Source organism: Plecotus auritus (assembly GCF_963455305.1).
Source record: "Plecotus auritus genome assembly, chromosome: 6".
In the NCBI taxonomy this organism is placed as follows: Eukaryota; Metazoa; Chordata; class Mammalia; order Chiroptera; family Vespertilionidae; genus Plecotus; species Plecotus auritus.
Window position 1 is genome coordinate 30,830,761 of NC_137773.1, and position 70,388 is coordinate 30,901,148.

General features: G+C 51.3%; 2 protein-coding genes across 13 annotated transcripts in view; one reads left to right on the plus strand and one right to left on the minus strand.

Annotated features, from left to right (window-relative positions):
• The window catches only part of NRG2 (neuregulin 2), a 186,450-nt gene extending 176,211 nt beyond the window's left edge, over positions 1 to 10,239 (plus strand). For 7 of the 8 annotated variants that reach the window (XM_080672975.1, XM_080672981.1, XM_080672974.1 and 4 more), the window contains 5 exons: positions 1,728 to 1,830; positions 3,994 to 4,117; positions 4,457 to 4,584; positions 5,407 to 5,634; positions 8,368 to 10,231. In XM_080672975.1, the coding sequence (XP_080529101.1) occupies positions 1,728 to 1,830; positions 3,994 to 4,117; positions 4,457 to 4,584; positions 5,407 to 5,634; positions 8,368 to 9,115 (1,331 nt within the window). In that variant the 3' untranslated portion in view covers positions 9,116 to 10,231. Of the gene's footprint in view, positions 1 to 1,727; positions 1,831 to 3,993; positions 4,118 to 4,456; positions 4,585 to 5,406; positions 5,635 to 8,367 lie in introns of all 8 variants that reach the window. The other variant, XM_080672980.1, reaches the window with a different exon arrangement.
• Positions 10,240 to 12,907: 2,668 nt separating this feature from the next.
• On the minus strand, positions 12,908 to 56,527 carry PSD2 (pleckstrin and Sec7 domain containing 2). 5 transcript variants are annotated; one of them, XM_080672984.1, is made up of 16 exons: positions 56,182 to 56,527; positions 45,898 to 45,976; positions 43,064 to 43,484; positions 41,280 to 41,732; positions 40,683 to 40,877; positions 37,681 to 37,761; positions 34,299 to 34,411; positions 33,509 to 33,567; positions 24,564 to 24,653; positions 23,475 to 23,518; positions 22,242 to 22,432; positions 22,004 to 22,074; positions 21,405 to 21,562; positions 20,406 to 20,550; positions 18,800 to 18,943; positions 12,908 to 15,252 (listed from the first exon to the last, which is right to left on the minus strand). In XM_080672984.1, the coding sequence occupies exons 3-16, from the start codon at positions 43,432 to 43,434 to the stop codon at positions 15,043 to 15,045; spliced, it is 2,325 nt and encodes a 774-aa protein (XP_080529110.1). In that variant the 5' UTR covers positions 43,435 to 43,484; positions 45,898 to 45,976; positions 56,182 to 56,527; the 3' UTR covers positions 12,908 to 15,042. The 5 variants fall into 5 exon arrangements, with proteins under 5 accessions (XP_080529110.1, XP_080529112.1, XP_080529108.1 ...); XM_080672986.1 differs by having other exon boundaries at positions 22,287 to 22,432; positions 24,564 to 24,652; positions 33,505 to 33,567; positions 56,182 to 56,299; XM_080672982.1 differs by having other exon boundaries at positions 24,564 to 24,652; positions 33,505 to 33,567; positions 56,182 to 56,299.
• Positions 56,528 to 70,388: the final 13,861 nt, after the last annotated feature.

Below are 70,388 nucleotides of genomic sequence, written 5' to 3' on the forward strand. Positions count from 1 at the left end.
GGAAGGCAGGGAGTAATCAGGGATGATTTGGGGCCTGAGAAACAAGAAAGGTGCGGTTTCCACTAAAGAGATGGGAAGAGCAGGGAGCAGGTTTGGAGAGATGGGGGATCAATGCTTGTGCCGGGCCAAGGCCCTTGGGTGTAGGAGTCTGGAGCTCAGGGAGAAGTTAGCGCAGGAGATAAAAATTTGAGAGTCAGCTGCATACAGATGGCATTTAAAGTCTGGGTGAGATCACGAAGGGAGAGAGGGCAGGTGGAGAAAAAAAAGAAGCCTGAGAGCTCTGGGCCCTTCTGCACTGCAGCCCACATAGAAGAGGAGGCAGCAGCAACTGTGACAGAGTCTAGCCAGTGAAGGGGGAGGCAACCCTGGAGAGAACAGGAGGGGGCCCAGCAGAGGAGTCAGCTGAGAGGTTATCAGTGACCACGACCAGGGTGGCTTCAGAGGAGTGACGGAGACAGATGTCTGACTGGAGAGGACTGAGGGATGGACGGTGATGACAACTGAAGGCAGGACACAGACCACAGAGCCCCGAGATGATTGTGCATAGGCAGACATGATTGCACGTGCACATGCGTGTGCGTGTGCATATGTGCTGCTCTGGGTGTGTGTGAATGCATCTTTGTGAAGAGGGTCTGTCTGTGTCTCAGATAGGCATAGTCCCATAGGTATGTTTGTCCAGAGGGTTTGCTCCCAGGTGTCTGCAGATGGGTATACCTTTGCCACAGGAGGTGCAGCAAGCCCGAGGGCATAGGGAAATTTCCCAGGGTCCCACCAAGGCCGTCGGGGCCAGCCTTCACTTATCCCTGTGCTGGCAGGAGAGGAGTGATGTGGAAGGGCCAGCCAGTAGGTGCGGGTGGGGCAGGTGGGGTATCTAGGCTATGTGCCTTGACTATGGTTGGTACTGTCACCTTTTCCCTTTCCTTCCTCCTGCTTTCTCTGTTCTAGAAGGGTAGAGGGCACGCCACCAAGGCATTGGAGGTGGAGGAGCTAGGTGGGTCCTTCTGAGGCCTAGCCTAGCTCAGCCGCTCAGGAAGGGTGGGGCTGTACCTGGAGCATGAGGACTGTCCTGAAGCACAGGGCTGTGCTGCCCCTGGTGGCCTTCTCACAGCCACAGATGGGGAGGGCCGGCTGCAACCCTGACCTGGCTGCAAGGGTGAACGAAGGCCTTTCCCCGTGGGCCTGGTCTGCTCTGTCCAGCCTCTGGGTCAGAGGCCCTATCACCAGCCCAGAACAAACCACGCTCCATCTTCTTAGAGAAGCTGCAGCAGCAGGCCAGGCCTCTGCCAGGGTTGCCGTGTTTGCCACCATTAAAAACAGCTTCTCCGGCCCGTCAAGGTCCTTTGCCGCCCCTAGGCCATAATGGGACAGGGCAGGGTTGCTGGCCAAGCTGGGTTGCCCTCCTCTATGGCCTTGGGACTTCGCCTCCATCCCCTCATCCCCCTGCATTTTCCACTCACATGCCTCGGGCAGGGTGTGGGGTTTGGGAAGGTGAATATGGGCATAGTCACTTGTGCCCAGATCCATGGGTGGAGTTCCGGGGAGCAGAAGGCAATGGGGGGGGGGGGGCGGGGAACAGGTAGGAGACTGCTGGGGAGGGAAGGAGGGACAGGAGCTGGGCAGGACCTGAGCTGGAGAGAGCACAAGGCTTTGGGGGCAGGGGGTGTCTGCGCCACTGTCACCACAGGTCCACCTCCTGCCCGGTTCCCTCATATTCCCTGCCTCTGCAGAAGCTGAGGAGCTGTACCAGAAGAGGGTCCTGACTATCACTGGCATCTGCGTGGCTCTGCTTGTTGTGGGCATCGTCTGCGTGGTCGCCTACTGCAAGACCAAGTGAGTGTCGGGCTCTGAGCCGGGGCAGGCCAAGCCAGGGCTGGGCTCACAAACAGCTTTGTGAGGCCAGGCTCTCCTCCCCCGACCCATGGTGCCTGACCTACCCCATTCACACCTTCATACCCCAAGTGCCCTCTGCAGTTCCTGTGGGGCCAAAGGGCTAGGCCAAGAGGCAGGAACAGAGATGGGGGAGACAGGCCTGAGAGGACTGAACAGAAACGGTCGTGAGCACAGGCATTGTAAGGAGACGGATCTGGGTTTGAATCCAGCTCTGCCATTTCCCGTGTGACCCTGAGCAAATTGATGAATCTCTCTGAGTCCTCCTCTATAAAATGGCAATGATCCTCGGATGTACCTCAGAGGATGCTCTGAGGGAGCATCTGCCTTGTCACATAGGCACACATTAGGCAGTTTTGGGGGGTGGGGAAGTGCAGAGAGGAAGGGTACATTCCCAAGGTAAAAAGAGATCTCACAAGGCTGTGCCTGGTCCCACCTGGGAGCAGTCCAGGCAAGAACACAGAGAAAGTTGGGTTGGGCCATCCCAGGGCAGAGGAAAGGTGGGGGCAGAACCTCAGGGCAAGGGGAAGAAAAGGGCAGTTCCAGTAGTCAGTGCAAGCTAAAGACAAATGCAGGAGAGGGTCAGCTATGTTCCTGGAGCATACGCGGGACTAGTAACTAGCAACCAGACCAGTTGGTGCAAAGGACTGGGGTCAAGATAAAACAGCTAGAACCCAGATGGCACCATAGGGCCTTGAATGCCAATCTAGGGAGGCTGGGTTTACCCTGCAGGTAATGGAAGCCAACAAAAGTGTAGAGTAATGTAATGCAGAAAAATGACAGGTCTGTCACATCCTTATCTGCAGAGCAAGAGCCTCGGCATAGCCACCATTTGGGGGACTGAGCCCCTGGGTCTTGGACCCTGCTACCCTTACATGGGATCGAAGGCCCCACCAGCCTTGTGCTGGATGAGTCCAGGACCAGAAAGGTCAGAGGGAGGCATGGAGGGAGTCAGGGAGGGGAGACTGGGCCCAAATAGGAAAATTGAGGTCACAAATTGGGGGGAAAGCAAGCCCCCTGTTCTAACCCCCACTGCAATTCCTCGTTTTCTCAAGAAACTTTTATTCAATACTTTGCAGACACCAAGCCCTGCACCAGGACCATGTCCAGTGCCCTAAGCAGGAGGTCCAGTGTCACAGGACACATTTCAGGAGTACTTAAACTCAACTGGAGGGCAGGAAGGGTTTCCCTGGAGAAGCATTTAGGCTGGGCCTGAGAGAGGAGCAGGAGTTAGCAGGTGAAGAGAAAGAGAATGTGTTCCTGTTGGATATAATAGTATGTGCAAAGGCCCAGAGGCCAGAGAGGGCAGGCAAAGTGGAGGATCAGAAACAAACCCTCCAAGGTTGCAGCAAGCTGGGGTGGGAAGTGGCCAGTGAGAGACAGAGCTGGGGAGAGAAATGGGACCTGAGGGCCAAGGAAGGGTTTTAAACAGGGGAGTGACATGATTAGACTGGTTGATTATAATTCAAATGTAATGAGCACTTACTATATACCAAAGTGAAGTAGCCCCACAGGCCTCAACTCCCTGACCACAGCACTCTTATTTTCTTCGTAACACTTTGCTGAAAGTATCTTGTTCGTGTTTTTGTTTATATGTTTATCATTGGCCTGCCCTACTGATCAGCAAGCTCTATGAGGGCAGGGACCGTGTCTGTCTCCCCTGCTCCAAAATAGCATCTGGCACATAGTAAAAAGCCAATAAATACTAAATGAGTTAATGCATGGATGAGTGGGCCACTGCTGTGCTTGAAGATTTTATCTACTCTTAATCCTCAGGGGTATTTGGGATAGGTAAATGATCACCCCATTTTACAGATGAGGAAAGTGAAACATGGAGAATTTAAGTAACTTGCCCAGGTTTACACAGCTAGAAAGTAGTGGAGTTCTACTCCCTCAGCAGAGCCAAAACTCATTACCACTACGTTCGGGTCCTGCTGAATTCAGGCTGGTGGTGATGGTGTCGGGGACAAATTGGAGGGTCCTGGCTGAGGGCAGCCTGAGCAGGGCAGGAGCGGAGACTGGTCCCACTGGAGGGGCAGTGAGGGGAGTTCACGCATTGTGGGGGGGGGGGGGCATGCCAGGCCAACGCACCCTTCCCCTGTGCAGAAAACAGCGGAAGCAGGTGCACAACCACCTCCGGCAGAACATGTGTCCAGCCCATCAGAACCGGAGCCTGGCCAATGGGCCCAGCCACCCCCGGCTGGACCCCGAGGAGATCCAGATGGCAGATGTGAGTGGTATTCCCAGGTCTCCCTCTGAGCCCTCGCTGTACAGCCAGCCTTCTGGTGCCCCTAAAGGATGAACCAGGGCAGCAGCCAGCCCCTCCCATGCTCAGCTTGCTTGCTAGCCTCATCTTGCCCCACCAGGCTGACTGGCCTCACTTTGCCCACTTCTTTAAGAAAAGACAGGTGGGGTTGATTTGCAGGGGCCATTGCTGCCCCAACACTGATCCAGTGGACAAGCCCCTCCCCCCAAACCTGGAGTTTAGTGCCTCACTTCCCCATTCCCACCAGAAAGGAGGGCCAACGTGGCCACCTGTCACTAATTCCTGCCCAACTCTCTGTTCCAGTATATCTCCAAGAACGTGCCAGCCACAGACCACGTCATCCGAAGGGAAACCGAGACCACTTTCTCCGGGAGCCACTCCTGTTCTCCGTCTCACCACTGCTCCACAGCCACACCCACTTCCAGCCACAGGTGGGCACCACCAAGGTCCCCACAGAGACGTGCAGGCTCCTGTACCTGCACCCGCAGACAGCGAGGACCCATGCATCACACACCTGCCTGGGACACACAGAAATCCCAGCCAGGCTCTGTATTGAGGGTCCCTCTGAGTGGGGGTGGGGGCTCCAAATCAGAACCCTAGGCCAACGTTCATTCAGATATTCAGGGGACCAGATTCCCTTTTCCTAAACCAGCCCCAGAGGAATAGCAGCATCGCTGCACTCTCACCTAACGTTTAGTTTTGGGTGGACCTCATTAGCACCACTTTCTCTGGCATAAAGTGACAACTCACTCAACTGCCTGGAGCTATTAAATGCCCTCTCCTGGGTTTGCCCACAGGAACCTAGTCCACCTTCGCCTCCTTTTGTCCAGAGGTGGGGAAGACTGTCCAAGCAAGCACAAAGGCTTACACAGCTCAGAAATAACGTGGTCCTTTTCCTCCCTGGGCACCAGCATGGCATAGCAGGCTCCCTTGTACTGGACACTGGGGCTGAGCTCCTGAGAATGGTCCATGGGAGTGGAAGAACCGAGCCTGGGGTGAGGGGTGGCAGGGAGGAAGGGAAGAGGCCTGTGCATGCTGCAGCTCATCCATCCACAGACCCAGCCCTCCTTCTCCCTATGTTGGGGTGGGGTATTTGTGATACTACACATCACCCCCGAGTGGAGAAGGGCAGTGAGCTAGGGGAGCCTGAGATGGAATGAAGAACCAGGGAGGGGAGGGGCCTAGGACCATATCTGCGGTGCTGCCTTGCCCCTTCTCTGACCCCCACCTCACTCCATCCCTGGCTTCTTCAGGCATGAGAGCCATACATGGAGCCTGGAACGTTCTGAGAGCCTGACCTCCGACTCCCAGTCGGGCATCATGCTGTCATCAGTGGGTACCAGCAAGTGCAACAGCCCAGCATGCGTGGAGGCCCGAGCACGGCGGGCAGCAGCCTACAGCCTGGAAGAGCAGCGCAGGGCCACTGTGCCACCTTACCATGACTCCATAGACTCCCTGCGTGACTCTCCACACAGCGAGAGGTCAGTTCCTACCCCGTGACCTATACCCCCTTGGCCAGAGAGCTGGCACCACTGACCAGGGCTGACCCTTAACAGCACCTCAGAGACATTCCAAAGAGCTTCATCCCCAGTTTTTCATCTGCTCAGTTTCATCACCATGTTAATGACAAACTAGGTCTAGAGCTGGGCCAGTGAACCCTGGTGTGCAGTGACCATCTAATTTAATTGTCCTGCTAGGACCCTTTTCAGAGTAGAAGAGGGAGTTAATAATTGCACTGCAACATCAGGAACAAACAGGGATGATCCCGAACAAACCAGAACATATGATTGCCTTACCCTGGTATTGCCTAGAGGCCCGTGTCCCAGCAGGAACAGAAAGACACTAAGATTGAGCAGAATGGAGGATGGGAGGGGAGGTTGTCTGTGAGGAGACTGACCCGTGCAGGATGGGCATGAGCCAAGAATGACCACAGGCCCGGGCAGTACCAACAAGGCCCCGTGGATCATGACATCATTGGGTTCCCAAGCAATGGATGCATTGAGAACCAGGCAATTCCTTTCTCCCTGATTCCAAGTCAGAAGTCACAGGGGCCAGCCCCCGTCTTGCTCAGCCCTCAAGTGGCTGTTGGCAAGTGGGGTCAGTGGCAGGAGAGCAGAACTACAGGCTGGAGTGGAGCGAGAGGAGCAGATGTTCTCCTACTCTCAATTCAGCCTGTTCCAGGCTGTCCCTGTGCTGGGCAGGTCTGCCTGGGGGTCCACATGGTGGGGATCCACATGGTTCTTGCTCCCGAGGAGCTCCAAGCCATGGGCACAAACCACTGAAGCTCACAGCTGCCTATGGAAAGTGCACAGGACACCCAATCAGGGCAGAGAAATCCAGTGTGACTGCAGGCTCTGGGAAGCAGCCAGATTCTCTAAGACCCAGCTCCACCACCTGTGTGATTTGGGGCAGGTTGATCACTACTGTGCCTTTGTTTCCTCAGCTGTAGAACAGGAACATCATCATGGTTGTGACAGCCACTAGAGATCCCAGGCACAAAGCTCTTTGCCTCCTACCTGGCATGGAGCTGGTACTCCCTAAGTGTAGCTGTTGTTATCAATAGCAATAGGACTGCTTAATGGTTGGGAGGTAGCGTAATGGAGAAAGCATGCCAGGCAAGGGGAACATCTTGAGCTGTTCTAGCAGAGACACTTCAGAACATAACTGGTGAGTGAGATACTTGGAGCAGAGTGAGCTGTGGAGAGAGGAGCTGGGCCTGAATAGGCAGGCTGAGGCCAGATGGATAGCTGATAGCCCTGGGCTTCTGCTTAGAGGTGGCCTTGGATGGCTAAGCAGAGCTTTGACTTTAAAAGATTGCCCTGGGGACTGCATAGAGTGAAGGACAAAGGACCCTGGGGTGGGAGAATGACCAGAGTGAACTAGGCCCAGGATAGGGTGAAGCAGGGAGGAAGGTGGCTCCAAGGGAGGGGGAATGAGTACAACTTGGTGGTTATTTGGATGTGCATATGGGAGAGGGAAGAGAGAGGAATCAGGTGATTGAGAAAGAGAGTAATGGGGACTCCGGAGAGCAGTGAGGTGCCAGCTCTACAGTTTGGAAGAGAGACATGAAGGTAGGTGGTCCCTATACTGAGGCGGACAAATGTTGAGCAAAAGGCTGATGGACTTCAGCAAGGGGGGTGTGGACAAAGAAAAGGGAGAAGTGTCTGGGATTCAGACTGGAAGATATTAGCAAGGGCCAACTTTTGGAGGAACTGGTATTCTTTAGCCCCAAGCAGAGACTCCAGTGGGATCTTGGTAGCTGTCAGTTCTGGGCTGAGGATGCTTTCTGAGGTGTGAGCAGTCACTTCCCTGAGGCAGCTTTTAGTTTCAATATAAAAATAATAATAATAATTCCCCTACTGAAGCCATTAGCCATTGGATGAATTGTCCCTGCAGGGACAGTGAGTCCAAGTCACAGGGATGACTGAATGGGAAATAGCGGCTTCTACAATTGGGCAGTATAAGTTCTGGTTCTTGCCTAGTCTCTGTTCAAATCCCAGCTCCACCACTTCCTGGCTGTTGGACCTTGAGTGACTTAAAGTTCTGAGTCTCAGTCTCATCCTATGTAATAAAAGGCTAATATGCAAATCGACCAAAGGGTAGAAAGACCAGTCACTATGACATGCACTGACCACCAGGGGGCAGATGCTCAATGCAGGAGCTGCCCCCTGGTGGTCAGTGCGCTCCCATAGGGGGAGCACCGCTCAGCCAGAAGCCGGGAACGGCTCATGAGTGCAGCAGCGGTGGCAGGAGCCTCTCCTGCATCCGTGGCAGTGCTAGCGGGCCTAAGCCATCAGTCAGACATCCCCCAAGGGCTCCCAGACTGCAAGAGGACACCCTCCCCCAGTGCACGAATTTCATGCACCGGGCCTCTAGTATGTTATATGGGACTGGGTCCTATGGAGTTAATGTACTATATGAGATCTGACATGTCAAATGCCCTAGCCTGAGCCTGACCCAAAGTAACAAAGGACCATTTATGGAGGCTTATCCAGGGTCCGTCAGGCACTGTACTATAACATCACGTTGATACATTTATGGACCCGCGGTTATCCTCGCTTAAGACATAAAGAAAAAGGCTGGGAAAGGTTAAGGAAATTGCTTAAAGTCACTAATGATTAGCACCTTAGTTCTTGCAGGTGTGCGTGGTCTCCGGAAAGACCTTTGCTTTTCCTAGGTTCCGCCCAGGCCCACGCCTCTCCCTCTCCCCGCAGGTATGTGTCGGCCCTGACCACGCCCGCGCGCCTCTCTCCGGTGGACTTCCACTACTCGCTGGCCACGCAGGTGCCGACTTTCGAGATCACGTCCCCCAACTCGGCGCACGCTGTGTCGCTCCCTCCAGCCGCGCCCTTCAGCTACCGCCTGGCGGAGCAGCAGCCGCTCCTGCGGCACCCGGCGCCCCCCGAGCCCGGGCCCGGCGCCGACATGCAGCGCAGCTACGACAGCTACTACTACCCCGTGGGGGGGCCCGGGCCGCGGCGCGGCGCCTGCGGCCTGGGCGGTAGCTTGGGCAGCCTGCCCGCCAGCCCCTTCCGCATCCCCGAGGACGACGAGTACGAGACCACGCAGGAGTGCGCGCCTCCGCCGCCGCCGCGCGCTCGTGGCGCGTCCCGCAGGACGTCGGCGGGGCCCCGGCGCTGGCGCCGTTCGCGCCTCAACGGGCTGGCGGCGCAGCGCGCACGCGCGGCGCGGGACTCGCTGTCACTGAGCAGCGGCTCGGGAGGCGGCTCGGCCTCCGCTTCGGACGAGGAAGCGGACGACGCGGACGGGGCGCTGGCGGCCGAGAGCACGCCCTTCCTCGGCCTGCGCGCGGCGCACGAGGCGCTGCGCTCGGACTCGCCGCCGCTGTGCGGGGCGGCGGACAGCAGGACTTACTACTCCCTGGAGAGCCACAGCACGCAGGCCAGCAGCAGACACAGCCGCGGGCCCGCGCGGGCCAAGCAGGACTCGGCGCCCCTCTAGGGCCCGCCTCCCTCCCCTGTCTTTAAGGAGAAGGGCGACCACCAACTGGAGAAAGGAGGAAAAAAAGAAATAAAAATATTTTTATTTTCTATAAAAGGAAAAAGGTATAACAAAATGTTTTATTTTCATTTTAGCAAAAATTGTCTTACAATACTAGCTAACGGCAAAGACGTTTTTATAGGGAAACTATTTATATGTAACATCCTGATTTACAGCTTCGGGAAAAAAAATGAAACAACAAAAAAAGAGAGATGGGCCAATTTTTTGACTCTTTAATAGAAACCTATATTGTGGTGCCTTTTGCTGTACGCTAATCTGGAGCTCCTGGAGAAAAGTCTGGGTTGTGGGGTGGGGGTGGGAGGATGTAGGATCCGGAGCTGGTGCGGGTGAGAGAAAGCAGGTAGAAAGAGGCTGCAGGGTTGGGGGGTTGGGAGGGACCGAGTTGCGCAGCAGTGATGGGTGGGCCCTTTGCCCCCTTGCAAGATCTCGAGTCCTGCATCCCCTGGGAAAGGCCAGGGATCCTAGGCTTGGAGCTAGCGTTGGTGTCAGGTCAAGAGGGAGACTAAGGCCCAGCGACAGCAACCTGAATGGGGCGGGGGCCTCCCCACTCCTCAAAGCTGCTAAGGGAGGAGGCACTGAGAACCAGGTCTTCCCAACAGTCCCCGCCCCAGGGAGGGGGCAGCTCTGCCAGGGCCCCAACGTTGGAGGCTCCTCCTCCCCATGGCCTCCAGGACGCCCCTTGTCCTCTGCAGCACCTTCGTTTACAGGTCGTCTTTTCTATTTTACGCCTGCATGTTCTTTGCATTTCAGATTCTTTAGATTGGATGCATGGTCACGCTGGGACCTAGAAGAGCCACTCGACAGTGTATTTGTTCCCCCTTTTAGCAATAAAGTAACATCATTTCCTTCTCAGTTCAACTCCCAGCCTCCATCCCACCTATGACTTCTCCCTCTCCAGCCCTGTCCTCCTCACCCCCGAAAACTGGGTCCACTGCTAATTTGTCCAAAAGGTAATTGTTTAAAAAAATCCCAAACAAATGGGAACCCTGCCCTGAAATGTCCAAACACCTGACTGTTGACACTTGAACATTTTTATATTATAAATAAAATCAGAAATAACTCATGTTTGACTGTGTGTGCCTAGCCCTCAGGTGAGGAGGGCAGACTGAGGATGAAGACCTGGGGTGGAGATGGATGGATGTTGGTGTGGAAGTAGGAGAGGGCCAGGGTAATCCATGGGAGGAGGACACTCCCTCCAATCTCCCTGGCTCCAGTTCCCAGGGCAGGCTCCAGCACTCCTCCCTCTTCGAGAACTTTCACAAGGTATCCCCCTGGCTGCTGGGGAACCTGGCCAAGGGGCTGACGCAAATTACTCTGCTTCAGGCTCAGCCTCAGAACCCTGGCTCAGTTCCTGCCCTGGAACTACAGGGGCCCTACTGAGGCAACAGCTTCCAGGCCTAGGTGGGTGAGGAGGAAGGATTGTGGGGTTGGCACGGGGGCAGCTGAGGCAAGATGACCCTTGGGGCTTCAGGCATGTCACAAGCAAAGTCTGGACATGCAAGGTGGATAATGGGTACCCTAAGCTGCCAGGAGGACCACAGCTGCTGCAGCTTGTAAGCCCACAGGGTGTTACACTTTTCCCAACTCTAGACCCCTCAGAACTAGGGCTTGTCTAAACCCGCAATCCCTGATGAAGAGTACGTAATTTCAGGCCTGGAGAAGGCAGAGGAAGGTCCAGGGTTAAGAAGCCTTTGCCCTCATTGATTAATTTATTAAACCAGTGCCCAGCCCCAGGAACCATTCTGTTCCAGCCCAACATGAGGAAGTCTTCTATCCAAATTGCTCAGGTGTTTGACTTGTGTGCACATGCATGTGAATGCCCTCAGGATGTGTCTGGTCAGTTGGGAGACCTACAAATGGGAGGGCCAGAGGTTTAGGATTGAGAGGACCTAGATATCAGCAGGGCCTGAGCTCAGATTCCACCTCCACCCTCACTACCTGTGTGATTTCTCTAGACTGCAGTTTCCTGGACTTAAATGGTGATGCTAATACCTACTTCAAAGGGTTGTTGTGGAGCTTATCTATGTAAAGCACCCAGTATAGCTTCTGGCACATGATACAGGCATACCTTGAAGATATGGCGGGTTCAGTTCCAGTAAAGCAAGTCTTGCAATAAAGCAAGTCATAATATTTTTTGCTGTTGAAGGGTCTTGCCTTCAGTTTATAAAATACACAACATCTGTGAAGCACGATAAAGCAAAGTGCAATAAAATTAGGTATGCCTGTAGGTGCCTGTTAAGAGCTAATCTGATGATGGTGATGAGGATAACCTGTGTCTTGCATTCTTGACTCAAAGTAGCAAAAACTAGATGAAAGGGAGGTTATGGAGAAAAATAAGGAACTCAAGTCATTGTATTCATTGTGGGGGCACTGGAACAAAAAACACATTACAAATAAATAAATGAAAATAGTGAACTAAATGCTACATAAACCTGCAAATCACTGACCTAGCCTCAATCTGATATTATCATTTGATCCCTCTACTGGCTCTCAGTTTGCTGTTGGCTTTAAAATTTTCCAAAAGCCAGTGGTTCCTCTGTGTGACCCCCAAGTAATTAGGAATGAACTCTTGGTAAGCCCATTGACCTCTTCATGACCCCAAGTAATTAGGATTGAACTCTTGGTGAACCCATTGACCTCTTCATGACCCAGTTTAGTGTCCTCATTTGACCCTTCTGAGAGCGTGTTGCTGTTACCTTCTAAACTTTTGGTCAGAAACCACTTCCATGACTCCACTGACCTCTATATGACCCCAATTAATTAGAAATGAACTCTTTGTGAACCCATTGACCTTTTCATGACCCCAAGTAATTAGGAATGAACTCTTCGTGAACTCATTGACTTCTTCATGACCCAACTTAGTGTCCTCATTTGACCCTTCTGAGGGTCAAGTTGCTGTTACCTTCTAAACTTTTATCAGAAACAACCTCCATGACTCCGATTAACCCACCAACCTCTATATGACCCTAAGCGATTCTGAATAACCGCTTGATAAACTTACGGGCCTTCACATGACCCCATTCAGTGCCTTCATTATCTGCTCTGGATTCTAAGATACCTGCTGAGAGTCTAAGGCTGGAACCTAATGTAGTCCTTGATTCTTTTCTCATCGTTGCAGCTACTCATTCATTTCACAGGTGTGAAAGGAACCTTGCTCCTCTGTTTTCTCCACTCTGCCTTTCAAATTTCTGCCTTGGGGCATTTTCAGTTGGCCTGTCAAGAAGAGGTCCAGTCCAGTTAAGTGACTTCCCTACCACCACCCTGTCTCCAGGAGCACTTAGGACATTTGGGCAGCTTCCTGAATCAGTCTTTTTCCTCACTCCTCCAATTCTTTCTTCTCTCTGCCAGGTCATTTTTGGCTTGTCTCCCCAGCCCTCCCAGGGTCCCAAATGGTGATGGTGACTGTCTGTCCCCCTCCCCTCTAGACTGTGAGCCCCACGTGGACAGGTAGCTGGTCAATCCTTTTCTCCCCGCAGTATCCCCAGCAACCAGCACAATGCAGTACTGTTGACCTTCATTGAGTGAGAGGATGAATGCTCAAGAGACACTGTCGTCAAGAGGCAGCCCCCAGGAGTCCCTGAGCTGCAGCCACTTCCCAGGACCAGTAGGTGGCGCAACCACTTGCAGCATCTCACCTGCTGTCCTCCAGCCCCTGGATTTGGACAGTCCTGGAAAATGGGCATTATTTTGTGGGGTGAACATAACGGTCCATTAGAATGCAGGAAAAAAAAAATATTAGAACTTTGATTTAGATTTATTTTCATCTCATCTTTTTTAAATTTCTATTTTTGTGTATGTTTTATAATGTACATAATATTTTAGTACAGTAGAACATGTATATAATTTACAATAAATAATTATACAATTAAGAAAGTGAGCTAAAAAATGTTTTTTACTGATCGGAGGCACAACAAGTGCTCAGGGAAGTACATCTGTCTGCAACAGACAGGGCTTGCTCCTCTGTTTTCACTCACCTGCCCTCAGAAGGTGGATAATGGGAAGCTGACCCCCAAAATCAAAAGACCTTTGAGACAGCATGGAAAAAGTACAGAGAGCTCTTTATGTTGCCACACTGCTCTTTCAATTTCACTTAAATGAGCATTTAAGTATCCTCAGCAAAATGAGGGGGCCAGATGGTTTGATTATAAATACACTTCAGCTGATCCCAATTAAATAATCTGCTTTCTGTCCTTGGTTATCAGGATTCTCTCCAGCTAGTCCTCAGTTGACTTTTCAGGGTGGTTCTTCTGTATTTTAGTTGTATTTCCAGTTTGGTCCTGGGAGAGTGTCAATGTAGCTTCCACCTAATCCACCACCATTTTTCACACAATCCAAGTGAAATAATCTGAATTTAAATCCCTACATCTCTCCACAGATTCACATATCCCTTGCATCAAATATGAGTGGACTTGTACATGTTGCGTGTTTAGTTGCAAGGTTGACTTGTTAACTAAATATATTACCACTGAGATCAAATTGCTGGCCAAACTACAATAATCTATTTTAAAAATAGAAAGGATTTACTCATCGTAGCTCCATTGAGAGTGTCATCACCCCCACCACTTGTCAGTCTGAGGAACTTGGGGTTTAAAGGATGCTAGTCTGTGATCATCATGTGGCAAATTTCTCATTCTTCCCCAAAATGTCCTTAGCTAGCTAGCATTTCTGAAATGGTGAAAGAAATATCAACTTAAAAAACAATCAGCAACTTGTCATTCCACCTTTTCCCAAGACCAAGGATGAATGGTTTCCACAACCTTTCCCCCATCAAATCTCTTCCAGCTTGTTGACAAGTGGCTATTTGCAAGGCAGATTGTCTTTTATTCCTGTAACAGTAGGTCTGAACAAGAGGCCATCTCTGGAGCTCAGAGACCTGGCAGCACCAACATAAAGACCAACAAATAAACAGAGCCACAGTCCCATCCCACTCACACACCATGATGCCTTGTGGGACAGGTAGGGTGGCACACACACACACTGCCTATTTATTCCAAAACATCAACTGTAAGAGCTATGTAAGTCACAGGTCAGCCGGAAGGGGGGAATGGAGTGAGAGGAGGTCAACACTATTTCCACCTTTCCTCCCAGAGTGTCAGGGCTATCATAGGGCCAGACAGCAGCCCTGAAATAGGCTTTTCCTTCATCTTATTTTATCCTCTAATTGATAACAGTTCCAAAACCATCCTCAAAGGGGGTTTTATATAGATATATAATTCCTATATCTATACATTTGTGTCCGTATAAAAGAAAGCAGCAGTGGCCTCAATGGATGGAAGGAGAGGTGGATGCACACATGAGTGGAGACAGCTCGGCACGGAGGAGCAGGCCCAGGTCCTGGATTATTGCAATGTGAGAGGGAGAACGGGGTGTTATTCCAGAGGCTGCTGTGTAGAGGGAGGGAGGATAGTGCTGGTGGTCTGCAGACCTGCTGCTGCTCAACTCAGAGGAAGGAGGAGGAAAAATGGTAGGGGTCCAAGCTGAGACCTGGAGTCCAGGCCTGTCCTCCGAAACAAGGGAGATGAGGGAAGGACTTGTGAGAAGACGAAGGCCTGGGAAGTCCACTGCCCTTCCTGCTTCACCAGTGAGATGGTATATAGAGCATGCACACAACAGGCCTACAAAATGAGGCTCCGTGGTGGACAGGGATGCAAGGGCTGAGGAGAGGGTCTGAGGCCCAGAAAAGCCCTAGAATACAAAATCAATGCCATGAATAGCATCTCCATCCCCTTGGCTCATGGGGCTCTCCACACCCCTATGGCTGCCCGTCAACTGCCTGGAGCTGGCCCAATTGGCCTGTGGCTGGAATTGTGCTCTCTGACCCCTCTGGGGGCATTTGCCTGCCTCTGGGGCCTGCTCATCCATGCCAGCTAAGTTTCAGGCCCAGTGGTATCCTTTGTGGCTTTGCTGCCAGTCACAGTTCCATGGCCCTGGCTGAGGGCAGGGCTTGAGTGTGTCTTGCGGAGGGAAGGGTCATCCCCTTCCAGGGTGGCCAGCCGGGACTCGATCCGCTCCAGGTCATCTGAGCCCACTTTGATTTTCACAGCCAGGAGGTGGATATAGGTCTCATAACGGCTTTTCTGGGGAGAGAGCAGAGAAAGGTAAAAAACAAAGTCAAAAGACAACAAAATGTGGAAAACTATTTGTATCTTAGATGACAAAAGACTAATTTCTGTAATATTCAGAAAACTCTCATAAGTCAGTAAAAAGGAGATAATCCAATAAATATGGATTATCTCCTTTTTATAATAATAGGAAAGCACAGGCAACAAGAGTAAAAACAAATGGGATTACATTCAAAAATATTTTTAAAGAGGAAGTCTTTTTTTTAATATGTTTTTATTGATTTTTAAAGAGAGAGGAGGAAGGAAGAGAAACAAAAAGAAACACCTATCGGGGATTAAGCCCAAAACCTGGGCATGTGCCCTGACTGGGCATCAAACCAGCAACCTTTTGGTACACAGGACAATACTCAACCAATTGAGCCACACTGGCCAGAGCAGGATTACATCAAAATTTTAAACTCCTGTGTATCTAAGGATCCAAACAATAGAGTAAAAAGGCAATCTAAAGAATAGAAGAGCCCTAGTCAGTTTGGGTCAGTGGATAGAGCATCAGCTTGTGGACTAAAAGGTCCCAGGTTCGATTCCAGCCAAGGGCACATGCCTGGGTTTCGGGCTCAATCCCCCCCAATAGGCCATGTAGGAGGCAGCCAATCAATGATTCTCTTATCATTGATGTTTCTATCTCTCTATCTCTCTCCCTTCCTCTCTGAAATCAATAAAAAAAGAAAAAAAGAAAAAAGAATAGAAGAGCCCTAGCCAGTTTGGCTCAGTGGATAAAGCATCGGCCTGTGGACCGAAGGGTCCTGGGTTCAATTCTGGTCAAGGGCACATGTCTGGGTTGTGGGCTCTATCCCCAGTGAGGGGCATGCAGGAGAGCAGCCGATCAATGATTCTTTCTCATCATTGATGTTTCTATCTCCAAAGAATAAGAGGAAAGATTTATAAATCATATACCTGCTAAAGGTCTAGTATACAGAATGTATTTAAAAAAAAAAAAAACTTTCTACAAAGAACCCAATCAACAAATGGACAAGGGGCTTGAATAGATATTTCCCCCCCAAAAAATGTACAAATGTTCAATAAGCACGTGAAAGTTTTAATCACTAATCTGAAGGAAGTGCAAATCAAAACCACAATGAGATACCACTACACATCCATTAGTATGGCTATATAAGAGGAAAAAAACACCAGAAAATGCCAAGTGTTGGTGAGCATGTGGAGAAATTAGAACCCTCATGCACTGCTGATGGGAATGTAAAATGTATAGCCGCTGTGGACAACAGTATGGCTATTCCTCAAAAAACAAACAAACAAACAAAAAAAAAAAACAGAAAATAACATTACCATATGATCCTGCAATACCACTCTGGGTATATATCCAAAAGAACTGAAAACAGAGTTTTGAAGAAATATTTCCACACCCATGTTCATAGCAGCATTATTCACAATAGCCGAAAGGTGATAGCAACCCAAATGTCCATCAGCAGATGAAGAGATAAACACAATATGGTATATACATACAATGGAACATTATTCAGCCTTAGAAAGGAAGGAAATTCTCATGTTTGCTACAACACAGATAAACCTTAAGGACATTATGCTAAGCGATGTAAGTCAGTCACAAAAACTCAAGTTCTATATGATTCCACTTATATGAAGATACTAGAGTCGTCAAATTCATAGAGATAAACAGTAGAATTGTGGTTTCCGGGGGGTGTTGGTAGAGGAGTGGGGGCAGGTTGAGGAGTTGTTTAATAGGTATAGTTTCAGTTTGGGAAGATGAAAAAGTTCTGGAGATTTATTGCACAACAGTGGGAATACTAGACTTAACATTACTGAACCACACGCTTTAAAGTTGTTAAGATGGTAAATTTTATGATATGTGTATTTTATCACAATTTAAAATTTTTTTAATTTTTTTTATTGATTTCAGAGAGGAAGGAAGAGGGAGAAATACAAATATCGATGAGAATCATTGATTGGCTGCCTCCTGCACGCCCCCTACTGGGGATCGAGCCCTCAGCCCTCAACCTGGCAAGTGCCCTTACCAGGAATTGAAGCGTGACCTCCTGGTTCATAGGTCGATGCTCAACCACTGAGCCATGCTGGCCGAGCACAATTTAAAATTTTTAATCCAAATTAAAATAGCAGTAAGACACCACTTAGTAAGCCTATCAGATTGGTGAAGATTAAAACATTCAATAATGTTCAGTGTTGGTGAGGGCATGGAGAGAAAGGTGAACTCACAAGCTATTAAACGAGTTGTAAATTGATAAACTTTTAGGAGGGAGATTTGACAGTATCTGAGGGCCTTGACACTGAGCTTAGGCCCTCATCACAGTTAAGGGAGGCTAGGGTCCTGGAAAAAGCAGGGAGTAAGGGTCAGGAGACTCTATTCCTGCCCAGCTCAGACATGTGAACAGAAACCCCTTCATTGCTGGGCTTCACATCCCCCCTCCCCAATTAAACCAGGTGGAGTGAGGAAGACCAGGGCACTGGAACGATAATCTATCCCCTGGTTTAGGATCCTGGCTCCTGCACTTCTTTTACTGTGTCACCTCAGGCAAGCGATCTGACCTCTCCAAGCCTCAATTTCCTGTCTGTAAAATGGGGATAATAACAGAACCCACTTCACAGAGTTAATATGAGGATTAAATCAATCCATAGAAGGTAAGTGACCAGAATCACACCTGGAAATTCATAAGAGATCAGTCCACTGTAGCTTTTGCCATCACCATTTTTACCTTGCAGAGAGTGTGGATCTGGTAAGATTTCTATAAGCTACAAAGCTTTATGTTTTTCTAAATGTCAGGGTCTATCCTGGGAACTCTCCTCTCTTCCCCACACCTCAGTAGAAAATCAGTGCAGAAATTTAGAGATTGAGATTGGTAACTTCTTGCCCTTCCTGCTCTGGGGGCTTCCTAGCTCAGTCCCAGCCTATCTGGCTGGCTGTCCACTCCAATGTGCAGGGCAGTCCCAAGGCCAGTCCAAAACGGTTCCTGCCTTCCTCCCTCAAGCCAACCCCCACCCCTCAACGAATGAAGGTGATAGTCAGCCCCATTTGGGAAGCATCGTGGGGCAGAATCAGGGTAGTGGGCAGAGAGATGAGATGGAAAGAAGCAAGAGCTTAGGGGGAGAGATTACGTTGCTCTGCTCAAGAAATATATGAAAGAGGAAAATGAGACAAAGAGGGGAAAGTCACATGGATAGGGCTTGGGATTCGGTAGCTTCCTGAGAAGCTGGGCCTGTGGGGAAGTGGAGGTGAAGAGTGGCTTGGAGAGGAGTGAGAGGAGTGGTGGGAGGGGAGGAAGGTCTGGTAGAGCCCGGCTGGTGCTCTTTGAGAGCCATCACTGACAGCTGGACTGTGCAGACTGGCCCATAGGAGGCCATGCATGCTAGTTAATGATTGCTTCAGGGGAGCCCCCAAAGTGGGGGACCTCCAAACTAGGAAACCCCCTGACTATGGAATGATGTTGGTGGTGAGAAGTGGCAGATGGTAGGTGGAGCTGGCCTCCGTGGGCCCCAGCTCTGTCCTTCACCATCCATCCCACAGAGTGCCCACCTCAAATGTGAGATAGTGCTCCTTCAGCCGGCTCTCCTCCGCCTCCTTGGATTTGTGGCCCCTCTCCACTGGATGACACCTGTGCTCAGCCAGCTCTGCAGTCACCTGCCTCAACTTATTCTCATGAGAACGCAGCTGCTCCTCCTGCAAAGACAAGTCCTGCACGGTGAGATCCTGCTCTCAGGATGTCCTAGGGGTGCATCTAATCCTGTCCTGCCAGGATCTGTTTCACCACAGGGACATGGAGGCCTGGCCAGGGTCATTGATTTGTGGGGTAGAGGCAGGCTCTGGACTCGAGGGAATGCTCCTCCGCCTTCTTCCTTCCTCCCTGCTCTCGTTGGCATCAGCTCTCCTAGCTACCAACCCCCGCCCCCCAGCAAGCTTGGGAGAATAGAGACCCTAAGCTTGTATGTGCACATACACACTCCCTGACAGACACACAATCACCCAGAGACATCCCCTGGCTCATATGGACTCTCACATGCACACACAAACACACTGGACCAAGGGCAGCCTGGCCTTAGTTACCCCTGGCTCCATACAATTCACACATTCTCTTACACTCATGCCAGACACATATAATGGTCACAGACCCAGGATCACACTGAAAGACAGAGACACTGCCACACAGACAAGAGCATGCACACATCCCACCACAGTAAAGTCACATTGCTTTGTGCTATGTGAGCAATGGGCTGCAGGCATGTGTATGCACATGTGTGAATGCATGTACAGTGCAGTGAGTAAGCATGCGTAGAGGCTCTGGGCATAAGCAGCAGCCCCAGGAGCTCAGTGGAGAGACCCAGGAGAAGGGCCCTGTAGGAAAAGGGCCAGCAGCTGGTAAAGACAGGAAGAAGCTTCCCCTGCCCTCTACCTCTCAAGTTGTGGTCCTCCATTTAGCCTTTCCTCTCAAAAAATAAAAATAAAAACACAAGCCCTAGCAGGCTTGGCTCAGTGGATAGAGCGTCAGCCTGTGGACTGAAGGGTCCCGGGTTCGATTCTGGCCAAGGGAACATGCCTGGGTTGTGGGCTCGATCCTCAGTAGGGGGTGTGCAGGAGGCAGCCGATCAATGATTCTCTCTCATCATTGATGTTTCTATCTCTCTCTCCTTCTCCCTTCCTCTCTGAAATCAATAAAGAAATATATTAAATAAATAAATAAATAAAAACACAAAATAACTGAAAAACTGGAGTTTGAATGGATTGGAGTTTTCTGGCATTACAAACAAAACATTTAAGGGTAGATGACTAGATAAAGGGTCAGTCAAGTCTTCCTATCCCTAGCTCCCTATGACACACACATTTTCTCACATTCATGCCAAACACAATTGATGCCCACAGACCCGCAATCACATCCATAGGATACACTGCCATTGGCATAGAAGCACACTCATATCACTCACCACAGCATAACCAGGCCAGTGTTGTGTGTGGCCTCAGTCTTCCCATCTGTAAATGGGGGTGAGAGGGGAGAATATTTGCCCCTTCGCCTTGTCTCCGAGCCCAGGACACTGTGTAGGAGCTGAGGTGAGGGCTATTAAATGAGGGGGCCTGGCATGAGGGAGGCAGCCTGGGGAGGCGGTGTTATGACCCCAGGAGCTTGTACCTGGCAGAGGCGAGTGGTGCAGGAGGGCAGCAGGGGCCGACAGAACTTCTTCATGGAGCTGACAGCAGCTGGGAAGGCCGGGGCTGAGAAGATGGCGGCCACCAGGTTGATCCTAAGGATCCAGGACAGCATTTCCTCTTTGCTCCTGGGGACAGCATGGGAGGGGAAAGGGTACCCGTTTCTCACAATAGGACTTCCTCTTCCCTACCCAGCAGCCCATACCCAGCACTAGCCTGGCAGAGAGAGAGCACAAATACCTCCATGCAGGTGGGCAAAGGAGTGAGGGAGGAGGGTGGGCTGGGGGCTGGGTGGGCCTGGTCATATCTGGATAGGGAGCTCCCTTCTGTCCCAGATCTGAGGCAAGACCTGGATTTTCATGTGAAAATAAAGCTGCCAGGTCCAGAGCTAATGGCCATGGAGCTACTGGGTCCTGGATCATTAGAGGCAGCAGGTCATCCCCACTTCCATCCCGGGCACAGACACGCCCATCCTGAGAGCTCGCCCACTAGCCTCTCTCATATGAAACATGAAGCCCAATCTGAAGTCACAGAAGGATGGTGTGCAGGGGAATGGACGGAAGGCCTTACAGAGAAACTGTAGGGCGTCTTTCCCACCCATCCCCCCACCCCGACTTAAAGCGAAGGATGGTTCATAGACTCCATCTACCCCCTGTGTAGGGAGTCAGCATGCATCAGAATCACCTGGAGGGCTTGTTTAAACCCGATTGCCGGCCCAACCCCAGAGGTTCTGAGTCAGCAGGTCTAAGGTGGAGCCAGAGAAGCTACATTTCTAACAAGTTTCCAGGAGACGCTGAGGAGACCACACTTGGAGAACCACGGCTGCAGGGGACCCTGCTGTTGGTTTGTGCTGAGCGGATGTACTCATGCAGGGGGAGCTGAGGGCACCTCCCCTAAAGCAGATGAGGAGAGGGGTGCAGTGCAGGCTCCATGCTGCAGGCTCTGAGTCCAGAGGGAGCAAGGGGCTCCCACTCCTACTCACGGTGCCTGGAACAGGAAGACCCTCCAGTCAGCTGTCTTCAGCTTGAGCACGTTGGACTTCTTGCTGTAGTCAGAGGCCCGGGTGGCCAGAGCATGGTGCACGCGAATGGCGTTCTTCAAGTCACCCTCAGACAGAGCTTTGTCAGGCCTGTACTCATCCTGGACAGGTGGGGTAGAGGCGGGCAAGCCTCTGTGATGGCCAGGCTCAGGCTTACTGACCCACATTTCCTCCACCCTCACCGGCCCTCCCTTTTGTTCTCCCTCCCTCTGTTGATATATCTCTCTTCATATTCAACTCCTGCTGCTGTGATACCATGCCAACCCCAACAAGAATCACTACAGGCACTCCTCAGTTTATCCCAGAGGCCTGCACAGGCCTTACACTGCTATCCTCTGAGCTCCTGGGCACTTAAAAACACTCTCCCTGCACTCATCAAAGCTCTGGGTGAGCCTGAGTCAGGCCCCTTCTCAAGAAGGACCCAGCATCTACCTGCCTAAGCCCCAGGTCCTTCCCAGCACACTCTGGGCACCACAAGGCAGGGGCTGGTTGGGGGAATGAGCTGACCCTAATTGGGTAAGGACACTGAGGCAGTCTCTCACCTTCTGCAGGTACAGGATGGTCCCTTTGAGCACCGCATAGAATTTCTTCCAGCCACGCCTCCCACGGGGCGCTGGAGACAGGGCACAGGTAGTGTGGCTGCAACCACCCACCCCAATAGCTCCTCCCCTGCCTCCCAGCACATCAACCTGCAGTGCATCCCCGGAAGACTGGCAAAGGGGGTGGATCCCATCTCGACTAGCATCCCTCCCCATGCCCCTTCCCCCGCCTGACACCCACTCCTCTTGCCATCCATGTCAGCGTGGGTCTTCCGGGTCAGCACACCATGCTTGTAGGTGGTAGCGCTGAGAGCCTGTGGGACATCCAGGAAGGGGTTGCCACCATCCAGGATCCGTGTCACCTTCTTTGTGCCGGTCCCAAACTTGTCATCCACCAGCTCAGACAGTGATTTCCTCAGCTCATCCTCGTCACTGGGAAAGTGCTAGGCCTGAGCACCACCTCCAGGGAGGCCTCAGCCATATCAGCATGCCCTCTACCCACCAACCACTCCTCTGAGAGCCAGTCAGGTGAAGAGCAGAAAAGCAGAGGTTCCAATTCTAGAGCTTTGACTCCTCCCTTCAAGTCTTCAATTCTGACCCCTGACCTCTGCTCTTTGATTTTTTTTACCTCCAAGTTCCAATCCACCCTTGATCACAAAGTTGGAGACCTTATTATCTCCAGATCTCCTTCCTGGTCTTCGTCTTCTCTCCAACCCTGAACGCCCAGCTCCAGGGAGCAGTAACTCATGGCCAGACTGAAGCTGCTGCCCAAGCCCCACAGATATGCTGGGGAAGGGCAGCCAGTAGATGAGGATTCCCATTGAGCCTTGGTAGAAGAATGCCAGCACTTCCCTGTGGGCTTGAAATTCCTGACAATCCCTGCCTGGGACCTCCACACAGATCCAAAGACTCAGACTGCCCTGGGGACACAGCAGGGCAGAGCAGCCACTTTCCCCGAGCTACTCAGTCTCCCCAACTAGCAAGGTCACCACCCCTCTTTCCAAACGGCTCACCTTCAGGACTCACTGCCTTCACAGGGAAAGTTAGGAGGCAGTCACCCATCCCCACTGCCAACAACAGTTGCCACCTAAACATGGTCATATTCTTGGGAATATAGGGGGCCCCATGCCTCCTGCCTACCTACCTACCTGCCAAAGGGGAAAGAGTTATTATTTGGGAATAGGGACAGTATCTCCAATACAGAAAGCCAGTGTGCAACTTAAGTCACCATTCAATCTGTTCCATAGCAGCGTAAACACTGCACACTTTTTATCAAGACAGAAAACAAACCCAAAGGGGAACTCAGCATCAGGTTTGGCCAGCTGGACAGGAGTCAACAGGCCCTGGGGTGAAAAAATCAGCACCATGGAGAGTGGCAGGAGTGATATCCCTACACCCCCTCTCCCCCAGCCACTCCCATTCGCCCTCCCAGTGATTCAGTGTCCCCATACCTGTGCCCATGGACACTACTCACATGGCCCATTCCAGCTTTTCATTCTTGATGGAGTTGTAAAGGGCCTGGGAGAGGAGTAGAGAGAAAGAGATGAGCTCTAATGAAAAATCAAAGAAATCTCTATCTACCTCTAAAAATGTGGACGCAGTGAGGGAGCACTTTTAAGCCAGTGGGGCAAAGTGGGTGTTTGATTCATACTTGTTTTTTGGATGGGTGAGTGAATGAGGTGGATGATTGGTATATGACTGGGTGGACAGATTTGAGTGAGAGGAGAGGGTAGGTAGATGGGTTGGTGGGTTGGTAGTTAGGTGAATGGGTAAGGAAATTGGTGTATGGTGAGTGGATGACTGGATGTGGAGTGTGGGGGGGGGGAATGTTTAGGGTATAGGGGATGTCTGTGTGGGTGATGGGTGAATGACTGAGTTGATGGGTGAGTGGATGGAAGGATGGATGCATGGGAGGTGAATTTGTGGGTGAATGAGTAGATGAGAAGTATGTAGGTGGGTGGTGAGATTGAGATTATTTGATCTCACAAATAACAAGTGCTTCTTGATGGTGAAGAAAGTAACTATGATAAGAGAGTGGTGGAGACAATCTTCTATTTTTTTAACCTCCAAACTCACTATCCAACTGTCCCTCTGGCATCACCAGGTCCTTCAAACCCACTATCTAAAACTTAACTCATTTTCTACCTCAAAAAAAAACACCTGTTTTTCATCCTCTAAGGTCAAGAACTGACCAGAGCTCTACCCTGGGATTCAGCCTCAAGAGAAAACTAAATTCCCTTAATTCCTGGTGATGTTGAAGGAACGAGTGGGCTTTTCTCTATGGTGAAATTGATGGTAGTGGTGGTGGTAAAGGTGGTGGTGATGGCCATGAGAGCTGTGACAATTGGTGGCAGTGTTGATGATTACCATGACACCTCTGCCTAACTCAAGACACATAATAGTCAAATGTTGAGCTGAATGATTTCTAACTCTGTCCCAAAGTCATGGTGGCCCTGACCTTGGCATTAAGAATCTAGAATATCATTTTAGTGGGGCAGAGGCCTCTCTTCTCTCCACCCACCCTGGTACAGCTGGAAGAAGGGGAGCCCTTAGCAGGTTATACCTTCAGCAGGTCTTTGGCAAAGTCTTGGCCATCATTCAGGTGGTCCAAGTTGGCAATGAATTGCTGGCAGGACATCTTCTTGCCAATGTTCTGTAATGGAGAAACAGTTCTGCCTGAGAGTAGGGGCAGAGGCTGGTGCCATCCCCACACCTGCCCTGCCCAACCAGAAGGGATGAGGCAGCATCAAGGTCAGGACTTCCCTCTGTCTCCAAGAGTTTACAAGACTCTTTTTTTACATTCAAGATCTATTTGATCCTCAAGCATCATGAGAGGTTGGGGTTCTCCTCAAACCCAGTTGAAGGAGTCAGATTGAATGCAGTATTGTAATAGTTGACATTTGCCAGGTGCCTACTATGTTCTAGTTATTGAAGTTGACATGCATTATATCGTTTCCTTTTCACAAGGAGAAGGAACAGTGGTTGTTATCATTATCCCCATTTGAAGGTAAGGAAACTGAAGTGCAGGAAGGTGATATGCCCATGATCACACAGCAAGGAAGTGGAAGGGCTGAGTGTGTCTGACACCAAAGCCCATGCTCTCACCCGCTACTCCACGGTTAACTCTCCCAAGGTCTTGAACCCAGGCCTCTTGGCTCCTGAGCAGAAGCTCTGTGTATTCCGTCACAACTGTCTCACCCTCTCACCTGTACAGAGGGGCGGCAAGACCTCTAAGAGGTAGGTGAAGTGAGGGAGAGTTTGGTCTTATGAGAATCAAAAATCAATTCCAACCAACACATATGGGTCCCCCGTGCTGAGCTTGGCTGAGACCAAGGGAACCCAAGCAGATGGTTTTACTCCAGGAGGTAAAAACTGACAAAAAGCTGGGAATAAGCATACCCCAAAGTTCTGTCTTCATTTTTTTTTACCAACTAAGTAGCAAAGGGGCTCCAGCCCTCCAAACCCAACACCTGATACTTTCAGACTCTCCTTGCAATATTCACATTTGAGGAAACACTGGATGACACTTCATCTTTGTGAACACGAAGACCCTTGAACACCAGATACTTATTGGTATAGGATTTTGTGGATTTAGGTTTGCTATAGGCAGTGTCTCCCAAGATTACCTACCAATGGAATAGGTATTCCCCCAAAAGGGATTTCATAATCAAATAAGTTTATTTACATGTTTCAGAGTCTTTAACATGCTTAAATGTGTTGAATGTCTCCAAGGTAATGATTCCATGGACAATTTCCCAAATTTATTGACTTTGGCGCCATTTTAACAAAGAGAATCTATTAACATCATGTGTGACACTTATACACCACAGAAAATCATTCAGAAAGCAATGAGATAAGGCTTTATGAGTAGCTGACAAGCAAGAATTTTCTCTACCTTTTCCAAAGGCTTAAGGAGAAAAGGTCCTACGTATGCCTTGATATAGTGTGTTTTATATGTTTATGTGTATACTTTATGTATACATGTTTGTATGTATGCATGTGCATATATAGCCATTTATGTGTGCATCCATAATAAAGGAGTATGAAGGCCATACTGATAATATTGTCTGAGTGCCACACACAGTGAACATTCCCCAGCCATCAGTCAGGGGTACAAAATCAAAAAATAATCAGGCAAATTTTCCAATCCTCATAACAACAGACCATCTTGTTGCAGATAAAACCTCTCAGAAAAAAAGAATTGCTGGTCAAAATATTAACAAAACATCTGGGTGAAGGCACTGGGGGAAATACAAAGGTAGTGAGGACTTCAAGGGTAAAGATCTGCCGAGAAGGGAACTATGGAGAGGTAAGCCCAACCAGGAGCAGCTTTCCTCCTGGAAGCATCTGCTAATTCACAAGCAGTGGCCAGAAGGCTGAGCAACTGAGTGGTCTAATGGGGGACTAAAGAACAAAAATTGGAGTTCAGGACCCACCAAGGACAAGAAGCCATGGGAAACACCTCAGTCATACTTCAAAAATATTGAAATTAAGAAAGGAAATACTAAAGGGAACTCTTCAGACTGAAGGAAAACTGTTCCAGATGAAAGCATGGAGAAGCAGAAAGAAATGAAGAATAATAAAATGGGTGGCCAAATCTAAATGAATATTGATTATGGAAAACAATAATAATAAAGTTTCTGGGGAACAAAATATAGAGAAATATATAATAGTTAAAAGCATAATACCAGTCAACAATAAAACTAAAAAAGACAAGAAAGCATAATACCAGTAGTGTATAAGTTGAGAGGACAATAAATAGAGTTAAAATGCTTTAAGGTTATTTTATTGCCCAGGAATCTGTAAGAGTGCTTTTAATACATCAAGAATGCATATTGCGGGAGAAACCAAGATGGCGGCATAGCTAAACACCTGAACTTGCTGCCTCGCACAACCACTTCAAAACTACAACTAAAAGACAAAACAGACATCATCCAGAACCACAGGAAGGCTGGCTGAGTGGAAATTCTACAACTAGAAAGAAAGAGAAAAGCACACTGAGACTCAGAGGAGCTGCAGAAGTGAAGTGCAGAGGTACAGAGGCATGAGCGCGAGGGCTGGCAACTGAGTACGCGGCTGTCTTTTTCAATCCAGAGGGAGAAAAAAGCTCTCGACTGCTCTGAACTCCAGTTCCAGGCGAGACTCTGGGGACCCAGACTCATACGGGGAGAAATTGGACTGTCTGGCATCGGTCAGAACTCGAGGGTGGCTTTCTCTCAGAGGTGCTTGCAGCGATTACCGTGGGACACTGAGACCCGGGGGCCTCTTAGGGCAGGGCTGAGAATCAGCCATAGCTGGTAATTTTTTTATTTTGTACCCCTGTTTGCTCCACCCTGTTGATTCCCTGAGACCCCACCCCACCCAAGCTGTGCTCAGAGGCCTTTGCATATGAATGGCCTGGCCCTTTGCATTCTAAAATTACCTAACAAACTGCAGCTAGGTCAGAGAGACCCAGAACATCCAAAACAAGGCCCAAGACCCCACAGCAGCTTGCATTGCTTCACAGCTGGGCCTTATCTGGGCACCTCCAAACCCCAAACAAAGAAGAGGAATCTGCAGATCTCTCTGTAGCTTCTGCTGGGTGGCCTCAGGCAGAGGCTAAATTAGCACCTCCTTGGAGATCCAAGAGCCAGTGTACCCAGTGGTCAGAGTGGGACCATCCAGATTACAACTCCTCAGATCCATAAGGGACACACTCAGGGGGCAGACTCAGTGAGCACCAAAGCCCCACTGAAGCAAGTCTTGCCCCATAAGGGTGTCTCCAGCACAGAAGTTCTACCATCGTAGACACAGATGATTCTCACAGCCAGTTGGCCTGGAGGTCAGTTCCTCCCAGTGATACCAACAACAATCAAGGCTTAACTACAACAAGACTGTGCACACAGCCCACAAAAGGGTGCACCAAGAGTGTCCACCTCAGGTAACTGGGGAGGCTGAGCCACTGGGCCCTACAGGACACCTAGCACACAAAGCCACTCTATCAACACAGGCAAGCAGCCAAAATGTGGAGACAAAGAAACAGGTCACAAATGACAGAAATGGAGGAAAGCAAACGACTGGATATAGAGTTCAAAACCACGGTTATAAGGTTTTTCAAGAATTTATTAGAAACCGCCGATGAATTTAGTGAGATCCTCGAGGATATGAAAAAGGACCAACTAGAAATTAAGCATACACTGACTGAAATAAAGAATATTATACAGAGATCTAACAGCAGACTAGAGGATTGCAAGAATCAAGTCAAAGATTTGAAATACGAAGAAGCAAAAAACACCCAACCGGAAAAGCAAAAAGAAAAAAGAATCCAAAAATTTGAAGATAGTGTAAGAAGCCTCTGGGACAACTTCAAGCATACCAACATCCGAATTATGAGGGTGCCAGAAGAAGAGAGAAAGCAAGATACTGAAAACCTATTTGAAGAAATAATGACAGAAAACTCGCCTCACCTGGTGAAAGAAATAGACTTACAAGTCCAGGAAGCGCAGAGAACCCCAAACAAAAGGAATCCAAAGAGGATCACACCAAGACACATCATAATTAAAATGCCAAGAGCAAAAGACAGAGATTAAAAGCAGCAAGAGAAAAACAGTTAGTTACCTACAAGGGAGTACCCATACGACTGTCAGCTGATTTCTCAACAGAAACTATGCAGGCCAGAAGGGAGTGGCAAGAAATATTCAAAGTGATGAATAGCAAGAACCTACAACCAACATTACTCTACCCAGCAAAGCTATCATTCAGAATTGAAGGGCAGATAAAGAGCTTCACCGATAAGAAAAAGCTAAAGGAGTTCATCACCACCAAACTAGTATTATATGAAATGCTGAAAGGTATTCTTTAAGAAGAGGAAGAAGAAAAAGGTAAAGATAAAAATTATGAACAACAAATACATATCTATCAACAAGTGAATCTAAAAATCAAGTGAATAAAAAATCTGATGAACAGAATAAACTGGTGAATATAATAGAATCAGGGGCATAGAAAGGGAGTGGACTGACAATTCTTGGGGGAAAAGGGATGTGGGGGTGTGAGAAGAGACTGGACAAAAATCGTACACCTATAAATAAGGACAGTGGCGGGGGTGGGGGATAAGGGCAGAAGATGGGGTGGGAACCGGGTGGAGGGGAGCTATGGGGGGAAAAAAGAGGAACAACTGTAATAATCTGAACAATAAAGATTTTTTTTTTAAAAAAAAGAATGCATATTGCACCAGGCCGTTGTGGTTCAGTTGGTTGAGCATGATCCCAAGCACTGAAAGGTTACTGGTTCAATTCCAGGTCAGGGCATATTTCCAGGTTGAGGGTTCAGTCCCCAGTCAGGATGCTTATGGGAGGCAACTGTCGATGTTTCTCTCTCTCTCTCTTTCTCTCTCTCTTTTTCTCCCTCTCTCTTCTTCTCTTTCTAAAATCAACAAAAACATACATTTTTTTAAATGCATATTGTGTCCTGGCTGATGTGCTAAGTGGTTATAGCATCAGCCTACACACTGGATGGTCACTGGTTCAATTCCAGTCCAGGGCACATACCTCGGTTGCAGATTCACTACCTGCCCCTGTCAGAGCGCATTCAGGAGGCAACCAGTCGATGTGTCTCTCTCACATCGATGTTTCTCTCTCTCCGCTCCCTTCTACTCTCTGAAAAGCAATGGAAAAAATATCCTCAGGTGAGGATTTTAAAAAGAAGAAGAATGCATATTGCAGACCACAAAAAGAATTCTAAAAGAATGCACAAATAACAAGCTAACAATTCAAAAAATACTTAAATAATCCAAAAGCAGATAAGAAAGAAGAAAAAAGAAACAGAGAACAGGTGTCAAAGAAAAAAAATAGTAACCTGGTATGTTTAAATATATTAATTATTAAATATATTAATTCATTACATGGTCAAATTAAGAGGCAAATATTATCAGACTTGATTTTTTTAAGTAGATGATACAAGAGATACATCTTAAATGTAAGGGAACAGAAATCTTGCAAGCAAAGGATGGAAAAATATATAAATGCCAACACTAACAAAAGAACTTCAGTATAACCATATTGACAAACATAATATCTGACAAAATAGACTTGAGGACAAGAAACATTACTAGAGAAAAAGAAAGGGAATTAATAATGATATAAGGGTCAATCTACCAGAAGATATAGCATCCTAAATTTGTATACAGCTAATAATAGTCTCAAAAAATAAAAGAGAAAAATTGATAGAACCAAAGGAGAAAGATATATTCATAATCTTGGTTGGACATTTTTTTATCCTCACCTGAGGACATGGTTATTGATTTTTAGAGAGAGAGGAAGAGAGAGATAGGGGGAGAGAGAGAGAGAGAGAGAGAGAGAACACCAATATGAGAGAGAAACATTGATTGGTCACCTCCCTGCACATGCCCTTACTGAAATCAAACCAGCCACCTTTAGGTGTATGGGACATGCTCCAACCAACTGAGTCACAAAGGCCAGTCAGTTGGAATTTTTAACACTGCTTTCTTGGTAACAGGAAGAACAAGAATACTAAACAATTAATTAGTTAACAACAATTAAGTAATGCCAATAAATTAGATAACCTAGATGAAATGGACAAATTCCTACAAACACACAAACTACCAAACTGGCTCAAGAAGTAGGAACTCTGAATAGACCCATAACACGTAAAGGAATTAAATCAACAATCAAAAACCTCACAATTAAGAAAAGCCCAGGACCAGATAGCTTCACTAGTAAATTTTATCAAATATTTTTTAAAAAATTAACATCAATACTTCTCAAACTCTTCCAAAAAATTAAAGAGAACACTTCCTAACTCTTCCATAAGGCCTGATACTAAAACTTGACAAAGACATCATAAGAAAATCTATGACATTTTCACAACCTTCGATTTGGCAATGGTTACTTACACATGACACTAAAAGCAAGCAACAGGAGACAAAATAGATAAATTGGACTTCATAAAACCTTAAAACTTTGTGCATAAAAAGACATTATCAAGAGAGTAAAAAGACAACCCACAGAATGAGGGGAAAATTGCAAACCATATATTTTATGTTATGTGTATTTTACCACAATAAAAGAAGTCACTAAAGAGATACAAGATTTTTACAACACAATTAAAAGACTTGACCTTATCTACACATATAGGACATTTCAACCAACACCTGCAGAATACATTTTCTTTTTAAGTCCACATGAAACAGCTACTAAAACTGATCTCTCTCTGGACAGAAAAACAAGACAACAAATTACAAAGAAGTGAAATCACACCAGGTAAATTATCTGATTTTAAAATATAATTACAACCAAGCAAAAAGTCATGTACCCAGAAAACAAAAATAAAAAGACAAGTACCCGGATCATCTCAAAGCCAAGGGCAGGGCGGGGGATGAGTTGAGACCTCCAAGTTCCCAACTCCTCTCTCCCCACCTCACCCCATTTGGGATCAACAGGACCTCCCAGCCCGCCCTTGACCCTCAGACCTCCCACAGCCTCTGTCTCCCAGCAGAAGAGTATGGCCAGCCTGGTCACAGACCCCTCCCAGGGCCTGGATGTTTGAGGAGCGCAGTGAGGCAAGGAAGAGAGGGGGGAGACACAAAGCAGAGGACACTGTTTCCATGGGGTCCTTTGGAGAGCTCACAGTAACTCCAACAACCAGGCCCTGGGCTAAAGGCTTGGCCAATGCTGTCTCCTTAAGCCTCATGGGACTTGACAATGGGGGAACTGAGGTTTAGTGAGTAACTTGCCCCAGGCCACACAGCTATTGTGTGGAGAAGCCAATGACCCTTGTTCCTGATCTTGAGCAATACTGCCTCCAGAGAGAAAGATGGCATCCTCAATGTCACTTGGCTGCTAATATGAACAATCTTGCCCCACCCACCTCTGATCTATGAAGGTGTTGATGTTTCTCTTCAGCTACGGGCATTAATGTGGGGCCATTGGCAGCTAAGCCCAACAAACTCAGAAGTATTATCCACCCAGTGGGTTCATTGAAGAGCGGCTGCTGCCCTCCTTAGCAGCTCTTAGCCATGGAGAGGGGCATCCAGGACTTGGCACAGCAGTGACTGGGTCCTGAGGTTGCTCTCAGGCCCTGCCAAGGGTAGGTAGGGTATGTTTAATGTTCCCTTTAAGGTGTGCTAGTAAGACCTGCTCTCTATACACAGAGCGAGCTGGTGTTGGGGGAACATTAGCAGGTTAACAGGTGTTAGCTCTGGTGACATTCCCATGGAATACACATATCTTACATCCTTCCACACATGGCCATGGGCCCAGGTGGACATAACCAAAGTTGTCACGTGACTATTCTTCTTACAAAGGTCACGAGTCTCTCACCTCCCCAGACCAGGTGCCCCCATGTGCCCTTGCCCACTCAGGCTGTCATTAGACTGAGTGGCCTTTACATTCTTGACCCTGAAAGAATCTTCAGGCTTGGCCTTTGGGTTCTCCATCAAGTAAATGTTAATAGTAATAATGAAAACTATTGTTATTCTTACATAATATTATTCATAATTAAATCCTTACTAGGTGCCAGACCTTGACATTTGGTGTTGTGTATATTACCTCTCAGCCCTCCCAGGATGATGTGTGGGAAATCATTACTCCCACCTACAGATGCAGAACCTGAGATCAGAGCAGGCCGGTGTCCTGTCCAGGGTCACAGAGCTACCCCGTGGAGGCAAGAATAGGATCTGAAGTCGTGTCTGTCCCAGTTCTTTCTTCCACCCTATGTGCCTGGAATTCTGGGTTCACTCTGGAACCAGACATGCTGGCCTGTTGTCCCCATGAGTCACTAAAATATCACAGGGGGCTCTGATCTGGGTGAGCAATGAGGGGGGCAGTGATCGGTGGGGCCAGACACAGTGATGGGAGGCATGGAGGGGAACATGGAGATGAGGGTCTAGGCTCACAGGGCATGCACACCAGCAGCTACACTTACCACCTGAGGGAGGGCAAGAGAGCCCAAAGGGGTGTCCCCGGAGCAAATAAGGAAAAAGGAGTCATTGAGTCAGAGCAGCACTGAGAAAGTCCAGGGCCCGGACCAGACAGCCTCACAGCCCACCCAGGCACCCACCTGTCACTCCACTGTTTGGCTGGTGGGGGGCAGGGTGACAAGAATGCCTCTGGAGGGAAACTGCCATTTGATAGGTAGGGGCGACCTGGTGTGTGGCGCTTCAATGGGGCCACATTCGGACTTGTGGGATGAAGGGTAGGAAGAGCACGTGACCTTTTAGCAATGACTGGCCTGAATGCAGCTAGGATCACACATCTTATTTAGCACATCCCAAATTCCTGTGTGCCTCAGCTCTTCTCACTGCCCTGCTTGGGCGGGGCCGAGGCACGTGTCAGCTGGATAAACTAGGGCAGGACCATGTCTAGAGGCCACACTGCCCAGCTCTCAGGTCTGCTGAAGAAGCATGGCTCCTAAGCAGTAGGTCTCAGGAAGGGGGCTGGAGAAAGGGCTGGCCCCTAACAACCTGGGTGAGTCCGTGAGAGGATACCTCTCCTCCCCGCCTCCCCAACTCACATGTCCATGCAGGTCCGTGTTGAGCAGCATCAGGGCACAGGTGAGCGTGTGGATCCCATCTAAATCAGAGATGGCGGCACCCTCAGTGTGAGGGCCCACTCATTCCCACTCCCAGCCACCCCCTTGTCTCCTGACAGAGCCAGGCTGAAGGTCTCAGAGATTGGAAGAGGCCAGCCACCTGCTAAACCCAATCAGGGCCCAGTGCCTGTGTGATGCCCCCTGCCCTACCCCCATTGAGGCACTGGAGTCACTTGCCTGCCCAAGGTCAGGGTCAACCCCTCCCTCAGAGGAGACTTGACCACCCTGGGCCTGCTCTGGCTCAAACTCCTACCTCCTGTGGCCAAACTCACCTTGAACCTCAGACCCAGGAATGGCTCTGGTTCCCAGGCCATATCTCTGCCATAGCCTGTATCTCTTCAAATAACTGGCCTAGTCCCCCAGTTTCTGGAACTCAGGTCCATCCTTAGGGCAGGTCTGGCCCCTAAGAGGGCCCCAGCCCAGACCCCCACATCAGGACCCCCACCACACTGAGAAACGGTATTGCAACGGGGGATCAGGGAGAACAAAGACCCAAAGGACTGAATCTCTAGGATGGAGGGTTTCAGGCCTGGGGAATGGCAATGGGCAAGATATCAGGAGGTCTCTTGCCCAGCAGGCTGTGCCCATCCCATGTGCTGTAGCTTATTCACTCAATGTTTATTGAGCAGGACAGAAGTGGCAGATAGACCAGGGCAGGAGGAAGCCAGGGCCTGGCAGGGAGGGGCAGGCAGAGTGGGGCAGGTGGCCATACCTTCCGAGGTCCTGTCATCAGGGTTGCACTGGCAGTATCGGCGAGAGAAGTGAGTGAGGACCCGCTCTCGCTCCTGCGTCTCCCCCATCAGCGGGAAGGCCTTCAGGAAGGTTCTGGGGGGAGGGGGGGCAATTCAAGGATGCTGAGGCCCTCCCAGAGCTCCTGAGTCAGTCTGGATCCTCACTCAGGGTAGGAACCCCCACCACACACACATATGCGCGCGCACACACACACACACACACACACACACACACACACACACACACACACCTGCCCTAAGGGGCCAATGCTCTAGGGCCCCAGCATCCAAGCTCAGGGAGGCCCCTGGCCCCCAGGACAGCTTCTGGAGTTTCAGCCCTCATTGCTCTCCAGGGCCTTTTGGAAGTAGTCAAGGGACAGATTGCGATGAACAGAGGAACATCTCAGTGCCAGCATCAGCTCTTCTTTGGGGTAAATGCCCATTTCTTGCTCCCTCCTCTATGCTGGACCCAGACTGACCACACCTGCCCCTCAGACTGCTCTGCCTCAGTCACACCCACTCCTCACTCTATGTGTTACCAGCTGAGCCCAGAGCACAACCCTATCCTCCCACACTCTTCTCCCACCCCAAGTCTGAGCTGTTACCAAGTTGTTCTTCACCCCTAATCTCAACCCTTCCTCCTCCTCCTCTGTCCTCATCATGGGCCAGGACATCTCCAGACGGGGGCACCCCTGCAACGCCCCAACACATCCTCCCAATGGTCTTTCTAAACACACATGCAGTCAAGATTCACCCCTGCTTAAAACTTGTCACTGGCTCACCAGAGCCCTCAGAATAATGTCCTGGCCCTCCTGACTACACAAGCCCCCTCCTGTCCCTTCAACCTTGCACCCACCTGCTGCCTCCCCACATGTATTCAGACCCCGGACAGGACAGGCACTTTCACTGCTCAGGGCCTCTGAGCAGGCTGGGCCCTGCCCAGAAGGCCTTCTCTCCTCTGCTGGGCAGCTCCCAACCCCTTCCAGGGCCCAACACAAAGGGCAGCAGCTCTCAGGGGCCCTGGCAGCTGATCCCCACACCAGAGGGTCTGGAAGATGGGGCCAGGCGCCTCACCTGGGGGAAGCTGCAAGCTGAGGTAGTTTGGGTCTCTATCTGTCCTGGTTCACAAAGCTAAGTAATTTGTTCCTAACTTTGCAATGTTCGTTTGGTTTTTGTGGCGCCCACTGTGTTTCATCCTCTCTCACACTGCTCCTAAGGCACTCTGGGACCTATGAGCCCAGCTTGGCCAGTCCTGACCCTCTGAGGCTTCCCAAGGCATCGGAAACTGCTGACCACTGTTCCATCCCAACCAATCAACTGCTGTGCAAAAGCCCTCCATCCGCCAGCTAGTTTTTCTCCTCTCCCTGTCTCTCCCGCTCTCTGTTCTCTTCCCCTCCGCTGGCCCCCAGCTCTGTGTTTCCCCTCCCACTTCTCACACCCCATCAGCACTTTCTAAAACCCATCCCCCATCCCAGCCTTAACCTGTCCCACTGATGAGCCATCCAGCCCAGCTCCTACTCCCCAGCTCAAACACCCCTTCCCTGGGGGCTTCCCCAAGCCCCAGCCCAGCACAGCTGCCACCAAACTCAGGCCTTGTCTTCTACCACCTGGTGGAGTGTGAGAAGCCTGACGCCTCCAGGTCAAAAGCTGTCAGCATGCTGCTATCAGCATCGCCTCTCAAATCCTGCTTTACACCCAGCACCTGCTGTGGCTCCCCAGTGTCTGTGCAGTACAGCCTCAATCTACTGGGCTGACATGCAAGGTCCTGCCGCCCAGCGTCCAGCCTCTGATCGTGAGCTGATCACTGTATACCTTCCCAAACCAGTCCCTCTCATTCCAATGCAAACGTCAGCCTCAGCTCAGGCTACGGCTGTTTGCAGCAGACCAACTCGTCCACTGAGAACGTCGGGGAAAGCCAGGCAGAATGCATCTCTCTTACGCTCTCAGAACACTGTCCTGGGTTCTGACAAAGACCGAAAGGGCCCAGATTCTGGAGAGGAGAGTAGGCTGTCCACAGCTGCTTGCTCCCTGGGCTCTGGTGGTTATGGGCACAGGCAGGAGGCAGAACTTGTGGTGGCTTCACGGAGCTGAAGACACGAACCCAGAGACTCGAGGGCCTGTACACACATGGCCAGCTTTCCTTTGAGAGATTTGCCAAATTTTGACATGTGTGGGGCAGGATGTACATAAAAAGCTAAGCAGAAAGCCTCTGAGAAGAAGAGGGATTTGGTTTGATAGTCTTACCACGTTGAGGAGACAATTTTGGATTCATGATCCACCAAAAGGAGAGGCGCCCATGAACACACCAGGCTCCCAATGGCAAGCCCGACGGGACCTGCCCCCCTGGGATGGGGTGAGCCCTAAACCTCTACTCAGCTCAGCCTTGGCTGGATTCAGACCGGGCCCCCTGCCTCCCTCCAACTGCCTAGCAAAGGACAGGGCAGCCCCTCTCTAAAGGTGCATAGCATGATCTGGAGCAGCTATAATTCTATACAAAATGTACAGCATCTCATTAAAATGGTTCTACACATACAGAGAGAACCTTATGATGTGGTCAAAAGGGGAAAAAATAGACAACAGAAACAGAAATAGATGATAATGGCAGTGGGCTGAGCAGACAAGGGCTTTGAAATAACCATGGCTAATATGTCAAGAAAAGGGGAATGGATGAGAAAACAAGTGAAAAGATGGGGAATTACCCAGAGAAGTATAATCTGTAAGAAATATTTTTTAATAAAATGAAAATTCTAGACCTGAAAAGTATAATAATAGAAAGTGAAAACTCAATAAATGGGTTTAATGCCCTGTTAGACACTGAAAACGGGTAAATGATTTGTAAACAGGACAATAGAAAATAGCCCAACTGAGCAGAAAAAAAAGAATGAAAAATACATTTTTTTAAAAAATGTAAGAGGCATGTGGGACATGACGGGAAAGTCTACTATGCAAGGACCACCCAGCCCTTAACTCAGAGACTGCGGTCCCTCCCCCAAGGGCTCTGGCCTGGTGTCACCCTGCTGGCTGGGCCACCAGGACTGCTAGACACTGGGCTGCATCCTCCCACTCTGGGCTCCCCTGAGGGCTACTCCCTGGGCCCAAGCACCAATGGGGCCTGAGATCAAATCTCCCTCAACAACTGTGGGAAAGCTGGAAAGGAGTGGGGCTGTTGCCTTCTTTTCTCTCCTCGACCTTCACAGCCTCAGCACCCACACATCGTGGGCACTCACTGAGTCGCTGGAAGGCTGCTGCTCTGATGGCCCATTCCCCAGCCTCCCCAAAGGGGTCAATGATAGAGCTGGCATGAGAATCCAGATGTGCAGCCTGTAACACCTGTGGGCACTGCCCTGTCCCAGCCCCACTGACCTGAGCGCTCTGTCCAGAGTCAGGCCTGAGAAGTCGAAGAAGCTGAGGTACTCCCCGGCCACCAGCCTGCTGAACTCGTTGCTGCCAGGAGAGCATGGGGTGTCCATGAGAAGCAGAGCACAGCAAACAATGGGAGGTACATGGGAAATACCCTGACCCACCCACTCAGACCTGCCCACCCCAAGGCTGTCTTCCCTGCTGGCCAGTTGGGCTCTGACAGTTCACCTGGGCTGGGGGTCAGGAAGGCTTCCTGGGGGAGATGATGTCTTGGGCAACACCTACAGGAAGGAAGAGCCAGCCAGGATGCAGGGTGTCCCTATAGACTGCACAACATGTCCAAGAAGCCACCAGCAGGGCCATGTGGCCAGAGCCAGAAAGCAGGAACAGGGGCAGCAAGATCTGAGGCAGGGAACAGGGCCCGAGGGCCAAGGGAAGGATCCAGACTTGATTCTGAAGGCTGATGTGGGGAGGGGAATGAGTGAAATGGTCAGATCTCTATTTGGAACACTCTACCTGCTGCGTGGAGACTCACTGTGGGGGCTGCAGTAGCTACCCAGGAGGGAGAAGGAAGAGGGGGGAAGGAGAGAGATTTTGGAGGCAGAATCCACAGGATATGGGGATGAAACAGGTGTGGGGCATGACAGAGGAGGTGGCCCCTGGGGGAGATATCCAGAGCTCAGAACAACAGGTGGGGAAGGATGTATCCACGTCAGAATCCTCAGCCCATAGCAGGTAAATGGCTCCGTTTCTTCAACAAACTCGTGGCATTAAAAACAGGAGGGGACTGTCCGATGGTTGTTGACTAACGGAGACTAAGAGACATATTGGCCAAATGTAATGTGTAGACCTTGTCTGTGAGCTGAGTTGAACAAACATTTTTGAGACAATCAGAGAAAATGAAACAGACTGAATGTTAGAGATAATTAAGAAGTTTTTGTTAATTTTTTTAGAATTTATAATGGAATTATGATTGTGTAAAAAAAAAAAATCCTTATCAGCTAGAGACACATACCAAAGTATTTATGGAAAGAATGATAGAGTGCCCAAAATAAGCTTTAAAAAATTCCAGCAAATGGTGGGGCTGTTGGGGGGCGGGGGGTAGAGGAAACAAAAATTAAAAAACATTGATAACTTTGAAGCTGAATAAATAGTACATAGAGGTTTAATGTATTTTCTCTGCTTTTCTGTATGTTTAAAACTTTCATAATAAAAAGTTTAATTAGAGAAGGTGTGGCCAGTGTGTCAACACAGTTGAAGGTGAGGTCTGGCAGTGGCCACTGGATTCAAGACACAGCTGCTACTGACCCTGGCAGGAAGGGCTTCTGAAGAGAGAGTGTGAGAAAGAAGCCAGCCCTAGGGCTGAATGTGGAAAGCGGGAGCAGTTGAGTGTAAACCTGTGATCCAGGAGGTTACAGTTCAATTCCGGTCAGGGCATATGCCTGGGTTGTAGGCTCAATCCCCAGTGTGGGGCGTGCAGGAGGCAGCCAATCAATGATTCTCTCTCATCATTGATGTTTCCATCTCTCTCTCCCTCTCCCTTCCTCTCTGAAATCAATAAAATATATTTTTAAAAAAAGAGAGAGAGAAAGAAAGGGGGAGCAGACAGAGGCCACTCAGGGCACAAAGTCCCAAGAGTTTTAGCTACAAAGAGGCAGGGGGTGCCCTATTCGATTTGGCTCAGCGGATAGAGCATCAGCCCACGGACTGAAGGGTCCCAGGTTCAATTCTGGCCAAGGGCACAGGCCCAAGTTGTGGGCTCAATCCCCAGTGGGCGGGGGGTGTGTGCAAGAGGCAGATGATCAATGATTCTCTCTCATCATTGATGTTTCTATCTCTCTCTCCCTCTCTGAAATTAATAAAAAAATATTTTAAAAAATAATAAAATTTTTAAAAAGAGCCAGGGGGAGGAAGATCAATTGAGGAAGGATTTTTATTTTCAGTTGGAAAAGACTTGAGCACAATTACACGCTTATGGAAAAATTCTAATAAAGGGAGGGCCTGAAAAGACAAGGGAGGATGAGGGTCAACCAGAATGAAGGCTTCTGAAGGGTGTCATTAGGTTGGAAGAGTCACGGCCCAGCAGGAGTGGGGCTCGTAGTTGTGACTTCTGAGCTGGGGCTGGGAGGACAAGGGCAGGAGCCATGTGGAGGCTGTGGAAGGTGGAAGAAGCTGGGTGGAGGGAGAAGAGAAGGATCCAGGAGCAGAACCAACCTTAGCGCCTCCCTGTGGCCTAAGCCCCAGTTAGTTCACACTTGGGGGTCTAGGGTCGGAACTGTCCCCGTTAGCCTTGTGAGCTAGTCCTGCTTCTGCACCTTCGGGGGAGCGGACAGAGGCTACTCAGGGCACAAAGTCCCAAGAGTTTTAGCTACAAAGAGGTGCTGGGAGGCCCTCCGGAGGAGGACGAAAGACAGGAGGACATGCTGATGGTCGGACATGCTCAGGATGTGCATGCAATGTCCTCAGCCTCACAGTCCCCGCCTGTCCCCCAACCCCTTTAGGACTCTCATGTGCCTAGTTCCTTTTCCCCAGTCCACAGGCCAGGGCGCGTCTTGGTGGCTTCGGCCCTTTGAGCCAGTTCCAATAGACAGTGAGTGGGGCTTCATGAGGACCAGAAACCCTCCCCCACCTACTGGGCAGCCCAGGCCCACAGCCTCCTCTCCCTGCCCCCTTGGGCGGGCCACTGGCCCTCCCCCAGCTGTTCTGTCCTCACTACCATCCATGGTGGCCCCATAACCACAGGACACATCCCACTCCCCCATCCCCGAGGGGCTGCTCCGCCTCCATCTCCCCTCCCTGGGAGTGTGGGCCGTCACCCAGGCAGCCCAGAAAGGAAACAGATGTAGGGCAAGTCCAAAAATGAGGACAGTGGCAGGAGGAGGGTTGTAGGACTGTTGGAGCCACCCAAGCACCAGGCACCCCTAATAGAAGCCACCTACACCCCTTTCAGGCTGGGGGAGACACCGGGTATGCCTGGGGTGGGAGGGGTGGGAGACAAAACTCACTTCTTGCCCAGCTGCCGGGCGACGTCACAGCGCTGGAAGCCCTCGAGGTGGTAGAGGCGGCGAGCCAGCCGGCGAGCAGCCTCACTGACCCCCTGGCACCCGTTGGCCAGCGCATCTGTGCTGCCAGGCTCCAGCCCCTCCGAGCTGCTCAGCTCTGAGTCAGAGTCGGACAGGCCGTCCTTGAGGCTGGGGTCACTGCAGAGGGGAGGTGGGGTGAAGAGAAGGGGCTCAGAGGCCCTGCGTCAGAGGCCCTGGGGAGGCCTAGAAGGTCTCCCCAGGCCTGAACAGCCACGCAGGGGCCAGAGTAGGGCAAGCTCCCCTGCACCAGGAGGGATCAGGTCAGACTCCTGGGAGAGCCCTCCGGTGATATCGTTAGATACTCCACAAACCCACAGCATAGCTCCCTGGCCCCACCAGGGCAGACAGACCTGGAAGGGCAGCATGGACCCACAGGACTGGGGTGGGAAGTCTGGGTGCAGATGAAGGGCATGATGACCTTGGTGAGGGCTGTTCACTCTGGGCACTGAGTTGCCCTCACTTGCTTTACCTCCTCTGGGTCTGTTTCCCCATCTGCTCCAGGTCTGGACCCTGCCTCACCTGGTTGAGTTCAGCAGCTTGTCCGTGTCCTCCTCCTCTTCCTCCTCCTCCTCCCCACCTGGGCCCTGGAGTCTATCTTCATGGAAGCCATTGGGCATGGCCGTGAGAGACAGGCAGCTCAGGACGTTCTCTGAGCGGCTGCTGGAGATGGAACGCCGCAGGGGGCTGCCCAGCTCCCCATCACCACCAGCTGCTCCCATGTCCCCTTCAGGCCCCATGTCCCCAATGCCCAAAGAACTCCCTGGCTCAGGGCTGTCACGGGCCCGCTGCTGGATGAGGGGTGTAAGGGGAGCCTCAAAGCTGACACAGCTGTCACTCTCGTCCGTGAGGCTCAGCACGTCTAGGGAGTCGAGGCTGCTGTACTGGGTGCCCCGCAGCAGTTCCGACTCCACAATCTTCTCAAACGTGGCACTGAAGCCGTCCCGTACATCTGGCTCTCCAGGGCCACCCAGCCTGCAGGATGCAAGGACCAGTCAGCATTCCGCCAGGGTGCCCCATTGCAGGTGCTGGGACTACACCCATCTGTGCCTGGGAGCTCCCTGCAGGTGGGGAGTGGGCATGGATTGTGTCCTGTTTATTTTCTCAGCTAATACTGCCAGATGCTGGCTGGTTACTGGGGTAGAGCAGGCATGGCCCACCCCCCAGTGCCCAACCCATGCCTGGCCCATAGCAGGCATCGGTAAATGACTGTGATTCCTCTTCCTCCAGCCTGGCCCACAGGGCTGCTCCCCTATCACAGCAAGAGTCACAGTGGTTCATAATGTTGCTGTCCTGCTAGCCTGGGAGGTTCTTAACTTGGCTGACCACATTCCAGCTTTGCCTTAATGCCACCTCCTCAGAGAGGCTGAGGGAGGCGGGTCCACACCACCGACCTCACCAGCCCCCCTCCCATTATTCTCCGTCCTCAGGATAGCTCTTCATGCCCTCCCAGCCTCTATCAGGATGTAGTATTCTGATTGTTCCCCTGTTTACCATCTGTGCCCCAGCCCCACCCAACACAAGGCCAGAAGCACCAAGCACACAGTAGGCACTCAGCAAACCTTACTACATGACACACTGGGTGAGTGAGCAGATGCTTGTAGCCCATGGCCCACCACCCTGCCTGAGCCATCGTAGGGCCCTGTGCTGCCCCAGAGGAAGCCTTTGTGCTGGCTGCTCCCTCTGCCCAGACTGCTCCTCCCTCAGGCCAAAGCCTCCTTCCTCCTTTTCTCAACCAGGCCTGCCCTGACCACCCCATTTATAACTGGGACCTGCCCCAAACATCCTAGCCCCCTTCATTTTTTCCCCAGAGCACTTACTTCCTTCTAACATACTTTAATACAATAAAGTGATGCTGTAACTCCAATAAGTAAGACTGAAGTAAGATTCCAGATGGCTCTTAAGTCAGGGGTAACTGACAGGGATTAACCCACAAAGCCTACTCTCATAGGTCAGTTGCAACTCCAGATCCTCAACTCCAGAAAGTGGAGGGATGGACCAGATGACCTTCCACATCAAGACATTTTGGAACTCTAATGTCCAGCCTGGGATGGAGGGAGTATGACCCTCCAGCCCCACATAGAAATAGACCATGATAGCTTGGAGACTGATGATGGGCCTGATGGCCTTTGAAATCTCATGGCTCTATTTTCCCCAAATAACCAGAAGCTGAGCAAAATTGAGACATGACATTCCCATTTCATGGATGAGAAAACCAAGAACCAGATAGGCTAAGTGGCTAGGCCCAGGCCAATAGCATGGAGCAGCCAAATGTGGTGAGCCCCTATTCTGAGACACCGACTTACCCTGATTGAGGGTCCTCAGTGTCTGGACAAAAGCTCTGGGAGGCATCTTCTCCTGCTAGCCCACCCGCCCTCCAGGGCCTGGACCCCGTAGAATCATTGAGAATGTTCGAGTCTGGCCCCAGGACTAGACCATTGGTGAGGGAGAGGCCAAGGCTGAGGCCGTGGAGGGCCATGTCCGGGCCCTTTGTGGGCTCCTCAGTGTCCACCAGGGTACTCCTTATCTCATGTCCTGGGCTGTCGTGGCTACTATTCAGGTCCTCGCTGGCCGCCATTCCATTCTGGACTGGGGGCTCCTTCTCAGACTCCAGGCTGGGGTCCCGGGTGGCACCATCTTCCCCAGGCAGTACAGATGGGAGCTTATCCTCATCCATAGCAGGCACTGCTCTACCCTGAGCTGGCTGGTCCTGGGACTCTGTTAGATCTGCCGGCAGATGGAGACGAAGGGGTGGGTCAGACAAGGCAGGTGTTAGGGGTCTAAAGCCCAGCGGAACCAGCACCAGGCAGCCTGCTTGGGGACAGAAGGATGGCCGAGAAGGGAATGACCTTCTCAGGATCTCCTGACCAGTGTCTGGGTCCAGTCTTTGGTGTCTTCAATGCCCTGTTCAAACCAGCCCCCTTCTCCTCTACCCCGACCCCCTACCATTCCATGTGCCCCAGTCCTTCCTTCCCTGTTGTGCCCTCAGAATTCACCAAAGCCCCTTGAGGAAGACAGGTTGAGAGGGTCCAGGATACCTCCTCCAAGCCCCCTTCCTCTCCTGCTATGAGTGTTGAAGACAAAACCCCAGGCTGACAGCAACCAGCCTCCTTGCCTCTTTGCATGTTCTCTCACCTTGGCTCTGGGGGCCAGACAACAGTGAATCTGTGGTGAATGGAAGGAGCTGGGATGGGGCTGCCTTTAGAGGGGGCGTTAGGAGAGGAGGCAAGGAAATCGACAGAAGTGCAGCTTTATCACAACAGAAGCCACCTTAGAAGCCAAAGAGAGCCATCCAGGCCCAGCGTGAGGCGCTGTCCAGGGTGCTGGGCAGGTGCAGGGCCACCCCAGAGCCTCCCTGAGAGCGTAGCTGCCTTTGCTGCCCAGTGCCCAAAGCTCTGGCTGTGGGAAGAATGAGGGGGCCTGGGATTGCCCTCCACACCTGGGCCTTCAGAGGAACTCATGAGGAGGAAATCATGAGGAGGCTGCAAGGGGAAAGCCCTGCTCTGCCCACTCACTGTGACCTCTCGTGGGTCCAGGCCTGGACTCCCCACTGCCCCACCCAGGCCAGGCCCACTCCCTTCTGCCCTGCTCTGGGCCTGTTTCTCCTCTATAAAATGAGGAGACCCGTTTTACCTGCCATTTCCACTGCCCCCTTCAAAAATGGATCAGAACCAGCCCACATTTCCCAGAGGCTTCCTGCCCAGATGTGATGGGCTGTGTTCGCACTTTCCCCTCATCCCTTTCTGGCCCAGCCCCACTCAGTCTAGGCTACTTTTTCCACCATCCCCTCCCCCGCTCCCCCCCCCTCCCATGATCTCTGCCACCAGGGACACAGCGCAACCTCTCCAAACAACTTTCTGACTCTCTTCTTCAGGCCTCAGCTTTCCCCAGCACTCCCTGCTCCTCTGGAGAAGGGGCTCGAGGGCTCAGGAGAGGCTGGGGGAGGAGGGGCTGGCCAGGCTCCTGGGCTGCAGCAGAGCAAGCTGCAGGTACAGCCACAGAGATCTAAGTGAGACCCATACTGCCTGAACTTGTCTGGTCATAAGTGTCACCTAAGGGACTTGAATGACATATTATGAGGCCTTCCCGCAGACCTCCTGAACCAGAATCTACAGGGAACCGATATAGTGGGAAGAACTTCCCACTTAGAGAACATGAGCCTGAAGAGGAAAGTGAGCCTACTTCTCTGGGGGCTTCTGGGTCCTTAAGGGATCTCTGACACCACGGGACCACTGAAGGTTCATTCCGCCCTGGCCGGTGTGGCTAAGTTGGCGGGGCGTCATCCGGTACACAGAAAGGTTTCCAGTTCAATTCCTGATCAGGGCACATGTCCAGGTTGCAGGCTCCACCCTCAGTAGGGGGTGTGCAGGAGGCAGGCAATCGGTGTTTCACTCTCACATCCAGGTTTCTCTCTCTCTCTCTCCTTCTCCCTTTCTCTCTCTCTTTAACATAAATAAATAAATAAATAAATAAATAAATAAATAAATAAATAATTTTTTAAGATTCATTTAACCTTGGTTGTCAAACATGAAGTGAAAGAGAAGGGGACATGACAGGGGTTTGGGGCCCCAGCCCACCCCGCTGAGTGTTAGCCCCCTAGAGTTTTGAAGCTTGTGTGAGAATAGATTTTACTTTTTTAAAAAAACTATCAGATTTTTTTTAAGTCTGAAGCACCAGGCTCTAGGATATCTGGACCCTGAGGGACCCCAAAGGGCTTGGCCCTGAGTGAGGGATTCTTTCTGGTTTGCCCTAAATCCCTGCTGCTTCAGTTGCTATTTCACTCTGTTCCCATGGGTTGTGTGCTCAGAAGAGGGAGAGAACAGGTCATTTCCTCAGCTAGAGTCCTGGGGTGGGGGAGCTCTGAGAAAGAAAAGAGGAGGGTGAGTGGGCCCTCTAGCCTGCTTTCTAGCCCAGGGGCCTGGATGAGCATTGGATCTGGGGCACAGGGCTTCACTCCAGCCCATCGGGGTGCCTCAAGCTCCCACAACCACACAAGGAGGCTGAGTCCGGCAGGGTGGGGTGCCTTTGCTTTGGTCAGGGCTCGCCCTGAGCTCCCAGGAAAGCCTGAGATCTGAAAGCAAGGACCTCTTGGGAGGCCCCCCAACTTCCAGCAGCTGCCTCAGGCTGGTTCTAATCTTACCTGCCCTGCCATGTCCTCCTGCAGCTGGGAGCAGGATGGAGGTTCTGCCAACACCAGGCACTGGGCCGATCCTCGGCTTCTGGGGGTGAGCAGACAAGGGGCAGCATTGAGCTCCATTCTGGGCGGGGACCCAGAGTCCCTGCCTGGGCTGAGGGCCAACTGAGCCCAGAAACAACTGAGCCAGGACCTCCCTCTCTTAATGAACCCAAGGGAGGAGTACATAAAGGGGAGCTTCAGGGCAGAGGTGTGAAACAATGCCCCAAGTCCTCACACTGAACAACTATGCGCCCTGGGACTCATTGTTCCTTCTGGGGGACCCATCCGCAGAATGGAGACATCACCTCTGCTCTCCTTCCCCAGGGCCAGTGGGAGAACTTAAGGTCATGAGTGCTGGGAAAGCTGAGATCCAAGGAAGAACAAACACACCACAGAGGTCAAGGAGAAAGGCCGCTATGGTCCACTCTTTCCACCACACAGTGAGTGGCTGCTTCTAGAACTCAAGAGTAGCCTCCCCACTCCCCCACCCCCCCACCCCTGAAAAAAAAGAATAGTATCCCTCTGCACTGGCTGGGCTGGAGGTACAGGATGAACCCCCAGTTTCCCAGGCCCCCTGTCAGACTCTCCCAAAGGATCAAGGGCTCCAGTCTCCAATCAGAAGTCCACCTAAAGCAGTGACCCTGCCCAACTCCAGCCCTGCTGGAAGCGGGGGAGAGGTGGGCACAGCTATGCCATAGGTCACATCCCAAGGAGATTGCCTGCAAATGATAGGCTGGCAGTAGCTAGATCCCCTGCATCTTCTCAATCAAGCCCTGAATCAAGCCCTGCTCTAAGCAGGGGCTCCCACTAACAACTGCCTTTGGGATGACCTTGGGCTCAACAGCCTCTTTTTTCAGCACCAACCAAGATGGGACCCATGATGACAGTGAAACTCTGGCTGGGCCAGGCCTAAATGTCAAGCCAGCCACTTTCTGGGTCTCAGCCACTCCTGAGACAACCCTGCCCCACCCACCCACCCAACACACACACACACACACACACACACCCCTTCTTCCTATGGAAGCTAGAGTGAGTTGTGAAAACAAGTTGTATCACATCACTCCCTCACTCACCACCGTCCAACAGCTCCCTCTGCTCTTCAATTAGAATTCAATCTCCTCAGCATGGCCTACAAAGGCCCTCCCTGAACTGGTTCGCTGCCCTCTCCCCAACCCCCAGCCCATCAGCCACGTGGCCTTCTTTCTGCTCCCTGAGCTCATTCCCACCTCAGGGCCTTTGCACCAGCTGTACCCTTGGCCTAGAATGCTCTTTCCCTAGATCCTTAAATAACTGCCTCTTCTGTCACTCAGGGCTCAACTCCAGCACTGCCTCCTCAGAGAAGCGCTCTGTGACCCCCCGCGCTCTCTCACATGCCTCCACGGAGCAGCATATCTGCGAAGCAGCACTTAGCAAAATGGAAACCTCCATTTCTATTTGATTCCTTACTTCCTGCCTCACTAGGATGTAAGTTGAGGGAGGGTGGGGACTAAGTCACATTCACGGTTATCTCCCCCAGAACCCAGCACAGTGCCTGACAAACAGTGGGACATTTTTAAATATTTGGAGATGGTAATCATCCGTGTTGTAGGCAGAGGCTGAGAGAGGTTGAGTAACATGCTCAGGGTCACAAAGCCGGAAAGTGGCAAGGCCAGGACTGTGAGGAGCCCAAGGAAAGGCTGGAACAGGGGCCAAGCAGGGAGGGCTCCAGGGCCCAACAGGCTCTATAAGACAGAGGAGAGAGTGCATGGGTGCAGGTGCCTGTGTGCACGTCTGTGAGCAAGCATACAGTGCGGGCATTTGTGGGTGCAGACACACATGCAGACACACAAACACGCATGGAGGACGCTGGGCAGCGTCCTCAGAAGGCAGTCCCCCTGGGTTGTGAGGTTGAGATAAGGATCCAACAGGCCTAAGGGCAAGGTTCAGGGCAGCTAGACCCACGTCATTGGCCAACTGGGATCAAGCCATTCCGCTTTGGGAGAAGCCAGGGGCAGGAAAGGGACAACCTAGTGCTTCAGGCTAGGAGGGCGGGGGGCAGGCACCCACAGTGACCACAGCCATACCCAGTGGCATCAGGTGGCTGGGTGGGTTTGGGAGGAGCTGGGGGCAGACAGGCCCACTTGGTGGAAATGGGGGTTCAGGAGGCAGAGCTAGGATAAGGAACCCAGGAAAAGCAAAATCTAAGAGCCTATGTGGGATGCTCACGGGTGCTGAGAGCCCAGGCAGTGTATGTCAAGGGGGCTGGGGTCAGAGAAAATCGCTTTGGAATGTCAGTGAAAAGGCAAAGCTGAGACCGCAGTTGTCCCAGGAAGCAGGACTGAGAGCCAAGAAGCTCCAGTTTTGCCTCCAACGTGAGAAGGAAGCTTGGGTGAATGAAACCCCTGATTTCCCGTGTACATCAGAGATTCCTAACAATTTCAAAGTCTTTGACTTCTTTGAGCATCTGATGAAGCTGTGGATCCCACCCCAGACAGACTGGCACATACGTGCATAACATGTTGAGTAATTTTTGAAAAACTCACGGACCTCTAAAGCCCATCCATAGGCTCTGGGCATGAACCCCAAGCTGAAAAAATCCCCAAGGACCTTCCACCTCTGATACTGAATACTCAGAGAAAGTTCTATGAGTGGGGGGAAAGCTGAAAACCTTTCACTATCACACCTATTCTATGCCCACTGAGAACCCACCCATACATCCCCATTGGTCCCACTGCCCTTCCCCAAAATCCCTACTATACTGACTCCCTAGCTCACCCAGATTTTAGCACATGGGCTGGGGTCTTCACACACACAGAAACACAGAAGTATATATGCACAGGCAGTTAAATACTAGTAAGAGGGCTGGCATGTAATTGTTGCTCAGAACAGACCTTAGCCAGCTGTGCCTACACCATTCGTGGGCACTCCAGCACTCCCCAGGAACCTGCTGGGCCACCGAGAGCATGGGCAGCAGGGAGGTGATAGGAAGACACCTCAGGGGGCATCACTGGATCACACAGCTAACTATGCTCTCCCACCTCCCAACCCCAGCCTCTGCCAGCCAAGAAGTCTGGAAGTCAGGGCCTTCCTGTCACCCCGGAGCTCTAGGCACCCTCCCTAGACAAAGATCAACCTGGGCACATACCTCCTCAACGTCTCAATTGCCCAGGGCAGGAAAGTGCCCAGGATGCAGAGGGATGTCTACCCAGGAGCCCCAGGAACTTTCCTGCCTCCATTTCCCAAAGTGACCCCAATCCCTCCTAACTCACTTGGTCTTCCCAGCTTGGACCATCTTGTGCAGCAACAAGTGCCTCAGACTGAGACAGTGCAGTCAGAAAGACCTGGCTTCAAATCCCAGCTCTGCTACCCACAAGCTGTATCACCTCAGGAAAAGTTGCCCACCTCTCTGAGCCTCAGCATCCTCCCCTGTAAAACGGGAGTGCCAACAGCATCTGCCTTGCGGGCTGCAGTGAGGACAAAGGAGATGGCGTGGGTGCAATGCTCAGCTCAGAGCTGGCCACAAGTGCTCAGGGAATGGCAGCAGCTACTGCTCCCAGAATCCTGTCTCAAGTCTGCAAGGGAATGGCTGGCTGCCCACACTAGGCATGGAATGCACAGAAGAGCAACATGAGCAGCACAGGACACTCACTGGGCCCCAACAGACCCTTGTTCTTGGCAGCCTGCCAGAGAAGGTTCTAAGGTGGGGACTTCAGAGGCCCAGCCTGAGGGTGGAGGCAGGAGAAGGTCCTGGGGGAACCAGGAGGATGGGCCAGAGAGAACAGCCTACCTTTTCCTGAGGCAAGTGAGGACCCTACAGTCCTGGCCCCACTGACACTCCCACCCCAGGTCAGGCACCCTCCTAGCTTTCCATCTCAAAGTCCCAGGTGTGGGGCAAGGGCCATGCCTAATCCTCATAGGCCTCCCTTAAAAGGCATCCATCCCCTTTAGGTGGTGCCAATCTTGGGTTGTTAAGGACCCCGGCACCACCCCACTTTCCTCCTCTCATTTTGGCTCCTGAAGAACCAGCTTGCCTTGGGTTGTAGGGATCTGGAAGGCCTCCTCTTTTTCCTGGTCAGGCATGGTCCCTGAGCCTTGGATGCACATTTGCATCTTATCTGCATGTGCCCTGCAGCCTACTGGGATTTCCAGGGGCCCCTGGGCCCAGCTCCTCAAAGGTCATCCCTTGACATCGCCCTGCTTGCTTCTTTCTCCACCCTCAAGCCACTTTGCTTATCATTTGCATACATCTGCATGCTGGTTTGGAGAGCCCTCAACACTGCTGAAATTCACAATGTCTCCTGTCAAATCCCAAATCATGTTTATAACTGGTGACTCTACCCCAGCTGACTTCCCTATAGGGTAAGCCCTCAGTTATCTGGGACCACAAAGGACTGGGCTATTCGGATGAAGTGACTGGCCGCTGCTCTGTCTTCCTGGATTCCAGAGGACACCTGGGACTCACTCTACTTCTTGAGCCACATTTGACCCATGAGCCTGTGTATTGAGAGTTGAACCCTAAGAGCTCTATAATGGACTGACAAAGTGCAACTCCTCCCAATCAGCCCTGCTCAGCTAAAATACCTGTGGGGGAGCAGGCGGACCCAAGAGGTTCAATCTCTGAGCAGCCTCCCCAAGTCTGATTCAACAGCCAGGAGAGAGGAAGTCCCTTCTTTGCCCAATTTTCACTTACCCTGTTACTGTCTAGATCCTCACATTTTCTGTCCAACCCCGTCTAAGAAAACACCTCTCCCTCCCTGCCTCATCCCCTGTGGTCTTCATCCTCACCCCTTCCCCAACCTCTTGATTATACAGCTCCACTTAACCCCTCCCTTGCTGAGTCCCCCTTCCCCTCCTCCCTTCCTCTTCCCCCATCCTCTCCTACTTTAAGACTTCAGCACAGAGTCTGACAAAGGTTGTGGTCTTCTTGGGGCTGGTTGAGGGCCAGCAGCATGTGGTACAAAATGAGCAGGTGTGAAAGGTGAGTACTGGGCCATTCCACTATTGCCTCCCTATCCCCATCTCTGAAACTATCCCTCCTATTCAGCCATAGCCCACAGATGGGAGATCTAGTTGCTGGTAAATGCCTCATCCCTTGATGGACAGTACATGGGGTAGGAGAGAAAGAGTCAGGAATGACACCAACATTTGGGCTCTGAGCACCTAGAAGGACTGAACTGCCATTCCTGAGATAGGGAGGACTGGATGGAGTAGGTTTGGGAGGAAGACTTGGAGCTCAGCTTTGGACAAGCTAAGTTTGAGGTGTCTAGTAGACATGACTATTGAAATGCTGAGTAGGCTACTGGAGCTCAGAAAAGAGGTCAAAACTTGGGATATAAATTTGGAACCTGAAAGCATGTAAATGATGCGTAAAGCCATAAAGATGAAATGGGCATGGGAGTGAATGTAGTAGAAAAGTCAGCAAGGGTAAGTCCTGGGGCACTCCAAAACTTAAGAAGTGGGGGTGGGGGAGAAGGGGACTGAGAGGAGCAACCCATGAATGAGGTCAGAGGAAAACAGGAGAATGGATACCCTGGAGGTCAAGAAATTTTTCAAGGAAGACAGAGAGATTGAATGTATCAAATGCCATAGATGAGGACTGAGAATTGGCCATTAGGTGTAGCAACATGGAAGTCATTGGTGACCTTGAGAAGAGCAGTCAGTGAAGTCAGGGGAGTGAAAGATCAATTGGAATGAAGTCAAGAGAGAGTGGGAGGAGAGGACATGGAGACAATGAGTCTAGACAACCATTCTGGGGAGTTCTGCTATAAATGGGGAACAGAGAGATGCAGTGGTAGGAGAACCAACAGCCTGAGCAATGTCTCCCACTAGGCACAAGGGGACAGGATCAGAGGGGAGGCCTTAACCAGGAGCAGGAGCACTTCCGCCAGAGTGACAGAAAGATGCTGGCAGATGGGTGAATGTAGCACTGGGAGTCTGAGAAAGTTCTGATCACTCCCATTTTCTCAAAGAAGTAGGAAGCAGTGTCTGCAGCTGTGAGGGAGAGCTGGGGAAGAGGGACTCGGGCTGAGGGTGAAAGTGTGAGGCAGTCATCAGGTAGGGGTGGGGGGACTCATGGCAGGACAGTACTGAGGACCCACCTGAAGTTCACGGTTTTGACCTTAAAGTGAGACCAGTCCAGTAGAGGTTTTTCTCAGCTCCATTCAACTACACAGGTCAGATGTGGAGCAGGCTGGGCAATGGATTTGGCCAAGGTTGGGGTTTTGCCAAGCAAGCATGAAGCCAAATGAGTTGGGGGGCCTTTTAAGGGAGGGATTATCCTGACTTATAGTGGCCAGCTCAAAATCCCTCCCCGCTGCTGGTGCCCGAAAGCCCACCATTCATTTGCTGCTGTGGGTTAGGTATGACCGTCCCTCTGCCCTCATCCCAAAGTGAGCTTCTATGAGGGTGGCCACAGGTAACCACCAAGACCTGGGGAAATGAGCTTCCCACACACTGTTCCTTCAACCTGGGTATACCTCAGACCTCGCACACTTAAAATCACATTCTCTATCGCCCTTCCCAAGCCATTGCACAACATCTCTCCCCACCTCTAGTGGGACCCCAGTGCCAGTCCATTCTGCCTCATAAATCACTCCTTCTTCCACCCCACCTGCCATACTCCAGTCTCAACAGGGCCACTACACCACCAACTCCATTCCCTCTGTATGCCATACACAGCAGCCCTGAATCCAGAGTCCAGCATGTTATGCAGGACCTCACTGTGGCCTCCTGACCGGCCTCTTTTCTACCATGCTGGCCCGGCCAATCCCACTCCATCCTCCTCAGAGCACCTTTTCCGGCACTCACATCTGTCCCATCACTGCCCTTTCTCCCTGTCTTGCCCCCTCCCTCCTATCTTCCCTCCTTGTGCCCCTCAATACTTTCTCTGGGCCTCTGCCCCACTCTGACAGCACTTCCCCTGAGTTGTGGCTCACCCCATCCCCACCCCGGAGGTTGTGAACTCCTTAAAGCCCCATCAGTGACAGCTTAGTCGCCCTTCTCCAGCATGTGGTCTGAAGTAGGAATTCTGTCAGTGTTGCTGGCCAGGTGCATGGTTGACCAGGTGGATGAAGCTTCTGGAGGCAGAGAAGAGGGAGGAATGGGATTGAAACAAAGGGACTCCTTAGCCAAGTGACTTAATTTAGCACCACCTATTATAGGACAAGTTGATGACATGTGTCTCCTGATGGGATGCACTGAGAAGGACACAACATCACCTATGGGATATTCTTGCAAAAAAAATGTTTAACCTGAATCTACTCATGAGAAAGCAATAACACAAATCCAGAATGTGGAACAGTCTACAAGAGGACTGAGCAGGAGTCTTTAAAATTGACAATGTCATACAAAGACTTTTTAAAAAGTAGGGGAATTATTCCAGATTAAAGGAGAATAAAAAGACATAAGTAAATGTAATGTGTGATGCTTAGTTACCAAAAAAAATTTTTTAAACAGCTATAAAGGACATTACAGGGACAACTACAGAAATTTGAACATGGATTACATATTAGGTTAAATTGTACCATTAATTTCTTGGGTATGTTAATAGTATGGTCATTACGTAGGAAAATGTCCTTGGCTCAGGAAATTCATGCTGAAGTATTTAGAGATGAAGTGTTATAATGCCTGCAACTTACTTTCAAAAGGTTCAGAGAGAGAAAAAATATGGGCAAAATGTCAACAATTGGCAAATCTAATCCTCAAGGTGAAGGATATAGAGGTAGGTGTTCGTTGTACTATCAGATTCAACAAGACAAAAAGTTAGGGGGGAGGGAAAGGAGTGAAGGGAGACACTCCAAAGAGTGGAGCTCGGGGCCTGGCTTGCTGGGTAGGAGTGGGAAGAGAGGGCAGTCCTTCACTCCAGCAGCCTTAGCTGTGAGCAAACCCACCTGGGGGAACAAAGACTCTGCAATAACAGCCAGGTCCCAAGGAGACCAGTAGGGCAGCTCTCAGCCAGGGCAGGGCTAGCAGAAACATGTGCTGTGGCAAGGAATCAGGTCTGCCCAAGCCCACCCTTCCCCAAAACACTCCTCAAGGGGCGACAGCCTGAGTGTATCCTTCCATGTGAGAAGCCAGGCTAAATATGGAGCCTCAGACATAAGATGCCACTCAAAACAGATTTCCCTGGAAAAGACCATCTGGCAAAGGATGTCTAGAGCATCGTCTGTCGAGAGAAGTAGTGTCATTCCCTACAAGCCGACATCCAGAATGGGAATGTCTTTGTCCCATTTCTCTAAAAGACCCAGCTTAGTGCCTCAGTTACCCCTAGGTCCCCCCTTGCTCCAGGTGGGAAGGCACTCGGTCCCACCTCCCTCCTTACTTGCACCTGTGAAGAAGAAGAGACATAGGTCCAAGCAGCAGACAGTTCTGCTCAGGTGCAAATCCTGATTCTGCTGTGTGCCCCTTTACAAGCTGCTGTGTGTGAGAGTACTTAGCACCATGGTTGTACTTGAGATCTGGAAACTGAGTGAGGTACTATCCCCAATCCCTCTCAGTCCTGTCAAGAGCAAGAAGTCCTTCTTTCCAGCTAACTTTGCTCCCTCCCTCAGGAAACACTGCAGGCCAGATCAGCTGGGGATGCATGTCCCACGGCTGTCACAGCAGGACAAGCTGCAGGACGGAAGCCTCTCTGTCGGGGCACAGGCAGGGCCTGGCTTGGTGGGTAGGAGTGGGAAGTCACCAAGCATTGAGGCTTCAGCCCCTGCAAGAGGCACCAGCAGGGAGGTCTTCCAAGGACATTGCAGTCATTCTTCCACCTTTAGCTGGGCCACCACCCACCTACTCACCCCAATGTGTGGGAACCCTCTGGGTCAGGCCACAACCTGGGGACCTGCCGTGATTCCACCAGGACCAAACTGCACAATAGCCCCATTCAAAAGCCACTGCCTCTCACCATATACAGGGAAAAGGGGAGATCTCTCCTCCAGAGATATGGGGTGGGGAAGAAAGGGCAGCTGGCCCCTTTTACTGATTCTGAGATTACATGTCACAGAATGTATAGCTTCCCTAGGAGGTAAGGTTCCTAACCTCCCCAGGGAGGGGGTGGAAGGATGACTATATCTGCCCAGGGCCAGGGTCCAAATGTCCCTTATCCACTCGCCCTCAAGCTGCCTGAGGACCCCTCCCATTAAGCAGCTTTTGTTTCCAGGGTCTGAAAGAAAGAGCTGGGGAGCCCAGGAAATCCCACATGCCTCTCCTCTCCTCAGACCCAGGCTGCCCACCTGCCCTGGCCAAACCCTGAGCCTTCTCCCTGCTCCCCATTCACTCACCCATGGAGCTCAGCCTGGCTTATCCTGAGCCTGCCAAAATCCTCAGCCCCACTTCCATTCTGGCTGGGGCTTCAGCCCCCAGTTCTTCCAGCGCCCCCCCCCCCAAGTTGGCCTCAAGATGAAAGGGTAAACTGAGGCAGTGTCCCCCTGTGCCTGAACAGAGAGTTCAGTTCTGACTCAGGCAGCTCTCAGATCCTCCAGGGACAGCAAGAGTCAGAATACCTCCTCCTAGGGGGGCCAGTTGGAACGGGTGGTCCCCACATCTAGACTCCCTGCCCCACCCCAGCCCCAGCAGTGGGCTCCTAGGACCCCTCCCTCCCTGCGGCTGCCACAGCCATTATGTGCCTTCCCGGCCTTGCCCACTGCCTGCCACGCCCCCATGCAAGCCCCTGATCTAGCGGCAGAGCTCAGAGCCGGTAAGGCCTGGCCACCAAGCCAGGCTGTCAAAGTTAGGAAACTGGAAACAGAAATAAATCCTCAGAGCTGCTCCGTGGTAAAGGTGACTGCTGGCAGGCCCAGCACCCAAAAGTCCAGGTCCCTGGCCGCCAAGCTCCCACTGACACCCCATATCGCACACATATACACTTAGGTTATACAAAAGGGGGGGATCAAGAGGCAGAGCCCTGGAGACAATTGGGCCAGCCGGCCCTTACCCTCCCTGCAGGCTGGCCTGGGGCTCTCAGTGGCGCCCCCACTCCCTGGCTCAGACCTGGCCATCTCAGAGCTTCCTCTTTCGGCCCCATCTCCATGACAACCGTATCCTTCGGATGCTTCAGCCACCACTGAATTGATCTGGAAATGTAGCTTTGTTAGCAGACCCTGGCTGGCATGGAGGGCGGAGGGCGGCGCCCCACCAACCAGCATGCGTTCCCCTCGCCCCCTCCCGCCCCCCCCCCCCAGCACTCCCTCCGGGTCCCCAGCCCGGCTTCGGCATCGGTGAGGGGCGGGGTCCCGGAGCACACGGGCCCTGGGGACAGGGTGGCCCTGCAGCCCCACTCACCGCTCCGAGGTCCAGCCTGTCAGGGCGGCGGGGCCATGCGGAGGCTGCGCTGGACCGGCCGTCCCACTCCTCCACGGCTGCCTGTGGGCTCCCGCCCGCCTCCGTCCCTTCAGGTGTCGGAGCCGCGCTGTGGAGAAGCTGAGCAGAGAAGGGGGACTGACGGATGGCAGGAGGGAGGGACGGTAGGAGAGAAGGAGGGAGGGCGGAGCGGGAAGGGCGGGGAAGGGCGGGGGGACTGCGGGCGGCGGGAGTGGAGCGGAGAGGCCACAGCGGCCACCCGGCCAGCGGCCCGCCACGCCTCCTCGCCGAAGGCCAGACCGCGCTCCCGGCCCAGGATGGTGCGGCCAGCCCCGTCCTGCACGGCCCTGCCGGCCCTTTAAGAAAGTGGGGGAAGGGAGCGCGAGAGATTATCCCACCCACCCTCAGCCCCTCCCCAGCCCCGCCCCAGCCCCTCTGGCCCATCTAGCCTCTAACCCGGCCCCCTCGGCAGGGTCCCAGACCCTGAGCCCTCAGGATCTGATCCAGGTGAAGGTGCAGTTGGGTTCTGACTTGCCCTCCACACCCCTACCCACCCGGAGAGACCAGAGCATGGCAGGGGAGGAGCGTGGAGTGCAGGGGCAGCAAGGTGGACGATCCCGCAGAGAGACAGCCCTACCTACCTACTTACCTCCCTCCCTCTGAGGAAGGCAGAGGGGCAGACAGACCTGGGGTGGGAAGGAGGGCTAGAGTCAGAGCTGGAAAGGGGAAGGGGGTCCAGAAGAGAGGGACAAAGGGAAGAGACCCTGAGAGGGGGACAGTGGAGGGGGTCCAATCAAGGAGTCAGAGACCCAGCACCCGGTCAGGGTATGGCACGCGAGGCAGAGAAATAGAGGGTGCTCTGGGCTGTGGAGACCATCTCCCAAGTAACTGGCCCACAGACCCTGCCCACTAGTTACCACGTGAAGCCCTCCCCCACCCAGGACCCTAGCTCTGAAGAAAAAGGTTGACAGTATTGTACCTGGGCCAGACACTAAGCACTTCCTGGCTAGGAGGCTCCTGGGGGGCAAGATTCTACCTCCCAGGGCTCTCACCCCTAGGATCTAGGGAGACCGGGATCTAGGCAGGCCCAGTCCCCCAGAGAAGGGAGCTCAGGTTAGAGACAGCCCGACCACAGGAAGCCACCTTCCACCTCTCCTTCCACTGCAGCCCACGGGCTGCTCACTACACCCAGCTCCTTCCCACCCCGAGACCTTAGCGGGGGTTCCACCCTCTGCCTGGTCAGGCCTTTGATCCTGCTGTGCTCAAGGAACTGCCACTCCATCCTCAAATCTCTGGTTAAACGCCCCTTCCTCTCCCTGACCTTTCCATCCATACACACCCACAGTTAGGGACCCCCTTCTTAAGGAAGAGGGGAAGAGAGGAGAGGATGTGCTGGCCTACGAGGGGTGTCTGCACGGTGCAGGGTGACAGTCCTTGGAGGTGCAAGGGCTGAGCGTGAGTGGTCTCCTCCCTCTTCAAGCTGGGCCACACTTGAAGCATGGTGACACTTCTGCTATAACTGACTCTACCATGTGCCAGAATCCACACTAAGTGCTTCCCACGTGTTAAATTTAATCCTCAAAACAATCCTGCAACCGTCTGAGACTCCAAAAGCATAAGCCACTTATTTAAGGTCCAGGAGGTCTGACCCTGTGGACACAGCCGGGCAGTTGAGAGGGTACTCTGGCCACCCCTTTCACTGCCCAGCAATCTCTAGGACATTACCACTGAGCCCAAATATAAGGGGCCATTCTACTGCAGGCCCCCAGGGTCTTATTGAAGGGCACAAAGGGAGCATGGCTTTCCTACTGTCCTGCCCTCTACCTTCTGCCCTTTGCTACCTGTAGGCAGAGATGGGTGGCAATAGGCAACCAGTAGGGGCGGTGGGGGGAAGTGGAGGTGACAGCTCTTTGCTTCTACTCTCCCTATTCTTGGGACCTATGACTTTGAGTCTCAGCTGGACCATCTTTCCTTTTTTAAGTTTTCTTTTAAATCCTCACCTGAGGACATGCCTAGAGAGAGGAAGGGAGGGGGGGAGAGGGAGAGGGAGAGACCCTGAGTGGGTGCCATACCCTGACCGGGTGCTGGGTCTCTGACTCCTTGATTGGACCCCCTCCCCTGTCCCCCACTCAGGGTCAGGGAGAGGGGGAGGAAGAGGGAGAGGAGGAAGGGAAGGGGAGGGAGAGGGAGAGGAGGAAGGAGAGGGAGAAGGAGAGGGAGAGGGAGAGGGAGAGGGAGAGGGAGAGGGAGAGGGAGAGGGAGAGGGAGAGGGAGAGGGAGAGGGAGAGGGAGAGGGAGAGGGAGAGGGAGAGGGAGAGGGAGAGGGAGAGGGAGAGGGAAACATTGCTTGGTTGCCTTCCTTATGAGCCCAGACCAGGATCAAACCTGCAACCTGGGTATGTGCCCTGACTGGGAACCGAACCAGCAACCTTTCGATGCACAATATGATGCTCAAACAACTGAGCCACTCTGGCCGGGCTGGACCATCTTTCCTAGCTTTTTACTGCCCCATCTGCCCCCTGTGGATGCTCACCTGCCCTTTCTTATGGCTCTGGGTGGGGATGAAAAGAGCTGATGTGCTCAGTGCCCACTCACCCAAGACCTGGCACAGAGATAGGCTAACAGGCCATGGCTAGTGCAGCTGCAAGGAGCAGCTCACTCATGAAATGGATTATTTCATCTCTGTCCACCAAGATGAACTGTGAGCCCCCTGAAGGCAAGATCTGTCTTGTTCACAATGTGTCCTCAGCACCTAACACAGAGTACGGCTCAATAAACACGTGTGTAAAGGAAGGAAGAGAGGAGGGAGCAGGGAGGGAGGTACCGCCACCTCTCCACTTAAGCTGGGCTCGCTCAGAACCTAGTCCCTGGCCTGGATCTGCTCCCGTCCTCGGCAGTTCTGGGACCTGCTGCAGTGGGCATGAGCAGCCAGGCACCTAGGTTCCAGTCGGGCCTCTGCTTCCTGGCTGTGTGGCCATGGACAGCTATACCCCCTCCCTGAGCCTACTTTCCCATGTCAAGTGGAACTAACTCAAAGGGCTCAAAGGACTGTGACAGGCCGCAGGTGGGCTCTGTGCGAGAGAGCTTTGGGTGCCATGGACAAAGAGACAGAGTTATTGTTATTATTCCTTATAACTACTTGTGCCTCTTGAAAGGGAATAGGGTCAGTGTCCCCCCATACAGCAGCCAAAATGCACTACCTTCCCCAGCATCCTTCCAGGAAAAGAATCATCTCCAGCTTCTCCCCATTCCTCCAGTGACTTCCCTTTCCTCCTCCCCCTCCCCCTCACCCACCTGAGAGTGAGTCTCAGAAAGGCAGGTGCTGGAGGCTGGCCAGGGGCAGGGGGCACAGTTCCCAGACCACTCATCCCAACTAAAAATGACCTCCTCTTCCTCGTCACAGTAAATGTCACCACCATCCTCCCCTCAGTTCAGGCTGAACACCTGGCAGTCATCCTTGCCTCTCTTTCTCTCACATTCGACATCCCTGGGCAAATGCTATGGGGTTTACTTTCAAAGGATGTTCCCAATTGGCCACTTCTCATCAGCTCCACTGCCACTACCCTGGCCCGAGCCCCCATCACCTCTCACCTGGAATATTTCTATAGCCTCCTAACCACTCCCACTGCTTCCACCCAGCCCCGCTACGGACAGTCCCAACACGGCAGCCAAAGGGATCCTGTTACGTTAAGTCAGATCATGTCACTCCTCTGCTCCAAATCCCTCAATAGCTCGAATATCACTAAGAGGTAAACCCCGTCTTTGCCATGCTGCAAGGTCCTCCATGACCTGGCCCGCCCCACCTCTCTGACCTCCTTTCCAGCCACACTGGCCTCCTCACTGTTCCTCCGACACACCAGGCATGCTCCTGCCTCAGGACCTTGGCACTTGCTAGTCCCTCTGCCTAAAACACTCCTCCGCCGCGTAGCTGCATGACACCTCACCTACTCAAATGTCACCTTTCCTGGCCCCCTACCTAAAATACTACCCCTCCCTCACACACATCGCCCCTTTCCTGGCCCCCTACCTAAAATACTACCCCTCCCTCACACACATCGCCCCTTTCCTGGCCCCCTACCTAAAATACTACCCCTCCCTCACACACATAGCCCCTTTCCTGGCCCCCTACCTAAAATACTATCCCTCCCTCACACACATCGCCCCTTTCCTGGCCCCCTACCTAAAATACTATCCCTCCCTCACACACATCGCCCCTTTCCTGGCCCCCTACCTAAAATACTATCCCTCTCTCACACACATCGCCCCTTTGCCTGCTTCTTTTCCTTCCTAACACGTTTATATACCAGTTTATATACCGCGTTTATTTGTTTAATCTGGTTATTGCCTGTCTCCCTACCATCACTAGACCATAAGCTCCAGGAAGGCAGAAAATTTGTTGATTCACTTCTGTATCCCCAGGGCCTAGCACATTGCCTGGCATATAGCAGGCACTCAGCAAAGCATCAGATAAAGAGCACACTAACAGATAAAGAAACTGAAGATACTAAAAAGTGCTTTGGAACCGCAAAAAAAAGGTGGGGGGGGGGGGGGCGGGAACAGCGCCTAGCTGGAAGGGTGGGGACTACTTCAGCAAGGTGGTCAGAGAAGGCCTCTGTGAGGAGGTGCCCCAGGCTGGGCATGCCCGCACCAGCCCACACAGAGCCATCATCCCCCCATCACAGCACGCATCACACTGTGTCATTATTGTCTGGCCTGGGTGCTCCATGAGGGCAACGACCCTTCTCAGTCCTCTTTGGGTCCCCAGCTCCTCCAGAGCCTAAGGTCAGCATACAGTCCACAAGGTACTAACGCCGAAGAATGGGTGAATGAGAGGTCCTGGGAGAATCTACTCATGGGTCGAGGGATTGTGACAGGGCCTGAGGTGGGGAAGCTGAGCAGCAAGGAGCCAAGCAGGAAGCCATAGAGGCCTGGTGGGGAGGGGGGTCCTTGGAGCCTCAGGGTCAGGTCTGTACAATCCCCAACATTACCTACAACTCCTGGGGGGTGTCTGGGAGGCAGAGTGGGGAAGAAAGGCCATGCGCACTGGACAGCCCCTGGCTGTGAGGGAATAATTCATCCATTCATTCAGCATCTCCTGAGTACCTCTTGTGCCCATGTGCCAGGCCCTGGGAGCGAGTGGGGGCAGGGCCCAAGCAAATGCCCTCCCTCCACAGCTCAGGGGCAAATATCCCCGTGGATGGAGCTTCCTGGAGAAACAGCTGATTTGCGTCACCCCGTTTATCACAAGATAATCAAACTTCAGGTACGGGTTTACTAGTTTCCTGACTGCTGCCTCCCTGGAACGTGAACTCCAGGAAGGGCAGGAACTGTTTATTTTGTTATTGCTGAGTCCCCAGCATCTAGCAAGGGCCTGGAGAGCAGCAGGCACTCAGTGAGTATTTGCTGAATGAATGGATGAATGAATAAGTGAGTGGTAGAATATGAGCAAGTCCCCGAGGAAGGCGAGGATTTGGACTTGCAGCCAAGAGGAGAAGGCAATTTGGAAAAGGGCATCACCCGAGCAAGCATCAGGCAAGGGGACGTCACCTGGAAGACTGCATGGCCGTGGGCAGGAGGGAGGAGAGACAGCTGAAGCTCGAGAAGCAGCCTGCCCACCCCCTTCCCCAGCAAACTGGCCCTGACAACACTGGTCCGAGACGGGTGGACAAAGCTGAACAGGGAGTGCCAAGGACTTGCAGAGCCTAGAGCCAGCCGGCTATGGGCCCAGGGCACAGGCAAAGCCTGGTCCAGAACTTTGTCTGAGGTTCTTTGTGGGGCTCCTGGGAGCCTGTCCAGGGGAATGCCAGGAACTGGCCAGGGTGCTATGGGGTGGGCACTCCCCTGACCCCGGAGGTCTGGCTGGCCATCCAGGCCTGGGTTAATGGCGGGTTAGGGAGAGGATCCTTACCCTTGGGAAGATAACACCACCCCATTCCAGGAAGTCGGAGCTGCTAGGATTAGAGTGGCCCGCAGATCCAATCCAGGTTACTGAGGTCCAGGAACGGTGGAGATGGAGAGTTAGGGTAGAAGCTAACCCTTCCCTCACCCCACGCGTTGCCCCCAAGAAATTAAGCAGGAGGAAGTAGGACAAGTCTTTTTCAAAGCGAAGGGACATCGGACAAGTTGACTCCTGCCCAGGGATCGCTGCCAAACCGGGATAGTTTGCAGGAGGACAAGCGCCAGGTTGCTAGAGAGCCCGTGCGAGGTCCTGGAGGCTCTCTATCTCCCTCTGCTGGCCAGACCCAGAATTACCAGGGCGTCCCGAGTCATGGACCCAAGCACGTCCTAGGTCCTCTGTGCTGAGCAGCATCCCCGCTCGCTCGCTCGCTCGCTCGCTCTCTCACATCCATAAAGGAGGCGAATAGAGGTCATATGGGTCATCCCTGCCTCAGCACCAAGCCCAGCCGCGCTCCGAGCCACAGGCCTTCTGCGCCGGGATGCTCGCTCGTTCTGGAAGTGCTTTACCTGGCCCAACCTGAGCATTTCTTCAACTTGGCCCAGGCTGTCTTGGAAGGCCATGCTCTTCCACAATACGAATGGAAAACTGAGGGCCCTTCTTCCTTGGAACTGCAGTGGGGAAGGGAGGGGTTCTAACGGGCGGCCACCGAGAAGCCGCCCTGTCCAAGCCCTTCAGTAAGCAGTTGGTCACGAATGGGTTCTTTTGGGATCGTGGCGCCATCTCCTGGTGTCTACAAGAACTGCACCTGCCCCACCAGGCCCAATCATTGGTTAGGCGAGACCACTGAAAACAGTAATCATAGCTGCTTAATTTCTATAGAGTGTTCTGTGAGCTAGGTTCACGCTAAATTCTTGGCATTACCTCATTTCATACATTATCTCATTTCATCCTCGCAAAAACCCCATATGAGGTGGACATCATTCATCCCATTTTACCTGAAGTTAGGAAAATTAAGTGGCCTACCCAGAATACACCTCTAGTAAGTGGCAAAGCCCAGACCCCACTTCCTGATGGGTACTTTAACTGCGCTCTTCCCCTGTACTGGAGGGGCTGGGGAAGGAACACAGGAAGGAGCCCTATGGAAGAGAGGTCCCCTTTCCTACTCCTCTCCCCAACCTTGGGCGAAATCCACCTTAGCTTAGCTTACAGCTGGTATAGCAGGGACTGCCCTGCTAGTGCCCTTCTCCCCTGACGGCTTGAGAGTTCCTCTTGGACATGGCCAAGGAAAATGTTCCCAGGTCCCCTCCATTCAGCATGACTCCTGAAGGCCCTGTGTATGCTCAGCCCCTTTCACTTGGGACTGACACACCCTGCAGGGCCCTAATCAGCCAGTTCAGGAGCTCAGGCAGGTACAGCGTAAGTGGCTGCAAGTGACAGAGACTGGCTTTGGTTCAAAGGGGCTCATGTAAATGAAAAGTCCAGGAGTCGATCCAGCCACAGGCAGTATTGAATCCAGGCTCCCAAATGGGGTCTTCCTCCACATCTGCAGCCAGTAGTCCACTGTGTTGGCTTCATTTCCAGGCAAGCTGTCAACATGGCTAAGGCAGCTCTGAGCTTTCGTCTGGCCTTAAGAGCAGTATTGATAAGTAGAATAAAGCCAGTGCAAAAGGATCCCGTTAGAGGCATACCACCAAGCTCTGTCCTCGGCCCTAGACATAGCTGATCCGTAGGCTTTTTGTTTTTTAAGCGATAATTTGAATGAAGACTTAGAGGCATATACAGTATATTTATAGAAACTGGAAGATGGAGGGAGATGACATCAGAAGCCAAAAAGAGGTAACAGGGTAACTGGTTAAGACCATGGTGTCTGGATCCAAACTGACTGGGTAGACTTGGGCAAGTTACGTAACCTCTCTGTGCCTCAATTTGCTCATCTCTAAAATGGGGATAATAGTAGCTCTCTCATAAGATGGTTCTGAAGTCTGAATGGGTTAGCTCAGTGTCTGGCACATGGTGAGTGTATGTGAATTTGCTGCTCTCATCATTATCACGACCAGCTAGAGGGTTGAGTCAAAACCAACAAGATGGAATTTAATGAAGACTAATGGAAAAGCTGACATTCAGGTTCCAACAAAACAATTGTACAAGTTCAGGGCAGGGAGACCTGGATGGGCATCTATCCATCCATTCTTCTGTCCATGAGAAACAGTCCAAGGTGCCCATCAAGAGGCAAATGGGTAGTCCTGGCCAGGTAGCTCAGTTGGTTAGAGCATTGTCCCAAGGTTGTGGGTTCAATCCTCAATCAGGGCACCTACAAGAAACATCCAATGGCCCGGTTGGCATGGCTCAGTGGTTGAGCGTCAACCTATGAACCAGGTGGTCATGGTTTGATTCCCAGTCAGGGCACATGCCTGGGTTGCAGGCTCTGTTCCCAGTGGGGGACATGCAGGAGGCAGCCAATCGATGGTTCTCTCTCATCATTGATGTTTCTATCTCTTTCTCTTTCTCCCTTCCTCTCTGAAATCAATAAAAATACATTAAAAAATAAATTTAAAAAAAGGAATCAACTAATGATGCATAAGTGGAACAATGAATCAGTATTTCTCTCTCTCTCTCCTTCTCTCTCTAAAAAAAAAAAAATCAGAAAGGGTACATGTTCCGGAGAAACCAAGATGGCGGCATAGGTAAATACCTAAACTGCTGCCTCGCACAACAATTTCAAAACTACAACTAAAAGACAGAACGGACACCATCCAGAACCACAGGAAAGCTGGCTGAGTGAAAATTCTACAACTAGAAGGAAAGAGAAAAGCTCACAGAGAATTGGAGGTACGGCAAAGGGTCTTTGTGCGCGCAGAGAGGAAGGGCGGCTGAGAGCCTGGCTGACTTTCTCTGGCAGAAGGGGGAAGGAAGCCCCTGACCGCACTGAACCCCAGTTCTGACTGCACTGAACCCCAGTTCCGGGCGAGCCCCTGGGGACCCACGCTCTTACGGAGGGAGTCTGGACTCTCGGGCTGAGACTCGTCAGCTGGGGAAGGCAGAGTTCTGAAGGCGCGCGCGTGCCAGTGCACACAAAGGCTGCGGAGGTTGCCACAGGCTTTCCCTAGTGGAAGGGAGTCAGAGGCTCCTGACTGCACTGAGCCCCAGTTCTGACTGCACTGAACCCCAGTTCCAGGCAAGCCCCTGGGGACCCAAGCTCTTGTGGGGGGAGTCTGGATTCTCGGGCGGAGACTCGGGAGCCGGGGAAGGCAGAGGTCTGAAGGCGCGCACATGCGCGCAAGGGCAAGGCTGACGGGAAGCCAAGACTCAGACTCCACCCCATCCAAGCTGAGCACAGAGGCTATTGCAATTTGGCAAGTCTAACCCTATAAGGCTGTCTCCAGCAGCGAACTTCTCCCAGCATAGACACAGCTGATCCTACAGCCAACTGGCCTGGAGGTCAATTCTTCCCAGTGTTACCAACAACAATCAAGACTTAATTACAACAAGGCTGTACACACAGTCCACAAATGGGTGCACCAAGAGTGTCCACCTCAGGTTAACTGGGGAGGCAGACCCACTGGGCCACATTGGAAACCTAGCACACAAATCTACCTTACCAACTCAGGGAAGCAGTGAAAATGCGGCGTCAAAGAATCAGATCACAAACGAAAGAAATGGAGGAAAACAAACGACTGGATATAGAATTCAAAACCACGGTTATAAGGCTTTTCAAGAATATCCTAGAAAAGGCCGATAAATATAATGAGACCCTCGAAGATATGAAAAAGGACCAACTAGAAATTAAACATACACTGACTGAAATAAAAAATATTACACAGAGACCCAAAAACAGACTAGAGGAACACAAAAATCAAGTCAAAGAATTGAAATACAAAGAAGCAAAAAACACTCAACCGAAAAAGCAAAAAGCAAAAAAAAAAATCCAAAAAGTTGAAAATAGTGTAAGAAGACTCTGGGACAACTTCAAGCGTACCAACATCAGAATTATGGGGGTGCCAGAAGAAGAGAGAGAGCAAGATACTGAAAACCTATTTGAAGAAATAATGACAGAAAACTTCCCCCACCTGGTGAAAGCGCAGAGAACCCCACACAAAAGGAATCCAAAGAGGACCACACCAAGACACATCATAATTAAAATGCCAAGAGCAAAAGACAAAGAGAGAATATTAAAAGCAGCAAGAGAAAAACAGTTAGTTACCTACAAGGGAGCACCCATACGACTGTCAGCTGATTTCTCAACAGAAACTATGCAGGCCAGATGGGAGTGGCAAGAAATTTTCAATGTGATGAATAGCAAGAACCTACAACCAAGATTACTCTACCCAGCAAAGCTATCATTCAGAATTGAAGGGCAGATAAAGAGCTTCACAGATAAGAAAAAGCTAAAGGAGTTCATCACCACCAAACCAGTATTATATGAAATGCTGAAAGGTATTCTTTAAGAAGAGGAAGAAGAAGAAAAAAGTAAAGATAAAAATTATGAACAACAAATACATATCTATCAACAAGTGAACCTAAAAATCAAGTGAATTAAAAACCTGAGGAACAGAATAATCTGGTGAATATAATAGAATCAGGGGCATAGAAAGGGAGTGGGCTGATAATTCTCAGGGGGAAAGGGGTATGGGGGGTGCAGGAAGAGACTGGACAAAAATTATACACCTATGGATGAGGACAGTGGTGGGGGAGGTAAGGGCAGAAGGTGGGGTGGGAACTGGGTGGAAGGGAGCTATGGGGGGGAAAAGGAGAAACAATTGTAATAATCTGAATAAAGATTTATTAAAAAATAAATAAATAAAATAAAATAAAATAAATAAAAAATAAATCAATTTAAAAAGAAGAACTCCATACAATGGAATTCTACTCAGCAATAAAAAGAAACAAACTACTAATGAATATCCAAAACATTATGGTGAATGAAATAAGCTAGACACAAAAAGAGTAGATCATGCAGGATTCCATTTTTATGAAGTTCTACAATGGGCATTGTGGAAAGAAGTCAGTGGGGACAGGAGGTGTTTAGGGAACTTTCTGTAGTGATGGAAATATTCTATAGCTTGATGGGCATTTGTGTGCACAAACTCAACCAGTGGTGTGCTTAAGATTTGTGCATTTCATTACATATAAATTTTGCCTCAAAAAAGCAAAGAACCATAAACAAATATTGAACTCTAGTTAGTGATATGCTAAAGTGTACTGTTACCTGTAGCTTACTTTGAAATACATTTTTTAAAATGAAATGATGGATAAAGGCGGAATGCATACATAATGATAAAACAAATACAATATTAACGTAAGTTGTAAATTCTGAGTGGTGGCTATAGGAGTGTTCGCTGTAAATTTTGAGAAAAAAAATAGTCACCACAGAAGGGGCCATTCCCACCCAGAGTATTATACCCAGTGAAGAACTGCTCAGGAGATGAAAGGCTGGAAAGATTGTTTTGGGGGAACTGGGACCATTTAAGCTGGAGAGAAGGCTGGCTGAAGGGTGGGAGAAAACAGCCTGCATGGAGCAGACAACAGCACTGTCCGGTGCTCCACGGGATGAGACAGTTCCAACAGCTGGCGAGCAGAAAGGCCAGTCTGGTCTCACTAGAAGAAGCTGTCTATGGAACAGGCTGCCTTTTAAAGTAGTGAGCTCCCCATTACGTGAAGTGTGCAAGCAAGATGGGCAGCTGTCAGAAAGGTTAGAGAGGGGATTTTTAGACTGACGAAGAGAATGGACTGAGGGCCTCTGAGGTCCCTTAAAGCAACTCAACAGTAAATCTTTAGCCTTGATAACCAGACAAAGTGTCAAGGGAACTCTGAGACCATTTCTGACATTGGTGGTAGAGGGGGTGGGTCAGGGAAAACTCTCTGGAGAAGGAGGCCAGATCATTGTCCTTCTGGCCTCTCAATCTGCAGCCTGTGGTATGTATCTTATACCACATACTGACGCCCCTGACTGGGTAGAAATAAACAGGGCCTTTTCACATGAACCTGGTTGACTCCTTATTTCTCTCTGGGCCTCAGTCTGTCCCTCTGTTCAATGGTCTCAGCTGAAACCATCCATGTTTTTTTCCTCCAGGGATAGTTAAACTGCTAGTCACACACTTATATGGGAGGTCTGGGGGGGTCGGCAGTCGGTTTTTTTTTAGGGGGACCCTGGTTGTACTCCAGCTTAGACTCCCTTGCACTTGGCCTAATGCTCAGAGGAGATTCAGCAGAGACGGCAGTGGCCCCAGAGGTAGGCCAAGGGCTCAACCAGGTTCCCTAGATACCATTTCCTAACCGGCTGCCTCAAGGGAAAGTCAGAAAGAAGGCCTATGTTACTATGGGTGTTGTTACCATGGTGATGAGGGCAACATCTGAGCTCACCCCAGGGCCCTGCACCACTGCTCCCCAAGGGCTTCAGGGAGGTCTCCTGAAGTCCAAGCCTCCCTCCCCAGCTGTCCTGGCCCTGCCCACAGTGGGAGAGTGCTCTGATGATGCAGGGAGTAGTGGGGGCAAGGTGAGGCCAGGAGAGTGATGAACTAATCAGCACTGCCCTGCAGATGAATTCATTCAGGGTGGGCCAGTGGGTAGAACACAGGAGAGGTCAGGCAGGCCTGGGCTGAATCCCAGTGCTGAGTGACCTTGGCAAGTGGCTCCACTTCCCTGAGCCTTTGAGGAGAGGATGTTGCTTTGAGGATGGAATGAGAGGCCACTGGGATGGCGATGAGCTCATGACTTCATTTTTTCCTCACACAGCCACTTGGAGGCGGAAACCAACCGCAGAGCCCCTCAGACATGCGACCCCAGACCTGCCCCCGCCTCGTCCACCCCAACCTTCCTCTCCCACTCCTTACTCTAGTCTCCACTCCCTGGTTCTGCTACCTCGGCTTCCCCCGTGCGGTCCTTCTCGGTACTGCAGCAACGGGCCCTACTCACCTAGCCAGTGGCTAAGGCGTCCCTGCGGCCTTGCAAAGTTGGGACACGGAGTCATCTTCTGGTCTCAGGAGGACAAACACTTGTTTCCAAACCTTCAAATATTGGTCGTCATTCTCAGAAACCAGCCTGGGCCCCTGGGTATGGCTCCAGATCCTTCTTGCTGCCTCCAGACCTGTGGTAGGAACCCAGGAAGCAGCACTGCACCCTCCCGCCTGGATGGACATTGTGGGCGGGAGGGAAGTAGATACAGCACGTTCTTAAGGAAGATCACATAATGATCCGAGACTCTGGGGGGTGTCCAGACACACACATAAGCACCCACATACCCCAGGTCTCCATGTGTACACATACACACACCCAAAAGCACCACTTGCCTATACGGACACACTGCCCCTGCACGCATGGCAACATCACCTACCAGTCAAACCCTGTTTTTCTGTGCATCCATCCCTCTGTCACTGTGCCTTCCCTCAGCGCCCCGCCCCGCCCCCCCACCCCCCCATCTCCACAACCTGAGGAAACCATAAATTGCAAATACAAACTCCTTTCCATGGCCTGATGCCCTGGATTATCCAGCTCTGCCTACCCTTCAGACCACATCTCCCACTACCAGCCACTTGCCCATTGTTCACTGTTTCTCCAGCAAAAATACGCAGGACTCACTCCACATCAGGTCCCCTGCATTACTGCTCCCTCTCCCTGAAATGTTCCTCCTCCGGGTCCTCCGCTGGCTGCCTCCTTCCCTTCTTTTAGGCCTCCATGTAAATACCATCTCATTCCAGAGCATCAGAGCTTCCAGACGACTGGCGCTAAGGACGCCCTAGCCTCTATTCTCTCTAAACGTGTTCCCTTCAAAATGCATATCCTAATCATTAGAGAAATGCAAACCAAAACCTCAATGAGAGACCACGTACCTATTAGGATGACTACTATAAAAACAAAAACAAAACGTAACAGAAAATAAGTGCTGGTGAGGATGTGGAGAAATTGGAAGCCTTGTGCACTATTGGTGGGAATATAAAAGGGTGCAACCACTGTAGGTGATTCCTTAAAAAAAAAAAAAAACAGAATTACTATATGATCCAACAATTCTACTTCTGGGTATACACACAGAATAATTGAAAGCAGGGTTCCGTGTTCACAGGAGCATTATTCACAATAGCCGAGAGGTGGAAGCAACCCAAGTGTCCATCAGTGGAGGAAAGGATAAACAAAATGTGGTGTATACATACGATGAAATATTACTTAGCCTTAGAAGCGAAGGAAATTCTGACACATGCTTCAACATGGGTGAATCTTGAGGGCATTATAAGCAAAATAAGCCAAAAAAGGCAAATACTGTATGATTCCACTTATATGAGCTACATAGGGTAGTCAA

Excerpts from the sequence above, each read along its gene's own strand:
- PSD2 (XM_080672983.1), bottom strand. The coding sequence starts at position 43,434 with ATGGATGAGGATAAGCTCCCATCTGTACTGCCTGGGGAAGATGGTGCC. Across the intron at positions 40,878-41,279 it reads AAGCTGCTGAACTCAACCAG|TGACCCCAGCCTCAAGGACG; the intron begins GTGAGGCAGGGT and ends TCCCCTCTGCAG. Across the intron at positions 24,653-33,504 it reads GGACCTGCATGGACATGTGA|ACATTGGCAAGAAGATGTCC; the intron begins GTTGGGGAGGCG and ends CTCCATTACAGA.